Raw genomic sequence first — 71,796 nt, 5'->3', positions numbered from 1 at the left:
CTGCAGAGGTATACACCGTAGTTGTTAAATTAAGATGACTTAATGGATATTACATAATTATTCTGCAGACGTCAGAAAATCACAAACAAATTACTGAGGGCCATTTGTACAACATTATGTAGCTTTATAGGGAACGAGATGGAGGCCTGTTGGTTCTAATGAGATGCCTTTGGATCCCTGTGTAAATGTAGCCCTAGGGGTAACACAGTCCACATCTCCAGTCAGCTGAAACTAACGTCTCTTTGGTTGCAGTTGCATGTTGTGCGATGGCATATCCTTGAAAATCACTCGGCAGAGAAGTGGGGTTGTGTCCATCTGGTTTACTGGTTTTTATATCTTAACTGGGTGAGCAGTATTGCGAACAAGTAAAATTTTCCTTCTTCACTGGCTACTGTTGACATGCCTTGACATGCCTGTTAGAGAGGAACTCTACTGCTCTGCTAGGGCTGGCCAGCAGAAAACAGTCAGAGGCCATGGCTGTTGGACAGTCTGACTATGTGTGTGTTGATGGATATGGAGCAAGTGTGCAGAGCAAACTTGTCCTAAAATTAACACGTGCAACATAAATATATAAAATCCGTCAAGCACTCATCTAGTCCAAAGTAGTAGAGGGGGACGAAAGTTAGCTGGCTTTGTGGGACAGACATAATTTATAATATGTCAGCTGGCACATAGATTCCTATTCATGCTGACATCATTTTGGTTTTGAAATGGCTTCTGAGGTCTACACTGCTGAAACTAACCTCAGTTATATCTTCAGGTCACAGTTTGTCCTTACTGAGTGGCCACATGCAACATTCACATAGCCAAAGGAAATGGAACAGCAACACTAAAGACTATTAATGAGAGTGGAAAAAGTCTAAATGAGCTAAAATGTTCTAATGCAAACACTGTGCAGAAAGAATAACTTTTGAGAGAGCCTCTGATTTGTGATTTTTCTTAAAGTGTAATGTTAAAGATGAAAGTCTAAGGAAAACCACAAGCATTAAAGGGCTGGTTCAACCAAAGTACAAAAAAGCATACTTTCTCTGTAGCCATACAGATCATTTTGGATCGATCTACCCAGATTCTGAGATATCTGCTGCCACACCAATATAGTCCTGATATGATTACTCTGGATAATCCAAAGAACACACTGTGAACAGTTTTCAATTAACTACTTAGGGAAAAAAAAGTCCATCTGAAAACACTTTAAAAACAGCCTGCTCTGTGGAGTATACGGAGTAAAGGCCCTTTTACATGTAGCACCTCACAAACAACCAACAACATGTACAAAAATTCACTGTTGGAAATCATCATAGGTATTTACATCTACCACGACATAAATGTACGACAGTTCCTGCAGGATACCTTGTCCTTTCCTGGTGCACACCTTTATTCTAAAAAGATTTAAGAGTATGTATGTCTTGATGCTAGCCCTGGATTTGAGCCACTGTAATATCAACCATGCCTATAATGGCAAGTAAATTAAAGGTTGAATTTTTCTTGCACATTGTGTGTATCCTTGAGGCTTGACAAACATGTTGAATGCATTTACAAAGCAGATTTTTTGAATATTTAAATTGTGCATTTCTTGTTCGCTAGCTTGCAGTCATCTTCTTTCTTGCCTTTGTTTGCACATTACTATACTTCTTTGGGCATTACCACGAGCAATTCAACAGCGTGAAACCAGCAACAGAAATGAGTATCACATCACCCATGTGCTCACACGCATGCGTATGCTTCCTCATACGTGGGCACAACATAAACAAAATGGGGATCCATTTGCAAAAACATTACCCCTTAGCACTACTAGTGGCCAGAAACTCCACGGGGGTTCTTTAACTTGTGCCAGTGCTCAATGGAGAGACCAGGCCAGACCCACTGGCAGAAGGCTATTTAGCCTTGGCCTGCTTGGATGAAACTAGTCTACAGTCATAAAATCCACAGAGACTGAGGCTGTGGCAAACCAATACATGTTAGCGTTTTTAATCAAGCCAATAGTATAATCACCTCCTTGTGCACCTTTGTGGATTTTTTATTAGAGCATGTGTTCTTGTTTGACTGTTAAGTGGGTCCAAAGGGCCAATTGGTTAAGAGTATCGGCTGCTTCCAACGTAAACAAGGCGGTGATCCACCATTGTTGTTACAGTACATTGACATGTAGCCGCTGCCATATTTTACGTCGCTTGATGTATTGGCTTTCATAGCGATGTGTTTTTAAATAACGTGCAAATTAAGGGCTCTAACAAAATCGTACTCTGTGCAGAAAGGGCCACCGATTCTGGAATGAGGATTCATTTTTTTCAGTGCTGTCAACCACTCAAGCAAAATTCTATTTGTTTCCATTGTAGTAGTGTGGAAGCAGATATCTCAGTGACTGATATTTGAAAACCTGAGAACATAAAACCAAAACTATCTGCATGGCTTGATACCAATTGAGGTAGGTAAGAAAATAGTTGAACCATCCCTTTAATATATAAACATAAAATCTCATATGTAGCTGTTGAGGGATTAGTAAAAAAGTACCAGCTGGCTTAGTCATTTAAAGATTTCTTGAAACGAGACCTGACTTAACTGAAGCTGACACAATCATGAATGAGTAAATGCTGAGGCTTTGCATCTGACCTTCTTTCATCCACCCATTCAATGCTGAGTGGGAAATATTTAGCCCCTGTCAGCAGGCTGTAAAGGCCTACAGTTCATCACTCCTACAGCTACGGGACCAATGAGAGGCATCTTGCGTCCAAACAGTGGAGAAAAATAAGACCGTGCCTTTGTCGGGCAGAGCTTTCAAAAAGTCATCGTGTTCAGGCCACAAGTATTATGAACATTTCTGCAACAAGCTATACGAATCCACACGGCTGGACAGTAGAAGGTCAGGACAACAGCCAGTACGTGGAGTCGCTCTGGTTGGCACACCGAATATCCAGGGTCTTTAGGTGCATAAAAAGGTTTTCAGCCATGTGACAGAAGAAGAGATGAATGCCATTCTGATGTTCTTCTGTTTCTACACAAGTGGTGTTGGCGGGGTGTTGTTCTTTTTACCATAAGTGACTAATTATGGTCGTCCAAGAGAATTCCTGTTTCCCTCCATCTCCTCACTGCATTTTTAGGAGCTAGTTAAATGCAGCTGAACCCTCTGAACCCTATGTTTTATATTTATTTAATTATGGGGAAATTATTGTTTTTGTTTGTTTGTACGTGTTTTGTTTTTTTCTTTACTTTAATTACGCTGTTCCCATTCCCGATTTCTATCCACTGGTAGTGTAAGTTAATATGAAACACTGTTGTAGGCATCTGCCTTCACTTAATGAACCAAAGATTCAGTCTAATTATTTCCAAGAGGGCTGTCACTCTCAAACAGTGTATTGAGTAATATTCAAAACAGCGGGATATGAAGTACTTTACAGCTTAGAGATATATGATCGGCTGAAGTTTTTTCAATGTGCAGAAGAACCAACAAGCATAGTAGAGAAATTACTTCATATATTGAACAAAAACAGAAGAAACTCGAGACTGTAATTGTGCATCTCTAAAAACACAGCTTTTACCCATATATGGTCAGATTAAATGAAACAGCCCTTGATAATATAACAATGGTAACATTTTGTACTATATTTGCAGCTTTTTAAGTAAAAAAGGAAATTTCATGTGGGCTGTTCGGTGTCATTGGCTGGATATGTGGTGGGCAGAGGACTAAGTTGTGACTCAGCTCTATGAATTTGAACTGTGGTGTCCCACCTCACTATGTTACTCAGTTGCAAAAGCGACTTCGAGGGTCTGGCTGTAAGCCCTGGGCCTCTACCTCCAGTACATAAAATATGCCGTCCATTCATTGCTGTGATTTAGGTTACAGCTAGGGTGATGACCTTTAAAAAAATATAACCCCCATAAATGCCAGCAGGAAAAGATCAACAAATAAATATAATTTATATGATGTCAACTACCCCATATCTATTTCACAGTTGTAAAAACAATATTCCTAAAGCTAGAAATGCCCTTTAGTTCAAATAAACTATGTTGAAGAGATATAATAAGTTTAGTATATGCTTATTTGGAATTTATTTGACCTCTATGGTTGCATAAGCCCCTGCTTAAGCTTTCACTGCCTCCTATGGTTTTACTATGTGCTGTTTTTTTTCTTTTTAACTCTCAGTCCGTCACAAGGTTAAAATAAAGTAAAAGTAAATGGAGAAAGATGATCAGTCTCTAACATGTCAGGACACCATATGCACATTTTATGATGGAATCTATAGCTTTTGTCAATGCTGCCTGTCTCCTGGTTATGCTCTCAGGTTACCAGTGATCCACTGGAACACTAACGGTAAGTGAAACCGTTGACAGCTTGTAATACTGAGTGACAGCTCCGGAAAGATGGTGCACCAAAGGTTGGGTGGATTTGCACAAGCACTAATTTTATCCATGGACGCACGAGTGTGCCTGTGTAGCATCTTTGTAAAAAAAAAGAAAAAAAAAAACAGAGCGTGAAAGCAGGTCAGCTCTTCATCCTTTCACGTCGCGCACAAACAGCCCTGCTGACTGCAGCTGGGGAGAGGTGAGCATGTAATGTTTTTTATTGATGTAACAGATCACAAGCTGCCCTCCATGGGACTGAGCCAAGCCCTGGGGTGCTCAGTGGAGAGTGGCAGCCTCAGCTGCTCTCCATTATAAAGACTGTCCTCCCGGTATCTTGCTGTCCTGAGGGACGCCTCCTTTGGGTATGAGAAAGTGTAGCTGTGATGGAAGCTAGAGTGTTTTTCCTCATGCACCATGGACTCCCATGTGCATTACAAATACACTAACAAATGCATGTGATGTAGAGGGTTGGATGCATTTACGGAGACACTGTTAACTCCCCATCTGAAGAACTCTGCAATTATAGCTCAAGTTGTTTTAATTTCTGCTTTTTGTTTTGCTAGAGGTAAAGGAAGTAGGTGAATAAGGCTGATACATAAACCAGTTACCACAGAGGGGGACAAAGCCTCTTTTAATCCGACCACTTTTATCTGTGTTTAAATGAGATCGTCTGAAACAGTTTTTGATGTGCTGCCAAAAATCGTATCTCAGCACAGCGAGTAAAGAAATTTAATGTGTCAGCAGCTGGAAGTGCTGAATCACACCACAACATCGGCTTTATAGTACCTCTGTGGCTAAATGTTCTCAGACTTGCCAACGTGTTGCTATAGTCGCTTACTACACCTAGAGAATAATAAGCCCCTCGATCCCAGAGAGCCAGGCTCACAGCAAGAGGCTGACAGAATATCAAACTTGAGAAGCTGTAAAGCAACAGAGGGCAATCAACAAACAGGATCCAGTTCCTTAGTCCGCAAAGTACTTGGGGGGATGCCACAAGAGGTGTCGTGTGGCCTTAGACCCCTACTTAGTTAACTTTCTGGTCATTTATTAGCCATCATTGGCTGATTGTACAGCCTTACCACCTGCTGTCCCCTCCTGCTGAGCTGAGTTAGAAGCGAACCAATCACAAATCTAATCACATTAGAGAGAAAAACCGCGCCACTACTCAGCCCACTTGCTGTAAAACCGCACGGCAGTTCATATCAGTCACATATTTGATTTATGCTTCAAGCACAACATTTTCCAAGTCCCCCAGGTACTGCTCCATCAAACCCTCATACACGGAAGCCTTGGAGCCCCCCCCACCAACAATCCCCCATTTGACGCAGACTGCTCCGACTGCTGTAACTCCAACTGACCCAGCTGCTGCGCTGCATGTACACAGAGAGAGCTCCTCTTTTATGAGACTGCTGTGCTGCATCATATGGGTAGTCTATTTAGGTCTGGGCTGCTGGCACGGACTCTAAAGTAGGGGCTTAAGAACCAAACTTAGTTGAAAGAAGAAACCCCGTTGGAGAAAGTGACCACTGGAGAAAGGAGTGTGAGCAATCTGCTCGCCTTTTGGTGTTTTTTTTATTCTGTACTGAAAAGGTGGTAATCCGGGGAGGATGCGGTGGAAACACTAGAGGATGTTCTGGCGGGATCTGATCCAAAGCCAGAAGGGGTTGGTTCCAGAAATCAAAGTAACTATCTCTTAAAACAAAGAGACAAAAAGTGACTGAGCTACATCCCGTACAGAAACTGAAATTTGTACGTGCACTACATATTCAGATGTGGTCTTAAAATGTGGTTTGCAATATTCTGTGATGGGTAACTGGAGAAAAAAACATATGAGTCACACACAGGAAAGTTGAACAAATCCCAATGTTTTTCAGCTCATCTGTGGTGGATATGGCAATTGCATACGTCTAATAAATCATAATGATGCCAGTCATGATGTTTAAGTCACATTCAGTATGTACTTTAGTCTGGAGAGAGAAAAATGTGAACAACAAATCCCTGTGAGAGCAGCTAGAGCTTTATAAAAAAATGATGTTTTCCATTGGATTCTGTGCCTGATATGTACTTTCAATGCCAAAGTATCTTTGAAACACACTGGCCTCTTTGTTCCAAAACATATTTTTTCATGTTCTGGTGTTTTTTTGAGATCTAGCACCCTGATCATGATTTCATGAAATAAAGCAGAAGCCTAATTGCTAACTTGTACTTCAGAAGTATCAAAGACCACACAAAGTTTTATTCTCCCTCCGTATTTCAAATTGTACAGTATAAGAATCATTTTCATTTTTATGAGTGCCATCTAGTGACATCATTTCACACCGGGGTGAATCAGACTGTTAATGAGTGATGATATGGTGTGGGTAAGACCTAAATTTCACTATTTTTACAAACTGATGAGACACGATAAACAGCACAGTTTTATCAATCCAATGCAACAGCCTTGAAGCGAATAGTGCCTTTATGAAGGTCATTATGTTTTATTTTTGTGACCCAGAAAGGTGCTAATTTGACTTTAATTGATTATATTCAATTGTAATGTATTCCTAATATTTCCCCCTCAACTACAGGGGAATAAAATTTATTTATTTATTTATTTTCAAACAGTTGTTAAGGTTAATAGTTTCACCGAATCAGTCTTACTCTTGGTAGCGACAAAAGGCATGGTGACTTTCATGTGAATCTGACCATTTTTTTCTAAGATATGTTCGTCACAGACAATTACGTCTCTTCTCTGTGGAGGATGAAGGTGTTATCTCGGACATGCTAGGGCCACGTTAGAGACATGCCGGGGACATGCTATTTGGGTTCAAACAACTGCACACCTGAAAAGCCGTACAACAGTTTTATTATTATTAACTTTTTGGCCGTCTTTATTTGTCACACCAGGCTCCTGCTTATAATCAAAGCTCCGTTTAAATCCCCTGAGCACTAATTTCCATCTTGGGTTCCCACTTTTCTCGGCCTGACACAGCATCTGATGGGTAAGGGTGCGATTCAAGCCCTGTGGAAACATCTAGAAGGTGATAATAGACTCTGGACAGGGGTCATGGAACCCTCTGGAGGCATGGGCAGCTGTCTTGCTTACGTGTTCATCCTCTCAGACCCAGCTGAGTTGGCTGTGTTGTCAACAAAGAGGACATGAGAGAGGTCCATCTTGTGTTGGAGAGGTGTCAGATGACTTGACGTTTGTGCTGACGGTAAAGGACAGCGCAGATGGTGGTGGCAGAGCGAGTGCATTTTCAATTTCTGGCCAAATATGATCATTTATAGGGTGGGAAAGCTTGATCTGAATGGATGTACCAAAAAGAACTGCACATTAAGCCCCAAAATATGATGATCATAAACACTAGCTGGATTTGACAGCGATATGAGTGTTGAAGGATTTACAACTGCTGTGTTGGAAAATAACCTTATATTCCTTGAACTGATTTTCCTGTGAATCACACTGTAACATCGTAGAAGATCTACTTTGTCTAACAACAGTGGTGGAATTGAAGTTGTTGTATGAGTGCATTTACTCAAATACTGTACATAAGTACAGTTTTGAGATACTTAAGTATTTCCATCTCATGCTACTTTGTAATTCTACTCCACTACATTTCATAGGTCAACAGTTTGAACTTTAAGTCCACTACTTTGATGTGACCGCTTTATTCATTCATTTCAGATTAAGACTTTCCAGTTATCATTAGCTACACCTTGACCAGCTACAACCTAAAAATGGGACTTATGCATCAAATCCTCAATAGTAACAATCTAATCATGTAATATATAACAACAAATCAGAGGCCATTTTCTGAAGAACAAGTACTTTTGTGTTTGTTATATTAAGTAGATTTTACTGATAATAATTCTTTACTTTTAAGTAGGATTTTGAATGCAGGATTTTGAATATCAACTTTGTTCACATTATTAAATTCGTACTTTTACTTCAGCCAAGGATCTGAATACTTCCATCCACCACTGTCTAAAAACTGCACAAAAATCCCTCTAAAGCAAAAAAACAAAAAAAAAAAAAGACAAGTAATTAAACATCAGTGTTTTGTCTCAGGCGGAAGGAAGAATATGTGCCAGGGTTGTAGATTGTAAAAAGTGAGTTGATGCCGCACTTGGAACTAATGTTGGATTTCACACAGACTCATTTTGAGTCATACTGAATCTGGCCATGTGCTTTCATGAAAAGTGTAATTTTGATCAGCATGGACTGGAAAGGATTTGGTTATTTGAATATGGCTATTGAGTAAGAAAAAAAAAAGGGTTTTCGTCTTTAGAACAATGAAAGTTTTATTTTGGAACAACTAATGCCTAAAATTGCTACTCCAGTGCCCTAAAGATGAATAACACAATGATTCAGCCATGCAACATCATTATTAAGTAGAGTTTGGCTCCTTATGTGAAGTAACTGCAACCAGATGGGCTATATCAAACTAATGTTATGCAAAAGGACTGGCAAGGAATAGTCTAACAACCAGCTGTTTGCTTCTGGCAATATGTTATTGTTCACCTAAAACTACCACTGAGATTCAAAAAACAGTTTTATATACAATAGGATATGAATATTTGAAGAGTAACTTTTTTTTACTTTTAAAAAAAGCTCCTATAGCTACACAACCCGTGAGATAAATAACAAAATATTTCGCGTCCCTGATAATTCAGTGGGATACTGATATCAGGGAGAGTACTCCTATTAATATTTTTTTTTTAAATCTCAATTTCAGTTAAACATCCTGTGAAATCAACTGATTTCTTAATGTGCAATCTCGATAAAGGCTCAGGACCCACCACAGTCCATCACCCCTGGGGGATTATAAGTGGAGTTATTACAAGTAAAGTTGAAGCTCTGAGTGTCCAGGCATGTCAGCAAGGAGATCGACAGCTCCAACAGGTGGGAAGGATATAAAGTAGGGGGAGTATGAACTCTTTTATCCCGGCACAGAGGGAGAAAGCGGTGTCAGAGGGATTGCCCAAAATAACCTGCCCGGTGTCTGGGCAGTGGTGATATGATGCAGAGCTAGAGAGCTGGCGAGAGAGATGGATGGGAAGGGGCCACAGGGCAAGCTATAGGTGCTAAAGCAAGGCCATCCTCAGACGGGATTTTCGGCATAGACAGCATCATAGTTATAAACGGTCGGTGAATACTCTTTGAAATTGCTATATTGTAGCTTCTCATGTGTGAACCGGGGAACTGCAGTGACTTTATATAACAGTGGAAATACCCAACATCCAATTGGGAAATGGCTGAAATTATGATCACTAAAACTGGGCAACTGTAGCACACAGTATGTTGTCAGAGGGATTTTAAGAGGCAAATGTCAACTCACGCAACCTTGACTCCTTGAAATTACATTTGTATAGTAGAGTGAAGTGCTACATTTACTGACGGGGAGACGCCGAGAGGTGCTTGGGGATTAGACCAGACCATGATCGCTACCTAACCTTAGCCAAGTGCGATGAGCGATGAGCCTAAACATAACCATGAAAGAGTTTGGTTGTGGATATTGTATCGCAAGATCCGCTATTTTGTGGGAAAACATGTTGTTTGTGAACATTTTACTGATACATTCAGTATCAACATATTTGAGACTTGCCAAATATAATGATTAACAGCATTTCCTCATTATGTTGTGAACATTATACTTAATCTGGTCACAATCATGTTTCCTTCAAAACATATTTGCTGTTGCAGTTTAGTTGTATATAAACATAATTTCTAGGAGAAAGGGTCGACTCATAACAAAGAAAAGACAAATGGTCATAAATCTGACTGCCTGACAAAGAAGCTGCCAAGAAATAAAGAATCTTTGAATGTATTGCATTATTAGAAGGAAACAGAGAAAAGCTCGAATCAAAAACAGTCTGGTAGAGTTATTGTATGTGAAAACAAAAAATTTACAATAAAATACAAATAATATACAGCTGGCTCTTTGAAGCTGTACTCAGACACCGAGGGGGGTTGAGCTTAACCACAAATGTAAACCTCATGATGACTCTAGAGCAAAAGTGAGGGGATCACCAGAGTCACAAGGACTGATCTTCTGGTGACTGTGAATCGTGTACAAAATTTCATGGCCATCTATCTAATAGTTGTTAAAATATTTCCGTTTGGACCAAAGTAGTGGGAGCGATCGTCAGACTGACGGACGATGCCGCTCCCAGAGCCATGCCTGGCTACAAAGCCACAAACATTTTGAGATTCCCTGGTTCCTACTTTTACTTGCATTTTCTTGGGCTATTGGGTTTCCAGCAGTATTGCCTGATAATGAAACATAAATGCGTGTACATTATTTTGTACATGCTGTGGAATACATGCAGTACCACACAATACTGCACAATGCATGGAATTATGAAAAACATGATATGACAAAAGCTAACCAATTACAGAGCAGCTTTACTTAACTTTTAAGAAAATGTTATCTGATGCATTCATGTTCATCTTTTTGTTCTAACAATATGAAAATAGTGTTTTTTACCTACAGATTGAAACAAAAACAAAAAGAGACGCTTAAGAAAGCTGACATTTACGGTGCCAGGTTGGGTCTAAGTGAGGTGACATTTAACAAGTGAGGTCAATCTATGTTATTGGTACAATTCCAAGGTGTTCAACAGATCAATATGCACATTTATATTGTATTATACTGCAAAAGAAAGAACTCAAGACGTGTGAGCTCACTGCTTTGTCTCATTTGCTGCAGTGTCTTGCTTAGTTACTGGCTTCTGGCCTCGTGGCCTTTTCAAACTGAGCTCAGTTAATCTTTTGCTGGCACTTGTTTTCTGCAGGGTAAACTTTTGAATTCTCTCTCTCTCTTTATTCTAACATTATGAACTTAAAAAAAAACAATCATCATATAAAACAAACACACCACTTCCTGTCTAATCACCCTTTCATCTTCCAGCCGTACTTGCGCTTCTGAATCCCCAGTTTGAATACATCAACAGTCCTGTGTATTCTGCTGTGTTAATTTCCTGGTAGACATACTTTGAATTATTCAAATATGACTACTTTGGAGGCACCTCAGGAAGTATCAGTGGTATCAGCACACAGGGCCATGGGTAAACTCATTTCCAATGCAAATATGAAGTGCTGTAGTGTCCCGTGGCACAATAAGCCTGGACAGACAGAGAGATGTATGATCAAGAAATTCTTCGACATCTACACGTAGCTACACACTAAAAGTGCCATTATTAAAATATACATTTTTTAAGCAACCGGCTTGGTTAGACCAATTTACAGTAACGTTATATACAGTATATATGTATATAACTGTATATTTTCATCAAAAATCGTAAGCACCAAAAATCTAAATCTATCTATATAAAAAGGTAAAAGGATAGAAAAACATTATACCGTTGTACAAAAAAAGAGGAGCACTCTGAAGAACCTCTGACCACAAAATCTATGTGAAAGCAGTAGTTGAAAGGACAAAACTGCATAGCACTCAAAAAACATAAATAGTGTATATCATACACTGTACATGTTGTTTTCCCTCTCTAACCCTAAAACAGAGGCAGTGTGAGGAAAACATGGCCGCACTTCCTATTTGAAAAGGGAGAGGCGCAATGACCCCCATGCAGATCGGCAACTGTACAGTTGTTATGACAACACATACAAATTAAGCTTCTCTAAATCCGGCGCAGTAGTCTTTCTTCAGGTAGCTTTTAAGAATCTTATCACCACGTGAATGCCGTCTGATCTACGTTAAGATTTGTGGCAATTATTAAGTGATCAAAGGCTCAAATCCAAGAGAATGTATTTAAATCCAGAAATCCAAAAGTATGCTGTTTTTGTAGACAGGGAGTAGGGTATGTCTGGGTAGAAATGGTTAGCTGACAGCAATATTTCTTAAATTATTATCATCCATGTCAGGATTATTCATGTATATAAACGTGTCATGATTTTTTATTTCTGTTATTAGGATGATAAAATATAATTTTGTTCCCATTAGGAATATGAGAGACAAGTGTCCCTGCGGTAGACAGTTTTGCTGGCTACTGTGAACTGCAGACGTAATAGGATAATAGCTCTTTTTAGCACATTCCAGGGGAAGGAATCTAAAGTAGTAGCCACATGAACTTTATCCCCTGGACCTTTATGCATGTAGAGCATATTGATTTTGGAAACAAGCCAAGAAAACCTGGAGATAAGAGATCCGAGAATTGTTCCTTGTATGACTCCCAACTGACACAGACTCTTCCCGACCTCTACAATAACAGACATACTAAGCTTCTCCTTAAAAACTCTGCTCTCATGTAAGAACAAACTGTGGAAAATTAATAAATCTAATATTCCTTGCTCTATAAAGAAAGCTTCACTGAAAAGATGAAAGTAGCAATGCCTCAGTAACCTTGTCTTCAATTCAGCCAGTATTTACCAATGATTAGTGTCTGTAAACGTGAACACTTTCATGTCAAAATGTTTAAAATGTTTTGCATTTTCCCAAAAAAATGTATTTCTTGGTAGGATGGAAAAAAAATTTGATACAAATCATAAGCCACAAAACCCTCAACTGAAACCCATAAGCAGTGAAAGTATGTTACTGGGAGAGCAGCTTTAAAGAATTAAAGATTACTTTTACACAAATGAGGTCAACCAACAAGCATCATATTAACACTAGATGACAGTTGATGCTGTATCTGAGATTCATAATATCAGTGACATATTTGTCAACTGACCAAATACTTTACCAGAATTAACCAGCACTTTTTGTGGACTGGAATCATGAGGATTTGGGAACTCATGCCAAATAATCTAGCAAAGGCAGTATGTTAGAAATGAACTGAAGGCTGGAATAATGTAGTTTACAACGCAGTTCACAGGGATTAGACTGACCCCTTAAAGTTGAGAGCTAGTAAGATACCATAACATATTATGTAACATGTCTCATATCAGTAGAAGAATGTGTGTATCGGAAAAAAAAGAAAAAATTAAGAGTGTAGATTGTGCAACATTTATCTTTAAGATAATGAGATAAAAATAGTGGAAAGTACACACATTTGTTAGGTGTGCTGCTAAGAGATGCATCTGTTTTACTGAGTCACATAAACCTCAGTGGCCAACAAAATTAACCCTACCCCAGGCAATTTATCCAGCAGCTCCAATGGAATGATATACAGCTAGATACATATGTATTTGGTAGTTTGGATATTTTGCCTCCCTACACCTCCAAAATGGGTTTGAAACGAAGCCATCAAGATGTGGTTAAAGTGTAGACTTTCAGCATTAATTCAAGCATCTTAACAATAATTTCATGACAAATTAAGCAAATAAAAGGTATGGAGTTGATTACAAGTGTTGAATTTGCATTTGGTAACTGATTATGGTAACTCTCAATATGTAGTCCAAGGACGTGTCAGTGCAATTGAAGGAGGCCCTTTTTACTGGCGAGCTAAACAACACCAAAAGGCCCAGAAGAAGAGTGCACAAAATGGATGATCGCAGACTTCGTTCCTTGGTGAAGGAAAACCCCTTCACAACATCAAGCCAGGTCAAGAAAACTCTCACGGAGGCGGGCGTATTATTGTCAAAGTCTACAATCAAGAGACGCCTTCATGAATGTAAATACAGATGGTTTACCACAAGGTGCAAACCACTGGTAACAGTCAGGAAGAGAGAGGCCAGATTAGCCTTTGCCATAAAACATCAAAAAAAAAAATCCTTTCCAGTTCTGGGACAAGATTCTTTGGACAGATGAAACAAGATTAAACCCTACCACAATGATGGGAAGACAAGGGTATGGAGAAGGAAAGGAACGGCTCATAATCTGAAGCACCACATCATCTGTCAAACATGCTGGAGGCAGTGTTATGGCATGGGCATGTACGGCTGCCAATGGAACTGGCTCACGGGTGTTTATTGGTGATGAGACTGCTGATAGAAGTAGCAAGATGAATTCTGAAGTGTATAGGGCCGTACTATCTGCTGAGGTTCAGCCAAATGCTGCAAAACTGATTCACACTGATTCATACTGCAAAAGCAACCCAAGAGCTTCTCAAGGCAAAGAAATGGAATATTCTTCAATGGCCAAGTCAGTCACTTGTCCTCAAACCAATTGAGCATGTTTTTCACTTACTGAAGACAAAAATGAAGGCAGAAAGGCCCGAAGACGAGCAGCAACTGAAGACATTAATGGCCTGGCAAAGCATCTCAAGCGATGAAACTCAGCATTTGGTGATGTCCATGGGTTCCAGACTTCTGGCAGTCATTGACTGCAAAGGATTTTCACCCAAGTATTAAAAATAAACCTGATATTTGTAATTTTGTTGTTTTGTCCAATTACTTTTGATCCTCTGAAAATGAGGGACTATGTATAAAAATGGCTGTAATTCCTAAATGGTTAATGTGATATTCTTGTAAAACCCCCTTGAATTAAAGCTGGACGTCTACACTTCAATCACATCTTGATGGCTTTGTATAAAATCCATTGTGGTAGTGCAGAGAGGCAAAAGTACATAAATTGTGTCATTGTCCAAATACTTATGTACCTAACTGTAGAAAAAGATTTAACAAAGAATTGTAGATACAGCCTATTGTATTATATTTAAACCACTCATGCTATTTATGTGCAGGCACAGGAATAAAATAAAGTCAATGATTATAAACACGCCTACTATTAAATACGGCACAGATGACTTGTAAGTCATAATTAGACTTACTTAGAGAGCTGAATGGATCTAGTGTTTTCCGTGGTTTACTCCTGAATACAACTGCAATCTATTAGTAGTTTTGTTTTCACTGCCAGTCAGCCATACTTTCAGTCTGTTCTGATGAAACTAGTTACAGTTGGCACACCCAAAATAGGATTACTTAACAGCTCAGCTGATTTCAGGGCAAACAATCACACGCCAATTTATTCGGCAACACTGTACTTGCTAAGGCCACCGCAAGCAATGGTCCCCATTTCAGATTGCAGTCATGCCTCTGTCCTCAAAACAGGTGAAATAGCACTGGGTTGAACTGATTAGGATTTCTAGCCTCCGTGGCTCCTGTAGGATAACTAAAGAAGGTATCTGCAGGAGGGACCACTCTCATGTATTGCACAAGTACAACAAGTATGGAGGGAAGTGGACCTCATCTGTGTTTTGCACTCAAAATCCTTATCTGCAAAGTTGAAGCCCCTGCAGTTGAGAGCTCGGGAAAAGGCCCAGTGGATGGACCTTGAATGATTATTTTCTGTCTAATTTAACTGCAAGTAACTGTGACTACACAAACAATGCATGCAGTGGAGTGAAAAGTTCACGCTGAACTATATACTGGCCACTTTTACTAGGTTCACCTATACAATCTGTTGCGATTCATCCAACAGCTCTGCGGCAAATTCCACCTATGCGACGTTTATGAGGTTCAGTTTTTGTTCACATGACCGGAGCTGTATACCTTCAATCATGTGTTTGACGACGAATGCAATGATTGATCCCGGACCGCTATAGTAAGCGGGACTAAGCGCCGTCGTGTACCACGGACACAGCAGCTGCAACCCCGCAGCTGCCCGCTGTGGGAACACGGTTGGTACGGTGAGTTTTGGTCCGGGATTATTAGGCTTCCATGACCCCCGCCCCCCCCTCCGTTCACTGCGTTCATTCATGTAAACAAGGTGTTTTGACAGACGGCAGTAAAGGCGGAAGGGAATACGAATCTCCGAGCCGCACGGAGCAGTCACACCCCCTTTCTCTGAGCACCAGAAGACTCAGAGCCGACGCACACACACACACACACACACACACACACAGACACACACACACACACACAGGCACAGGCACAAACACTTGACACACGTCGGGCACAAGGGCACAGACACACAACTGACCGGGGAGAAATTGTCTTGAAATCACTTCTGCAGCAGCCTATTACGCCTCGGTGCCTGAATGTAACGCGACAATATACCGAACGACAACGCCGACCGGTAAGTGGTTTCATTTTGTTTCTTCTTCTTCCGTTTTTCTTTTTCCATTTATTCTCTCGGCGTTTTGTGAGACAATGTGTTTTCAGCGGCAGCAGCATGGAAATGGGGCTTACAGTCGGTTCAAGGGGAAGTTACGCAGCGCGGGGCTGATCCGCGGCAAGAAGTCGCTGTGAAATATCATTTGCGGCGACGAAATCACACTTCTGGGTCCAAATGCCGACTGGGAAAAAGTTTCAACGCTTGGTCCGTAAATTGTTAGCCCATGTAGGGGTATTAGATCCTCTGAAGGAGCCATTGTTTGTGACGGCTTTTCTGGTGTGACGTTAAGTCCTGATAGATTTGGTCATTTTGCTCGACTTGACTGATGCATCATTATGCGTGGGAGGCACATGGAGACACCGGGGGGACTGTCCACCCCATCCGGGACATGACCCACTGGCTCTGATATGCTCGCATTCTCAGTTCCCCGATGTCATCTGAACGGCTGCTGTGAAAATATCTGCGAAGGAAGGGTTAAACAACGGGCTGGGGGCTGAGCAGTCAGAGCTCTGATGAAAAATACAATTAGTCAATATTTATACCTTGGGCGTTATTTATATGGATCCTTGGACCACCAGCGGATTCAAGGGGGACCTCTGTAAAATGAGTCATTTGATTTTTTTACCAGCGGTAGGACCGGTATTTTTCAGCAGTTAGCCCAATGACAGAATGACTGGTGTGATTGCAGGTTTCACTAAATTGTCCCTCCACCTACAGTAAAGAGCTACAATCCTGAATTAAGCCTAACAAGTCCTATGTCTCAGAGACAAGAATCGTCTCTGAGACATGTGTTTCCTGTACGCTGTAGCCCTGTAAACGCTTATCTAACTGGCTTTTGTGGCCCAGTGTGAATCTATTTCTGGTTTCCAGGTTAGGAAAGGTTCTGTGGTTCAGTTTTCCGAAAACTGAATCACAGAAAAAAGAAAAAAAAGAAAAAGTCTGAAAACATTCTCATGCAGTTTACTGCTGGGCTACAGGATCCTGGTTGAGGTCGATCCTCTTTAACAAACACCAGCAGTGCAGAAAGTGAACAAACACAGTGAAAAGGTGTGCCCACTTTTAAATATGCTGGCACACACTGAAGTAGGAGTCCACCACGTTTACTTCTGTTGAGACTTGCGTCTTTGCCACTTTGTTTGGATATATTGATCACTTGATCAACATTCCATGTGTGTGTGTGTGTGTGTGTGTGTGTTTCATACTTTAGGTGGCGGACAAAGTGTATGAACATGCCAAAGTCTGGATGCAACTTTGTTGGTACCATGTGGGCATGGAACTCCTCACCCGTTGAAATTAACTGGTGCCTCAGCAGCAGAAATGAGAGTATTCTGGTTGTACAACATGCCACTGATGATTAACAACGTGCACACCAAATGTGTCTCCACCTTAATATTTATGAGACCGTAGGGGCACAGGAAGACACAAACATCAACTGCACACATTTTGGAAATATAGAACTGTAAATCATCATTTGCGAGGGTGTCCCTAACCGACAAAAGATCGAGAGGACTTTTGACTGTTTAGTTCCCTCTTGTATGCCGCAGAGTTCCTCAAACGTGATGACAGACAGCTGAGAAGCATGTCAGTGTGAGGATGCCTCAGTGACACTCTGCTGTAGGCCAAAGTAGGCAAAAGTAGCCTCGTGCGCATTGTAGGAACCATGCGGCGGCAGTTGTTGGCTGCTAATTGTTGCTGCAGTAGATTTTCAAATGAGGTTAAATGATTGAAAGCAGCTCAGATCCTTGAAATAGATTACCGTGGTGAGAGTATAGTGATATTGAACTGCCTTTCTGAGGAGAAAGATAGATGCTCCCGGGGTCATGTTGTTGTTAAACTTGTGGCCCAGTTCAGTGCCAAGATGAATGGTGTTCTCATCTGTCATTGTAGGTGATTAGGAAAGAATAATGTTCAACGAAATCTCTGCATGAGGTCATCTGTTTGTCTAACAGCTACTCTGCTCTAGACAAACCATTTAAGTAATACTCATTCAGACATGACTGAATAACTTTTTTTTTTTTTTTAATTTTTTTCAGTCATTTCATTAAATACCCAAAGGAGAAAGCTGGAGGGGCTTATCTTATCTTTATCGCTGCCAGTGGTTTTGCTATCTATTAACTGCCTCAGTATGTGAAGCGTCTCGCTACATTTCAATAACCAAGGACTGTGCCAATGACAGTTGCTGTGGCTTGTCCGAAATAGCGAGCAGGGGGGTCTCAAGGGGTACATATAGATAGCAAATGTGATTCCAGCTGCCACTGTGGCATCGCAGTCTTAATGATAGGGCAGTTGATTGAGTGGAGTGTTTCTTCTCGTGCGCCCTGAGCCATGTATCGAGTTGCTTGACCATCGTTGATCAGAGCTACTTCTGCTGTTACATGAAATAAACAGCTGATGGGGATTATACAGCTGTCGCTCCCTGCTCTTAGGGGACTCTTAATCATGTGTGTATCCGTGGTATTGAACTTCTATCCATGTGAGAATCATTATCAGTATAATTCTGTTTTACTATTTAAAACCTCCCTATTTAACATACCCTGTTCATTCCACCGTATTTCTATCCTGCTGTGTTAAAGACCTGCTTTTTCTAGCTTTGCATGTTGTCTCTGATTTACTTTTTTTTTTAATTTTTTTCAGTCATTTCATTAAATACCCAAAGGAGAAAGCTGGAGGGGCTTATCTTATCTTTATCGCTGCCAGTGGTTTTGCTATCTATTAACTGCCTCAGTATGTGAAGCGTCTCGCTACATTTCAATAACCAAGGACTGTGCCAATGACAGTTGCTGTGGCTTGTCCGAAATAGCGAGCAGGGGGGTCTCAAGGGGTACATATAGATAGCAAATGTGATTCCAGCTGCCACTGTGGCATCGCAGTCTTAATGATAGGGCAGTTGATTGAGTGGAGTGTTTCTTCTCGTGCGCCCTGAGCCATGTATCGAGTTGCTTGACCATCGTTGATCAGAGCTACTTCTGCTGTTACATGAAATAAACAGCTGATGGGGATTATACAGCTGTCGCTCCCTGCTCTTAGGGGACTCTTAATCATGTGTGTATCCGTGGTATTGAACTTCTATCCATGTGAGAATCATTATCAGTATAATTCTGTTTTACTATTTAAAACCTCCCTATTTAACATACCCTGTTCATTCCACCGTATTTCTATCCTGCTGTGTTAAAGACCTGCTTTTTCTAGCTTTGCATGTTGTCTCTGATTTATTTTTTTTTCCCCAATGAGGTCACCGACGTTGCCCTGTCAGATACCAGTCAGTAAATTATTTTGTGATGATTCTGTTTATCCCAAAATCTTACACCTGATAATCCGAGCATGAGACAATCAATAAAAAGGTCACCAAGTGATGAAGCGCAGAGTGAAACCCGGAAGGCTGAAGTTAGACTTTAAAGCAGGAAAGATGTTGCTTTTCTTGGTACTGTGCAGCTGTTTGTGACTGCATTATCAAAGTGTAGGGCTTGGTAACGGCACTAATAGTCAAATAATTTCAGTGGTTCACACATACATAGATGACAAAAGCAGTTGGTGAAGGGTTTTTTTTTCTTCTAGGTTTAGGATGTGGTAAAGGTGAGAAATGAACTAAACGTCCTCACAAGTACCGTATTATAAGACGCGTGTTTGCATTTTATGTGCATGTATGTCGGTAACTACATTGGTGTGCTCCAATCTAGTAGCAAGTGATTAAAGACCAAGCTTGCCACAGCCTTCTGGAGAGTCGGAACTCTCAGTGATTAGCCTGCCGACCACACAGTGTGGAGGAGAAACAGCTGCACATGGTTATCGATTGAGCTTTGAGAGTGAGTCTATCGAAACTGAGCCCACTGTTCAATACTGCTTTTTTAGTTCAGTATCTTTAGTTTTGATACGTAGCCCAAGAGGCCGGGGCAATGCCTTGGCTCCACCTTCTTATACACATATATTATACATACATATAAATGTATAAAAAAAATAAGGTTGTGCGTGTTAACAAAGTAGTCATAATGCAATGGTTTCATTAGCTGGGGAAACTGAGCCCTGCAGAGCTGTTTTGTATACAGTTTCTCATGACACCCATTCACAAGTTTCAAGGGAAGTTGAAACTTAAGAAGTTTCAAGGAAACTTTTCAGTCATATGAAACACAGTTGTGTTGGTTTTAAACATTTTAATACAGTTATTGCAACAAATTCAGAGTAATCCACTAAAGTTAATTTTTGCCTCAAGAATTCCCTTCAAGGCCAATGTCTTGTTGTATTTCAAGCAGAATTAAGATGGTTTTCACAACGTATTTTTTTTACACATGCTGGAAAAGGGGCACATCTGAATGCCATATTTCAAATTTGCACGGTAAGCTAAATTGACGGTCTGTTGAGGCTAGACCTTCAGGAAATTATTCTCTGAAAGCCAGAAACAACAAGCTGCCAGGCAGGAGGAGAGTGGGAAGTTCATAAAGCACGAGGAGGAGGCAAGGGAGGATGGATCCATTTCAATACTCTCCAAAATAGTAGCAAGGATACACACTGGGATCACCATGCGATAGCGTGCACTGGTTTTGAAATCCCTGTCAAGTGTAGTCAGCAATTTCCTCCTTCCAAAGTCCCTGAAGATGACTCTCATAATGAAAGATCAATTATTTGATCCCTGGCATTTACTGCACACTGGGGATCATATGTCACAGATAAGGCCGTTTGGACCTTGGAAAGAATTAGATGCTCCTACTATAGAATTGTTTTAATAATTTTGGGAGCATACAAAGTGAAGCCCGGGACGAGACCAGAAGAAACGTCCTATTAAGTGAAAAGTGTACTTCGGCCTGTGTGCACTGAGCATGCAGTTAAAAATCAACCCCCCTTTGGTATCAGATTTGCAGCAGATCCTTAAACCACAAGGAAATGTGATATGGCGAGGTAGCTACAGAGGAAATTGACTATTTTCCCACGTCAGACTTGCCCATCGCAAATGATAAGGCATATAGAAACAACCAAGCAAAGAATAGATTTGACCAGTCTTGGATTTTCTGTAAAGACACACACACTCACACTACATTTGTTTATGTGGTGTAAAACTACACTTAGCAGTATTAAATCAATCCATTTGGTGAACATAGCGTGAAATGGCCTTTCATTAATTCCTCAGAGTGATCAGCTCAGCCATGTGTGCTAAATAATATCAGCTATATCTGTTCATATCTTTAACTTTCTCTTATCGTCACCTTCTCGGTGGTCCTGGGTGGGGTACACAAGTCTTAACAAAACGGAAACTATACAGCGTGATATACAATATAACATATGTGGGTAAGTGGTGAGGTTTGAGGAAGGCGGGAGAGACTTGCAGCGATAGTCTGAGTTGACATATAAGAAAAACAGTACTAAAGGCTACAGCCGTGTTATCTTTTCGTGTGAAGACCGTGACTGGACAACAAACATTTCTGTCACCATTACATAATTTATGTTGATTTACTGCATAGCTTCTGCTGTGGAGGAAAAAAACAGGTTTGCTTATCTTACTGGTTACCGGTAACTGTATTTTTGTGTTTTATATGATTAGTTTTCTTTAAAGTTGGCTCAACATTTAAGTAGTCAGATGACTGACGTACGACTGCCCTCTATGCAAATGATCAGGGACTAAATAAAACTGGTTCTGTTTGGATGCCCTACACTGCCACAGATTGCCTTCCTTCTTTTTCACAGCTGCTCTGTTTCTTCACTCAGCTTTTGCACTGCCTGCTTTTGAAGCACATCTCGGATGGCTAATCTGTGTTTGATATTTTGTTTCATGGATTTTTGTCTCTTGGCCTTCTATGAATTCATTTTTCTTCTGTGCTAATTGCTCATTCGGCTGTTCTCTCATATGAATAATATCCATTCTGTCCAGCCAGTGTCTTGAAAAGGTGACTGAATGGCCTTTATTCCTTTTACAGTGTGCACCGTTTCTTACATTTTGCAAATCCTAATTTCGGATGTACAACTCTTTTGTGTGGCAGTTTTGAGGTGGGCTGGCTGCAGTGATGTCCAGATCCACAAAATCAGGCTCAAGGTCTCGGAGCCGTTCAAGGTCCCGGTCAAGATCCCGGTCCACCTCATACTCCAGAAGTGGCTCCCGGTCCCGATCCAGGAAGCATCGTTACAGGTAGAGTCCATTTTATGAACCATCCTCCTGTCTGAAAAATCTGCTGGCTGTATTGGGTCTTTGGGGTCAGGAGCAACTTTGTTTTCCTCGACTGACCCTTATTAGGGCTTTTTTTTATTTCAGTCCTGAGCTTTTTGTCTGCAGCAAACTGTGTTATCAGATTTAACTTATTAAAACAAGGTTCCAAACTGATACTTGAGAGGTAATGCACAATATGTATTAATGAGGAACCGAACCTAATTCTTAATGACTCTGAATGACTAGTATGAATGACTCTGACCATCAAAGTTGGTTTTCATGAACAAAAGACAAACTAGCAGCAGGTGCAGCAGAGAAAGTATTGCCAGGTTACTCAAGGACATCAACACTGATCATGCCATGTTTCCTGCTATGCATCTTTCCTACTCAAATTCCATCTAGTAAATTTTAACCCGATGGACTGTGCAATGTGCTGTTAAGATGTGACATGTAAAAACTATATATATATGCAGGCAGCTTATTTTTGACAGACAGAATATGTTGGCTGGCGATTCTGTGTTCACTTCTAAACAACCTTTCTTGTTAGCTACATATCTGTTGATTTCCGTCTGCAAGACCTTGTCTCGCCCTGGACTTCAAGAGTTTGATTCTCATATGAACAGACAGAGCTGGTGTATCGTATTAATGGATTTGAGACTGACCCAGAGTCTGGAGTCAGCTTCTGTATCTAGAGGAAATTGTTGTTTGAGAAAGAGTTCAGCTGCCGGTTAGTGAATTAACTTAAATTTGAGTGAATATTATTGAATAATATTGTGTGAAAAACATTTGCTTTAACCTCAGTGGCATATGGAAATATTTTACCACGCCCATTAGGGCAGCATTTGGCTTTTGTTGCTTTGCTTAAACAAAAATGCCCTGGCTGTAGGGTGATCTGCTGGCTATGATCTGAATGTGGAAGAAAAGGCCAGGCTTCACTCTGTTGCCTCTGCTGTTTCTGGCAAGAATGACTGTGGCATGGCAGTGAAATGGCAGGGCAGCCCATTTCCTGGCAGCGTAGCCGCTCACATTAAAATAAAGAAGCATAAAGAAGAGACATGGACCGAACCCACCTTTGCACATGGGCAAATGGGTTTGTGGAACTTTAAAACCATGAATGCACACATCTGCATACATTTTATATAAATACTCATTGACATATAAACACCCAAGAAAAGAAGCACACACATGGAAATTATTTCCATACACCTCCTAGGCAAAACATCCCCAATGTGTTAACAGGTCCCGTAACTAAAAACAGAGAAACCTTAACCACCTCTTACTGACTAGTGTATTGCATCTAATTCATCTTTTCAAAAAGCCTCGCTAAACTGGTCGAACAGCCCTTGTAACTGGCACGCACAGAGTAAAAGGATTCGAGTGGATTTTTTTTTCCCCCCGCATATGGTCCATGTGACTCCCGTCTTCACCAGGGCTGGCCAGAAGAGATGCAGTATCTGTAGCTCGCACTGTGAGTGTGCAGTGCTGCTTAGCGTGCTGCCTTCTTTAATCACTCTGTATTCCAATGAAAAAACACACTTGGTGAGTTATGTGCTTTTTCAGCCTTTTTATATGGCTTTATAATGCGTATGCATGTATTGTGGCACTGCTTTGCTCTGTCAATTTAGAATGTAGTTCTGGAATATATTCTAAGATTTGTATGTAAATTTGATTGTACATTTCTCAACATACTTTTAAACTTCAGTGTTTATATCATATGAAGATTTTACTTTAGCTATTACTTTTACCTTTTTGACAGTTGTAGAAAAGTTGCTGAAGATGTTGTTGTAGGAAAAAAAATGTTAGAACAAATATAGGCTGATGTCAATACCAGATTTTGGTACGTTCATACTCTCGCGGAACACAGCTGGAAGTTGTGAATGTGTTGAAATCTGCTTAGGCTTAAAAATAAAAGCTGGGCCGATAAAATCATTTGATCTGAGAGTAGAGAAAATACTGTATCGTGGTTATACTCCGAGGACCACGTTAAAAGGTTCAGGGTTGACTATGACACAAGGCATTTTTATCAGAAGCACAACAGAGCCGCCGTGTGGACTAGTCTGAACCTGCAGCCTGGCTCAGCACCACGCAGTGAAATCTCTGCTTTTCCCCATGCGCTGCTCCTTTGTGGGCTTCTTTCACCATGTAAGCACACATGGTATTTATCAACATGTTATGCCAATGCCATGCTACTGCAATTCTGCACATCATTGTGTTTTATGGTTTTTTTGATACCCTTCCATATGTTAAGCCACAACGCCCTGGTTGTTACATGTTTAGTGTCGTTCTGAGAAAATCGAACAGACTGGTTTAAAAGTCGTAGAATAGTATTTATCGTTGTTTGTTTGTCATCAAACGGTATTTTTTTGGGAGTAGTCATCATTGTTGTTTTTCTACACCAGAGATTTATCTGTAATAAAGTCTGAGTTCCTGAGGTTCTTTGCCTGTTCAGCCATAGTGTCATTCAACGCACTGCACAGTTCTTTTTTATGTTTATTTTAAGAATAGCTGAAGCCAAAGCTTTAACACACCGACCAGGTTCGTCTACTATTGCATATGTCAGTGAGCCAAATGATCGGATGACACATACAGCAATTTCCTATAAAAACGTGTTCACCTGCATTGAAAGTTTTTCTTTTATTGTCTTACAACACTGAATTAAAGTAGATTAAAAAACAAACAAACACTGAGTTTGTGGTAGTGTCGTGTTGTATTACATAACATCGCTGAGGAGTTTTCTGTTTTTGTGGTCAGAAGCCAGAAAAAACTATGCATTTGTTATATCTGTCTCTTCCCAGAAAGGAGTTATGTGCTTTCTCTCTCTCCTTAATTTCTTCATAGCTCTAGGTCTCGGTCACGGTCAAGGTCAAGATCTCATTCTCCATCTTATAACCGGGAGAAGAAGTATCCGAGAGGATACCAGAACAACCGGGAGTTCCGGGGCTACCACCGCGGCTTCCGGAGGCCGTACAACTTCAGGGGCCGAGGGCGGGGCTACTTCCCACGTGGACGGTACCAGCGTGGCGGTGGGGGGGGTGGTGGCAACTACAACAACAACAACTTCCGGCCCAACTGGAAGAATTACAAGCAGCACCCTCAAAAGCAGCAACAACAGCAGCAGCATCATCATCAGCAAAACCACTCGCGAGGGCGATTGCACAGCCTCCAGGAACGCTCAGGAAGCCCCCCCCACGGTCACTCTCACCACAACGACCGATCCTCCTCACCCCTATCCAGAAACTCTCAGCATTCTTCCTCCTCCTCGCACTCGTCCTCCCCCAAATGCAGGCCAGCCTTGTCGCTGGCTAATCAGAACTCCAAAGATGCGAAAGAGGACCAGTCAGCCTCAGAGGAGGTCCAAAAGGCAGGAGGGGGAGATGGGGAGCCAGGGGACCTCGTCAGGGTGTCGGCCGGAGATGCCAAGGAAGGCACGGGCAGTGGGAAAACTGAGGGGAACTGGCAGGGCCTGACAGACTGCAGCAGCAGTCCAAAGAGAACCAGTACTCTGGCAAATCCTGCTGTTACTGTTGGTCAGAGCAGCCAGACTTCTAACCAGTCCGCTCCCTCCCCTAAAAACACAAATGAAACCAGCAATGGCGCCCCCTCCTGGCAGACGGTGCGTAGTTCATCCCCCACAAAAAGACCCTCACAAGGTCTAAATCCAATGCTCTCCAGCTTTGACTTCTTCTCCAATGAGGAATACCTGGATGGAGATAGGAAAGCAATCTCCTTTGCCTTCAGAAAGTAAGTCCGATTTTACTTTTCTGTCAAATCAATATTGACATTGTTTTGGCTTTATAGACATACAAATACCGTGTTTCTGATTACTGTTTGGTTCTTAAATGTCTTCGCATGCCTTTTTAGATCACACAATACGTTTATCTTTGCATGTCCTTGGCTTTGCAAGCTTTGGGTAATCAAGTGTTGTTGTCATAACAGACTAAATTAAATTGGGATTCGAAATATTAGTCTTGTCAAACAACATTGTTTTCAATTGATATTCATTTTGCCTGTGTATCTTTATTTTCATAGATAAAAGACTTACTGTATTGCTTATGACTTTCTGACTTACTGTGTACTGTATATTTCACTGTTGTTTTAAAAAATCTTATTTGGAGAGGCCTGAATGTGACATACTGTCGGATAATCCTTTGGTTTTCTGTAAATATAATTTATGAAGTTGTCTCTCAAGTAGCATGTCCACTTAGATGCAGCTCTTCATCTCTGTCACTCTTTAGGTTCCTGGAGGAGCAAAATAAAAAAGCTACATCTGCTTGGGAAAATGGCAAGAACACAGAGGCAAATGATGAGGATATGGAGCAGGGAAAAGTGAATGGCAAAGCGTCGGCAGTTAACACTGATTCAGTGTCAAGGAAGTACAAAGAGGACATTGATGGTGAAGTGTCTCTGAACAGCTTTTTGAAAACCTCTCCTTTTCTGTCTGCTGATGGGGAGGAAGAGGAGGAGCTGATCATCAAGCCTCAGTCAAAGTCACTTCACAAAGACTGGCACAATGGGGACGAGTCCGCTAAGCCAAAGAGCAAGGTCACTCACTCGGCACGGGAACTGTTTGAAGAGTGCTTTGGCAAATGGCAGAATGCGGCCTGTTCACAGGTAGCTGACAGTGACCTCGACGCCATGGCAGAGGAGATATATCTCAGTCGAAAGCAGGATAAAGCGGCAGCCATCGCCGCTGCCCTCGCCAAAAGGGAGTTAGCAGGAAAACTTAAGGAACTCTCCCCAGACACAAGTTGTAAAGCCAGGAAGATGGCAAAATCTCCCTCTATCCCATCATCTACACCACCACCAAGGAGGAACTCTGACAGAGAGATGTTTATGGTCAGGGGAGAGGACTCGCCTTACATGTCCTCAAGGAAACAGGAAGCCAAATTTAATATCAGAATGGATTTCCTTGGAGATAGTCTGATAGGGTGAGCATCACACTATAGTTTTCTTTTCCCATCGGGGGATCTTTCCTCAGTGTGTAAGAAGTCGTACCTGTACATCCAGCTGTAGACTTTGCACTTCATCAAAATGATGATGTACTGATTTCTGTAGAAAATGATCAAAAAAAGAACGCATTTACTGCAATGTTTTCCCTGTTCGAATGTTGATTATCTGATTGAAGAACATGTTTTCTGTTTTCTATCCTAGTTTTTTTTTTTTTAATGAAGAAGAACCACAGACAAAAAAAAAAACGAAAATATGTTTTTTTTTGTCATTTTCAGCTCTTCTGACATTTTAGCTGAGGAGCGCCAGTTGTCTCAGGATCTTGTGCAATCCTCAAAAAAGGATCAGGAGTTTCGCTCCATCTTTCAACATGTTCAGAATGCTCAGATACACAGGAGTCCCTCTGAGCTGTTTGCTCAACACATTGTCACCATCGTTCACCACATTAAAGGTGAGTGTCTTGACGGTTTATTCACGGCACACATTAATCTAACCTGACACAAGTTTCTCAGTAATGAAGGAAAGCATCTATTTTTCAGAACCACACGCCATATTGCATTTGCTTTGGCCACAGAAGTTACTCAAAAATAGGCTCATATGAACTTTCAGATCAGTGACAAACTACATTGCAGTTGCATTGTTTTCTGAAAAAGCAGCATTGTGTTTTGAGAGAAACCTAAAACAAAACAGTAGGGATGGGCAATATGGAGTAAATTTTCTGGAAAATCAATTAGGAAAATGTTTATGGACACAATGATCATACAGGTATGTCTGCTTTTGGTTAATCCAGTGAATTGAATACTTGACAAATCGGGGTACTTCATCACATCGATGCAAAAACCATATATAAATCCAATACTGCCATAAAGAAGTCTTGCTCAATGATTTGCAACATTATCCATAATGGTCTTATAAATAAATCCAGATACAGCCATGGCCTTTATTTCTTACTGTTTACTCTTCCAGCTCAGCACTTTCCGTCCTCTGGCATGACTCTAAACGAGCGATTCACCATGTACCATAGACGAGCTGCAGAGAAGGAAATGATGAAGCCAAGAAAAAGCCCAGAGATACACAGGTAGAGTCGCCTTGTGAGTGACCCTCTCACCTTCAGTGTGCTGTGGCTTCACCTCTTCTTTTAACAGCTTTCAGGTATTTCTCTCACCATTCCTACCTGAAAATCATCAGACTATCTTGGCTTATTTGTTCTCATGCTCGGTGGAGGTCAGTTTTATTTTCCCACCAGTTTTTCTTTTCTTTTTTCTGTTTTGTGTCGTCTTCGCGGTTCAATGTAGCTCACAGTTTGCTGTTTTGGTGCCTGTACTCTGGTTTCCGTACTATGTGCATTTAATTGTCTTGTTTTAACTGTGTTTCTTTCTCACAGAAGAATTGATGTTTCGACAAGTGCTTTTAAGAAACACTCTCAACTTTTTGAGGCGATGAAAAGCTCAGAGGATGGCACTTACAAGGTGACTGAACATTTTGCAGTATGAAGTATGTTGGAAAAACAAACAACGGCAAACAAGTGAGCAAGCCAGATGCCTTTAGACTGCACTCTCTTAAAGTCTGTGGCTTTCCTTGAAGGGAGACGCTCAAAGTCTAAGAAATGCAAACGCAATATAAGGCACTTTGACTGTGTTGTTTGTTGTATCGCCTTCACACTTGGTGAATTGGTTGTACTGTGGGCACAAGCCTGACCAAGGCTAATGAATCAAATAAGGTCAGAAATGGAAGCCATTGTGCCAAAGCTGTTCAAAGGATCTAAATTGTCTTCGTAAGTATTCTTTAAAAAAAATAAGCAACGGAAATAACCAACAGCAAGCACTATATGCACCTGTGCTTATATTTACATGCTTAATTTTGAGTAGACCCTCACAGTGTTTCTTTATTGATGCGCATGGACACATAAGTTCAACCATTTGTAAATATGAAGCGCAAACACTACTAAAAAAAACCTGTTAAGTTATTTCAAACTAGCATGAACAATCGTATCTTCTTGTTCTTCACCGTTGTTAAAGAACAACACTGGTAGTTTTGCATGTACAGCCAAATACCTATAAAGTGCATATACACCATCTATTTCCCACAGCTTATCTCAAAGTTTTTCGATTGGTTTCCCACCATCCCGGCAGCTATCGGTGTCAGTAAATGGTATCAGTGTGGTATGATGATCAACTTACAATGACTCGAAACTTGTGTAAAGTAGGAAATAGATCGCAGTGAACATTCAGAGACTGTTCTGAAATCACAAACACTCGAACACACCTTGTTGCTGAAGCTCAGGCGCGTAAAATGTGGGAATCGGCGTCTGGAAGTCGCCGTTGGGTAGTCGATTGCCTTAAGTCTCAGATGCTGGCATGTCCCACAGGCCCCGGATTGCACCAGTGAGGAGGTCAAAACACACCCTTCTGATGGCTGACCATGCAGTAACATAATTATGACAAAAAAATAGAGCTGACTGTGATAGATTGCCTATTTCAGGAAAATCTGAAGTATTTGCAAGTTGATTTTCATACCATCTTTAAATAGCCACGTTGAAGGAAGAGAATACATTTAAAAACTTGTCTTGGAGAATGTTTCAGATTTTTAGGTACTACTGAAAACATGCAAAACTACTGGTTTGGCCCTTTTAAGTGCACTGGAAAATTCACTCCAGAATGGCTTGGTTTTATTCATGCCAGCTGGCTGTTACCCGGGTTTGTAACCCTTTTTCCACGGACATCGCTATTTAGTTTACAAACCAGCTTGGCTGAAAGCAGATTGATAGGAACTTCATGCTAATCCAAAGTCTGTCCACTACGTTGTGTTCTGTTTTGATCTGCTCAGGACGGTGGGGAAAAAATAAAGGGTGACCCAATGGACCTTCGTTTGGATATTGAGCGCCGTAAAAAGTATTCCACCCATGAAAAAGATTATAATCAGATTCGAGGAAGAGACATGGGAGTGTCCCCGGATTCTAGTAGAGAGAGATCTGTGGAAAAATTCTCCAAATGCCACAAGAGATCAAAGTATGTGCAACTGCCCTACACTGTGTTTTTTTTATATCTACAAATATGTTGAAAACTGTATTTTCATTTATCCTGGGCTATAAACAGCTGGGCATGAAGGATTTTGGATGTACCATTTCTGCTCTTAGGAAAAGTAAGAACAAGCGCTCTCGCTCAAGTTCGTCCTCATCTTCCTCATCCTTTAAGTCCGAACAAGAAGGAGATTTGCCCCAGGACAAGTCTGATCCCAAAGATGAAGGCTTTAATAGGGCCCGACTGGGTCAAAAGGAGTCTCCAGGGCCCGAAAGAGGAAGGCTGCGTGGAGGATTTGTAAGTTTAACAAACATTGTTGGTTACGTAGTGTTTCAAAGAGATTTCATCCTCTTGGAGGAGCATAGTTTGGAGGAATGGCCGTGTCAAGTCACACTGTACATTTGACTTTCACAGTTTGTCCTGTGTCAATGATTTTGCTCCTGTTCCTGTAATTACAGCAAGTACGAATTCGTGGAAGGGGCTGGAACAGAGGCATTTGTCAAGGGAACAGTTCACATAGTAACCCCATAAACATGGCAGGACAACAAAAAAGTGAAGACTGGGACCCAGAGTACACTCCCAAGAGCAGACAATACTACTTGGTAGGGTCAATCCCTTGCCCATTCATGCCTCTTATTTGTTTAAATTAACCACGTGGTGTAATTTAGTCTGATCTAGCTCAGGTTTGTACATTTACAGTTGTTGCCTTGACACCCCTCCATTCTTTTTCCTTGCTCCTCCCAGCACGACGACAGAAACGGGGAGGCAGAGTGTAACTGGTCGGACAGTCGAGGGCGAGGGCGTGGAAGCTTCTCGCGTGGAAGGGCGCGATTCATCATCCGGAAAGCCACTGGGGGCTCCAACCCCGATAGCCCCAGATGGGCCCCTGAAAACTTCCAGGTCAACGGGGAGCAAGGTGGTGCACAGGAAGAGGAGACAGAACAGGACCATAAAGAGGGAAAAACAGATGGAGAGAATACTTGAGCGGTGAACCAGTCTGCTGAAAATCTTAATTGTCTTCTTCGTTGTTATAGGAACTGACTAAGTGATTTTATCCACCACAATGCATCGATAAATACAGATCAAAATGTTTTAGGACTCAGCTATCACTAGGAAAAGTTTTAAGCTTTAATTTCACTGTAGGATACTCACTTGGACTGGACACAACCGTTTCCTACATCAGGATACAGCTTGTTACTAGTACAACCACTGTTTAGGGGTGAAATGCTGTTTGTCATGAAAACTCACAAGTTTGTGTCACATGTTTCTTTGCTTTTTATAATAAACCAAATTCTTCTGTGCACCATTTTGGTGATATTTACACTTTTCTCACTTGGGTAATTAGAAAATAACTCCTTAATTGCTCTTGTATTTTGAAGTAACAAGAAAAAAATAAATTATAAATCAAATCAGCTTGTGCCTTATACTTGTGAAAATTGAGATATGTTTTCTGCATTAGGGCACGAGATAAATTATGGTACTGGTAAATGCAATGAAATCTAATTCAATTACCTAAACATGAGGTGGGGGGAGTAGTTGGGTTGTTTTGAACTTTGTCTTGTCTGGATAAAAATGACGGCAATAAATACACGTTGGTTCATGTTGACATTAAAAAAAAAAAAAGACAAAAAAAGAAAAGAGAAAAAAAAAACTGTTTTGCTAATTCTACAAATTATCCTGATCTGACAATGGGACCAAACTGTACGGGGTCAAAGGTTAAGCTCTGCAGTCTTTCATTGTACAACATCCAACAGATCTACAATACAAGCTGGCAGCACAGGAGACTGTTATTATTAGGATAATGTACATGAAATATTTTGCTATCAGAGATTTCTACTCTTTACAGTGGCTGTTTGCTTGACCTCTGATACCACTAATCAATGTGTAATATTGATAGTGATTATATTTTTTCCTCCAGAGACATTCATTGTAGTTTTTGTACCTATCTAGGTGGGATTATGAATGTAATGTAAAGGAGAATGTGTTCCTATTGCAGTAGATTTTTATGTGATTTATATTTGCTGATTTCAAACTTTTCTCCAGACAATGATCAGTTACGCAAATTGTGTGCAACTGTGTCGACATTGTGATAAAACAGGTTCAAAATTAGCAGCTTTGGTGTATACTTTGTCACAGAAATACAGTGCAGTTTATATGACAAGGATTATGTCTAATCCTAGAACAAGAATCTCTTCTCATTGCCTATTTTTTTCCCTTAAATCTAGGATTAAGCCCATTTCCGTTTGGCTAACTGCCCATACAATTGAATTACACAATTTGTGCTTTGCTGTGGGTGCACTGGTCCTCTTTGCACAACACAGGCCTACAGATTGAGATTCGTGTTTAATTGTTTAAAGGTTACCTGCTTAGGAAATAAGGGTTTTTTTAATAGGTATTGTTACAGGGTTTTTTATTAGAGACTGTAAATTAAAGAGACACTGATTTCTTTCATGCTCGCCTTGATGTGTCTTTTATTTGCAATTTCTCTTATGTATAAGGACAATTATTTGAATAGCCACTTCACAGCAATTGTAGTTTTCTCCACTTAACCCGTTTCATGGGAAGCGAAGCAGCAGCCTGATGTATGGCCACAGCTAGACCTGCATCAGTTTGCACAGTGATCTACAGCGTTGTGCACCTACTGAGTAAACATCTTGAGAACTGTATGACCAGTGTTCAACTGCTAGTTTTGAATATCAGTTAACAGCCTCAATTCCTGCCCAAAATACTACAGAAAATGAACGTAAACCTATTTATCAATGAGGTTTAAGGGTTCAATTTCTGTCGTGCTGTCCAACTCACCACGTCAGAGCTGAAAAGACCCTGTATGACTACATGAACTTAAACACAGACCCCCACCCACCCAGGGGCAACTCACTGATTCCTTCACCATGTACATAAAGAAGGGCAGCAGCTGCACAGCCAACAACTGCATATTTAGATTTTTAGCTGACGCTGCCATCGTGAGTTTAAGCACAAATGATTCCGTCATTAGAATATGCAACTAGGATGCCCTGAAAAACATTGATGGGCCTGATGAGCATTTCCCGTCCCCTGCAGGAGCACTCACTGTGGCTTTGTTGAACATATTACAGCTTAGGTTACCTCATGTACATACTTAGAGACTTAGCACATGATAAAATTTGTTCTCCTTCCTATCAAGACCTCAAGTAGCCATTGTCCAATTCTGTAATGGCATTTTTATTTCCATAATATACCATGAGGTGGCATTCTTCTTCTGTACTTATTTATTGTATGTAATGAGTACATTTTAGTGCAGTAGACTTATTCTAAATTCTTTGAATTAATAGATAATAGCTTGTACCATGTACCTTTTTCTAAAACCTCACACACATTTGTTCTTTTTAAAAACAGACACTTGACACAGTCCAGGACAAAACTTTTAAAGGACAAAAAAAGCTCAATATCCTTTTCTTCACTACTCAAGACTTGACTGCCATGACTTATTTGTTTTATTTCAACAGAGAATATGAGGAAGTACTTGAGATTGAGCCGGTCTCTATATCTGAGGATCAAAACATAGTAGTGTAACTTGAGCAAAGGAAATGAAGCCTTTGCTACTACAAGCACAGCTATTATGTAACAATTAAGTAGATTTTATTTGAAAGTTAAAAAAAATAAATAAATAAAACAGATGGTAAGAAAAGGAACCAAGTAAATTTTATTGCAAAAGAAGTTTATTTTTTCCGCTTGTGAAATTCAGTCTTCAATACCTCGGTCCTGCTTTCTAGAAGTGGCCAGCCACTTTGTCTAAAGTGGGACAGAAAAAACATTACAGACTCCTCCCAACAAACACAAATGAGGTACGGAAATTGAATTTACATGAAATCTGTAGCTATTTGATGCTGTAGTGAGAAGATATAAACGAAAGAGTGCAAAAGACCTGGATTCAAGTGGAATTGTTCAGCTTGTGAATGCTGATTTATGTGTTCTATTTTTTTTTTCTTGCGGCATATGAATTATATTGTTATGCTCCATTCTAAGTCCCACTTATTAGGAACTTTGTTCTTTTACTACAAACCTGTCTTACCTGTTCTTCCCTCTCTCTTTTGCTATCTCTCTCTCTCTCTCTCTCTCGCTTTCTCTCTCTTGCGCTCTCTCTCTCTCTTTCTCTCTCTCTCTGTACTATATGACCCATCTTAGTCCTTGCCGCCGACTTGCCATGACTAGCCTCAGGAAAAGTTGCTCAATGTTAATGTTTGACAAGTAGGAAGAAGGGCCTTGGCTGCCATATCTCTCCGTCTCAGACAACTCAACCACACTCTTTCAGTTCTCCTTCGACTCAAGAGTCTGTTTTCTGCTTTGTAAAGGGATCACATATTCAAATCTGAGGGCGAACTAAAGAAAGGTCCCATGGGTGAGTCAGCTTTATCACTTTTTCTTAAAAACAAATAGTTTCATTTCTCTATGTTTTCGTCTCCCAGCTTTATTGTTTACTGGAATCAGAGGATTTGATTGTAAAACACAAAGAAAACAGTTAAACGATGACCAACTTGAGTTTATCTGTTTGTGCTTAAAATGCTTTTGATTTAATAAAGCATTCTAATTTGACATTTAAATAACACTAAAGCAGTGGTGTATAGATACTATTGAAAGAGCTTTGCATAGACTGAATGTATGTATTTGTGTTTGCTGAAAAATTAGGGTAAGCTTATATTTTCTTTGTATCCAAAGATCTTTTTATGTCAGTGATGTGCTGGAAAACTGGCTGATTTTCTGCAGTTTGTTGATGTTTCAGTTCTGTAAAGTTCTCTTAATGCTGCAGGAAAATACTGACACAGAAAACATCTTTTTCAACATGTGAGGAATGATTACTGACAAAGAGAAAAACCGTACAGTTTATCTGTAATAATCCCCATTCACTCAAAGCCTGTATCCTTGACTAGCTTCCAATGCTTTTTAATCAACTTGCGAGGCAAGTACACCAGCCTCTGCGCAGCGAATCTAATTTTCTGCCCCATTTACGGTTCCACTGTAGAGGTGCTGGTGCTGATCGACTTCGAGGGCACCATGAGAGACGAGATCACAATGAGGACAGGGGATGTGGTCAAGGATGTGACCAAGGCCAGCGAGGAGGGATGGCTGGAGGGGGAGCTGAGGGGAAAGAGAGGCATCTTCCCTACCAACTTTGTCAAGGTATGTCAACAGGGCATTTTACTGTAACCGTATTGTGTGTTAATGTGTTATCATGATTAGCCTCATTTTGGTTTGTCATTACAGGAGGTGCCAGTCTATTTGATGGGTGACAGCATGAGGGAACCAAGAAGCCTTAGAAAAAGTACAATGCTACGTCTAAATTCTCAGCACTCTTTATTTTCTTCACTAGTTTCAGCTTAAAAAAGCAGAAAGTTGCTATACATACTTTGACCAAAAAGCAGTGGGGGGTTTTGATTTTAAAGACTATGATGGAATTATTTGGTTTGCTAAATTTCATAAGTCAATACGTCATGTGATCATGACTCCCACACACGTCTATGATTTCAAAATGCAACACCAAGACCTTTATCAATACCTTTTTCCCAAACCAATACGAGCCCATATGTCAAGATAAAACAATTTTTTCTTAAAAAAAAAAAAAAAAAAAAAATGTATATATATATATATAATTTTGTTTGATAACTCCATTGGGAATGAAACTAAACATTAATAAATAAGTTAAAAAACAAATGTTTAAACTTCATCGATCTTGTCCAAGATCCAGAGTTAACTGCCTTCAGGCACTGCAGTGTCAGGCACATTGATCAGTGCCAGTCAATTACATTTTTATTAAATTTAATGTGCCCAAGTCTGCACATATTGCAGTATAAACTCCTTATCTCCTTATTTATTTTGAGAGTTGACTCAGGATAAACCATGAAAATATTTGACAATGCTATTCAAACCAGGTTGATTTTTCTGTTGTAACGTTTATGGTCTAAAATCACAGGTGTTAAAAATTGTGGTCAGTGTGGTGCATGCACTCAGCAAGGCACTATGGTAAGCAAGACGACTGTAAATATATGTTTACCACATCCTAACCACACAAAGCCTAATTATAATGTATGAAAATGGAGCACATAAAAACAAACACAGTGCCTTTGAGGGATCAGACATGTTAGAAACCTGTATGAGCACCAAGTGCTCTGCAGTCTCAGCACTATCCTGTAGATGTGACTACTCTGCCTTTTAAACACACGATGACTGAGCTCTAGTTTCTCCGTCTGCGTTACCAGCAGAGTATAAACTTAACATCTGTCTGTTGATGTGGCTGGCGATTCTTTGTATTTTCAGCAAAGAGGATGAGGCAGACGAAGAAATGTGAGGCAGTGTTTGCCTACAGCCCAATGAATGAAGATGAGCTGGAGCTGGTTGTTGGCGAGACTATTGAGATCATCAAAGAGGTAGAGTCCCCTTCTTACCGCTGCTCAGACATTCACATTGGGAATCAAATAACCAAGCAGTGACTCAGCATGCTCTGCGAACGAATCGTAGCAGCCTACAGTTGAGTTGCCCGATGTAAGGCATTTTCCTGGTGGTTCCCGATGCTGCTCAGTAGCCAAAACCTGAGCATTACATGCAAATGCATGGCGTTGGTGAAATGTTTACGCAGCCGATCTTCCCGCTGGTAAAAAAAAGAGTGTTTCACAAATGATTCTCATTAATTGATTGGGTATGAGATTCCCTTTGTATTTGGCCACCAAGCTGAAAGAGTTTCTCGGACAAACTATAGCTTTACGGAAATGCATGTGACTTAACAGTTCATATCTTTTCTCTAACCTAGTTTCTTGCTATTTTCTGTCTCTTCCTTATACAATCTACATGACAGATTGAAGATGGGTGGTGGATGGGGCTAAAAAATGGCAAAGTGGGAGCATTTCCTTCAAATTTTGTCAAAGAAATCTTTGTTCCTCCTAAAGGTTGGTAAAGCCAAAACCGAATGTTTTTTTTTTTTTTTTAACATAATCTAAACTAACTATTAAAATACTGCTCAACTCAGTATTGTTCGTATTCTTTTTATAGACGGCAAGCACATTGAGGGCAAGTCAAGACCCAAACTCACAGATGCAGTGTTCAGTAAGGAGGTATGTAATGCAGAAATAGCTTTCCAATAAAAAAAAAAAAGTATGAACCATTTTCCTACTTAATTTTGTTTTTGTCCCCATGTATATATCTCAGACAGCAAGTGTGAGGAACAAAGGAAAACACGGTAAATTCACATTTTTTCTAAATGCCAAAATTACTCGTAAATACTGTTAAAGTATCGTCAAAATCATGAACTAAACACTGAGGGGATACCCTCATGTCCGACAGTTTCTAATTTTGAACAGCATTTCAAAAGCAACCAAACAGGTTTATTTATACCCTGACACACTGTCACCATGTTACAAGTGGTAGTTCCTGTGCTCTTACCTGAATGGTTTATGGGTGGGGTCAAATATATTTACTTACAGTAATTTGGCTTGATTAATCACTGTGTTGCAGCAGAGTGGAATATCATTCCGGGATCAGGGGTTAACAGCTTTTATCTCCAGTTAGTCACAACCTCTTTCTGGTTCTTCTTTGAGTTAGTAATGTGAAGGCTGCGTGCGAGGCTGATAAGATTAGTCACCATTGTTGAAATCTTCTATTCCAATCACAAATGTACCACAATGCTCCGGTTTCTTTAAGGTTAGTAAACACGTTATCTCTTATACTTTGTCTCCCCAGTGGCGGAGTGCTGTCAAGCCATGTTTGACTACAAGTCCAGAGCAGAGGATGAGTTGGATCTGAAAAAAGGAGATGTTGTTGTGGTACTGAGCAAGGTCTGAGCACATTTTTTTAATTATTTTCCGGCATTGTTCCTGACATGACATATTCTTCTAATGATGTCATGCTTTTGTCAGACTAATAAATTCCTGTGGGTGCAAATTATTTTCTTGCAAAGTAGTCGTAGGTGAGTCATATTGTTTATCCTGCCAAACCAGTTGTGTCGTTTTCAAGGAAATCATGCACAAGAGTACACACATGTTTAAAGGACACAAATCTGATAGTTGCGCAAATCATATGGTATTATGAAAAAGAGACATTTCTGAGATGTTGTCTGTGATAAACTGATTACAACGCTTGACCGTTCGGTAACCTCTTGTGCAACCATTTCATGTCCCAGAGAACAGTGTCACGTTTGAGCTTTCTGATGTGACTCTTTAATCTCTATCGAAGGAAACAGAAGATGAAGGCTGGTGGGAGGGAGAGCTGAATGGACGCTGTGGCTTCTTTCCTGATAATTTTGTCATGGTGATACCGCCGATGGACAGTCTGAAAGTGAGTGGACCTGACACAGTATCTCAAATATATCCTCGCTGGACAGGACACACCATATATTCAAGAGGCGTTTGACGGTTACAGAGCACTGCCATGAATCCATGCTTTATAATAAATGATATTGGCTCTACATTTTTATTATTTTGAAATGTCTTTAAACTGCAAAGCACCGAATGTGTGTTTATCTTCAGCTGACTGGTGTGCTACTTTAGCAGGTCTGCAGCCAGTACACAGTGACTCAGGGTTGTCTTTAACATCCTCCGTTTTGGAATTACTCACAGAAAATTCCCTCAGTGGAAAGAGTGTGTAGAATAGAGGCGTCTTTAATGCACACGGGGGACATACGAGCCAGCCTGTTGAGTTTTCCGTTTCTCTTCCTGTAGTCTGGAGCAACAAGCAAACCGCCTGCGCGCAGCGTCAACAAGAAACTCTCAGGTAAGAGAACAGCATGTATTGATCAAACACAGCCGCACAGGAACAGATGCTAGGCTACGCTCGACTTTTTTAGAGGCTCTTTTCTGTCTCGTGATTTCCGGCTTCAGCGGTCCTTTGCCTGGCAGTGTGCTGACAGTCTGGACAGTGACGGCCTGTTGTTTTAGCAGATGGAGAAATTGGCAACATTGCTGGTTGGGCACTTTTTGGCATGTGGTATAAAAGCCGCCGGACTGGTCCATTGCTCAATGCCATTTTGTCAGAAGCAAATTCAAGCCCTCACAATATGCTCTTAAGTATTAATTCATCACATTAGTTAATTATACTTTCATTTGTTTTCAATTTTCTTCTGTGCTTATCGAATCGACACACAGTTTGAAAACGTTTTACAGTAACTACTGCAGGATCCACAGTACTCATCAGAGGATTCTACCAGTACTGATTTTGGCCTAAATAATTGAATTTTTACACGCTGTTTATTAATCATTACATGTAGGAAAAATCCATTTTCGGCCAATGTGCAGATGATCTGGAGTCACAAGAGTTGAACATATGAACATGTTCCTAACACTGTAATCTTGTTCTTTTAGATCTAGCTAAATATAGCTTACATAATGGTGCACCACAAACTATCTGTGACGTAGTGCGTTCAGATATCTTGACTAAAAGAACTCGTATAGTTGCCCGGCAAAGGAGGTTAGACAGGTGTTGTCTGACCTGTAGCGAATATTAAATAAACTTACTGTACCTCAGGTGCTGCCTCTCAAAGATTTCTCCTCACTGAGAAATTCAACATTTAAAAAGATTGTTGTTTTAATTCAAACAGAAATTTGAATGTTATTGCCACTGTTCATGTTTTAAGATTTGGTACACTTATTCATATTAACGGTGGTTAAAACAATAGTATTTAAAATTAATTTGAGAAATAATATTTAAAAATTTAAACAAAATTAAAAATCCTTACTATTGTGCATTAATTGGGAAATGAACGACAAAAACAAATGCACACATCTTGTACAGGGCAAACATAAACAATTTGAACTTTTACCTTAATTCTGATTGCTGCTTTTGTGCTGGTGTACATTTCTTTTAGATTTTTGTTACCAACTTTGAAAAAAAAAATGATATTTTTGGGTAGTGGATTTCCTTCGTAAAAGTTTGGATTGTCGTTTTTAATGTATTTACACATTTTATCTTTTATTTTTTGGTGACTTGAAAAAGACTGAATGCACATTAACAGCCTTTGAAACAAGAAGATATAGAAATCAAGTCTGCAAGCTGCAGAGAGCAGGATGTGGCTTAAAGTCAAGCGTCAGATGAGGAGTGCTGTCAGTGGTGCGAGAAGTTGCAAATTTTGCAAATTTTTGTACCAACTACACAACAAAAATCTCTCTTTATACTTGCAACTCTTGGTTGGAAATTCAAAATGCATACGCATCAAAACCTTGAAAACACTGCCATACAAAGTGCTTGGCTGCCCAAAGATGTCACCTGAACAACTGACTGAGTATCCGCACTGTCTCACATGCAGTATTGCCACCTCACTACACTCATTACAGCATATTTTGCACACGCTGTCACTCACAAGAATTCTCACAGGAAGTCTCAGACTATAGTGAAATGGGGGATGGTTGGACTGGTCATGTGACACAGTTCAAGAGTCTTGGAGGAAATGGAGAGGAGAGGAGAGTAGAGGAGAGGAGGGGAGGGGGGGGGGGACTCTGTCACAGAGATTTTCACAACCAGCACAAGAAGCAGCACTTGGGCTGCTGTGTGGATGGTTTGCTTGAGAGGGAATGTTACACAATGCTTTGAACATTCAAGGTAGGCTTCTTGTGTTCACCTTTGGTCCGTTATTCATCTCTGAGTCTGCGTCCTAACTTTTAAGCAAAGCGTTGTGCTCTTTTTCTTGAGGGTGATGCATTAGATTTTGTGCTTGTATTAAATCAGCAGGGCTGTAGCCAGGTTCATCAAACTTATCCCTTATCGAGAAAATTGACTTGCATGGCAAACAGGGCTCTCTCACATTACCTTCAGTTCACCGAGGCTTCATAATTTAAGCATCTGTTCTCTCATCCTCCCAAGGCAAACTCTCTCATGGGCTGTTTAATTGTGAGTGTCTGTCCCCGATGAACTTGTTCAGACCCTCAGGAGCTGTTACTACAGTACTATTGGATACAGCTGACCCGGTCTGCTGCCGTGACGTGCGCATCTTTGATTTCCCATGCAACTGCTCTTAAACTAGATTGCAATTTAATTAAAAGACCATAGCCTTTTAGTGGCAGTGTTATAGTTCTTCTAAGTCATGTCAATGAAAACAATGATGCATTAATACGAGGGGTGATGTTAGCGTGAGCAGAACGGATAGAGTGTGTCACTACTTTCACTTATCACAGGAGAGGTCACACCTGCATGAAGGGCCAGATTTTATTTATCGAAAGCAGATTTGGTGAACATGCATGTTCTTTTATTAGCAACAACCTGCTCTGAATTCATATTGTTACGCACAGTAGCGGCTGGAAAATGCCCTGCAGATTAAGGGAGCCTCAAAAGCCGTTGCTTAAGGAAACATTTTCCTGATGGCCGATGGACTCAAAGTGACGATATTTGTCCGATGAAATCCCAGCGTAGGATGCCACCTCATTGGGTGTGCAGCACATACCAAATGCTACTCTTTGTGCTTTGAGGTAGTTTTTCATTCACCACTGTTGTTTTTCAGTAAAGACAGCGGCTTCAGCAATGGAGAAAGGTGGTCCAGCAAAGACAAAAGGTATAAATGCCTTCGGCTTCCATTATAAATATAATATTATGTGGACACATTCCATCTACAATAATTGTGTTGTGAAGTAATGCGGCGCCTATGATTTACAGATGATAAACCAGAGGCTAAGGACCTGAAAACCAATCCTCCAACCAAAGTCAAGCTGCCATCCGTCAACAAGCCCAGTCCGCCTCCAGTCAAAGACAAACCTAACAAGATTTTACCCAAGTGAGTGCTGCCAAGCAGGTCTGATGTTCTCTCGCACTACTAATCTCCATGCATAACCACTTAAGACTTACTGGGGAATATGTCCCTGGACTCAGAGACATGAATAGTGATTCATTTGCAACCGTTCTAAAGCAAAAAGCTTTTGGGAAATGTCAGGAACACTTTCTCCTCTTTGGTCTGGCACCAGTAGTGGAGCCTTTAGATGTTAAAGGTTTTGGTTGCCGCCACCAGTTACCATGGTGTCCTTAAAGAAGAATGCCAGGATGCCTGACCTTTAGTGGTTCAGTGGAAACTCTGGGATGAGTCAGATAGGGTCTAAACAGATGAGAGCAGCCCATTTCCTGTTTCCTGAGCAAAACACCCACGAACATGCACATACAAAACTAAGAAAACAAAAACGGCCCTGTCTTGAGGGAGCTGCTAATGGAGAACAACCTTTTCTGAAAATTGTTTCCAAGCAAATATGTTTGGAAGGGATAATTTTCTACCTTCTTTAATTATCCTTCTTATTGTTTTATAAACTCATTCTTTCAGGCCTTAACATTCAGGCATCAGATAAAACCCGTATGTAAAGGTTACTGAAATTGAGTCGTGACTCTGGAGACCTGCCATCGTTCCAGATATGTACTGTGGAAGTGAAACATATGCCAGGACAAAATAAAACTTACAGAGAGACCTCAAGACTTCAGGTGCCGTGTTCTGCAGCTGCACCCATCAGAGTTTAGGAAACAAGAAACCTCATATCCAACCAAGGTTTTCTTTTTTTTTTTCCCTTGAGAATGTGAACTACAGTCTGTGCACCACAATTTAATTTCACAAAAAAGCTGTCAGAAGAAAAATATTTTGAGAAATTTTCGATTTTTTTCCCCCAGCCCTTTATGTGCCCCACTTTTCATTTAATTCAGTCAAGGCTGACATGAATCTAAATCTCATAAAATCTTACTCATATTTTCAGTAGAACCAATGGTGATCTAGCTCCTCTTTCATCAAAACAACCGGAGGAGAAAGAGACTGACAAGTTCGATGGAGTGGACGTGCAGACTGAAAAGCTGAGCCATCCTACGGCAAACAGAGCCAAACCCCCACAGAGGAGACCACCATCAGGCCTGGTCACAACAGCGCAAGTATGTCCAGTTTAGTGACAGACTAATATTGATGTATCACGTCTTTATGACAACGTTTGACTGAAGTGTGAACAACATGGAAGTGAAGAGTTACATTATAAATGCTTAACAGTGGCAGCAAACACTTACAACCTGCTAAACCACCTGGACAGTGCTAAACATTCTTTCTGTAGATGACCTTTGCAGTTTGAGATTTTCATTGCAACAATCTAGGCTTCTCTCTACTTTATCTTCTGCCTACTTGTCAGGTCAAAGCACTTACATTTTTGTCATACAATGGGGCTTCTCTGAAATTGTCCTATGTACATTTTAGACCCATTTTAGTTGTATGGGGGTATACTTTTATTTATTCCCATCTTTGTATTACAGTCCAAATGTAGTAACATTTTTCCACGTCGGGTCATTTGCAGCGCGACTTGCAATTCAACAACAGAAAATGTTTTCCAAACTATGCCATGGGTGGTAAATGTTTTTCTAGGCTCTACTCATTTCTTAGACTCACCCATGTTGTACTAAGGTTCGGTAGCCATACAAGAGAAGTTATCATAAAAGAGGAAGAGATAAGAATTTCTGCACTTGCACTCTCAGTAGATCAGAATGCAATGCAGCCACGGGATGCGTTTGAGCAGGATGAAAGGCCCCAGTGTTAGACAAACCCCAAGCTTTCATGAGCTGCCTGCATTCCCACTTCACACTGATGGCAACAAGTTGGGGCCTGATCTGCGGGTCATCAAAAGTCAACCTTGGAAATAAAGGAATTTATTCCCCAAAGTATCCTTTTATGGTTTGTACTTGACTTCCAAAGAGACAATTGATAAACTGACATAGCTGGGAATGAGGAGTTCTTACGGCAGGATGTGAGGAATGATTTTTAGCAATGATTGTCATTAAAGTTGTGGCTGATTCTCTTCCACAGACTCAGAGTGCCACTGACCACACAGAACCAGAATTATTGCCAAAAAAGTTCCAACCAGAGAAATTACCTGGCTTGCAAAAGGATTGTGACTTTGACTGGTTTCTGGATGCAATAAAGCCCACTTTTAAAAATTTTTTATTTAGAATTTCACACTGGTTAAAGTTTAACACTGGTTCAGAAATGATGATCTGTCCGCGGTGTAGTTTCCCTTTACTTGGATGAGTAAATATTTTAGCGTGAAGTTCATTGGTCTGTACAATGTATTGAAAAGCCACCTTATTGATTGCAGGGTACAGAAAACCTCCTGCCATTGCCATCAAAGCCCGAGCCTCGACCCAAGACGCCACCTCCTACTCGACCAGCACTGCCCAAAGTAGTTGTGGATGGCAGAACTGTGAGCCATAAAGAGGAGCCAGCCGTGGAAAACCTACATAGTGAGATCAAAGAGCTGAGGATGGCTCTGGAGCTGCTACAGGCACAACATGAGTAAGTAATCCTCACCTGTAAAGTGGGTATGTTTAAAACCTGAGCAACTGGCGAGGTTTTTACAAGAGAAGTAAACTACTGTATTTTTCAATGTACAAATCAAAACTGTCTTGTCATCTTGAATCACACAGAGGGACTTAAAAAACTTAAAAAGTGCTTCTCATCTTCTCTAACTATTCAAAAATGACGTGTACAACATGTGGCGTTGGCCACTGTATTCTGCCGAATACAGTTCATGTATTCTGATCGGTTGGTTTGTAGACGTGGGGTCGTAGCAGCAGTCCTACTGTGAGAGCTTGGTCCTGAATTTCTGATGAGGTCTGAATTTAGCCCCAGGCTGCCTTTGGTCACCAAAGCTGGCGGTGGACCCGTCTCGCTCCTCGATCTAGGACCAACGTTTTGGCTTACCCATCCCAGATTTTACCTCATTTCTCTCACAACTGTCAACTTACACCTCAGACAGCCAAAAATCACACGGTATAAATGGGCTCTTAGATATGTGATTATGTGTTAATTAAATTCATTATATCTCCTAACCCTCCTTTGATGCCTTAATAAAGGCTTGCAAGCAGTTACATGACTCATGGCGTAGTGTTCAGATGCCTTTTTTGTAGCGTCAGCCACAGTGCTCGAAGGTACTTTAAATGTTTTGGCAAGTTATTTGTCAGATAATATTTCATTCTTCAGAGTAATAGCAGTTTGCATTTTATTTGTTGTAAGCCGACAATAGACCTTTTTCACAGAAAACATTTTGACATAAATACATGTTAATTAGTAAATTCTCCAATCCTAATGGGACTCTTAATTAGTGCTTTATTAAGGGGGGAGTTAGAAGTTAACCTGTCATATATTAGAAATGACACGGTGCATTAATTATAAGACAACTACACAATGTGTTGTTCACAACAGGTGCTTGATTAGAGTGTTTGAGATCAACGCCTTTTCTGTTTCGATCTCATTGTCAGTACAAAGCTGATTAAATGACTTCTAAATTCGCTTGTATCTTCATTTATTCATTTGACTAGACTGGCAGTGTACAGTGTAGCTGACCTATTTAGACACGATCATGTCTATAGCCTTCTATTTTTGTCTCTGTCTCTGTCTCTTATGATCAGTCAAGACATACAGGAAGTGAAAGAAGAACTGAGGAAGGAGAGAAATAGACGACTGGCACTGCAGGTAAGTAAAGCGTGTCGTGAGCTTTGCATGCATTCATACTTACTGCCTGCTGTATATTGCCTAATACAAAATACAGAAGCTGTGGTTCCCAAGATCAAGATTGTGGTATAATTGATTAAAAATGTCTTTTTCATACAGGAGGAAGTAAACAGTTTGAGGACGAAGCTGTAATCCCAATGTCTGACACTGTGCCACGCAGGCCCTGAAACTGCAAATTTAAACAATTTAAAAAATGTTTCTGACGTGGAGCGAAGAGGGAGAAAGACGAGCGAGTTCTCCCGCTGCAGACACACAAATGAGGGCTACATTAGAAAGTACAGTTTGACATAAAATCAAGCTACTCCTGCACTGGACTAGACAAACTTGATCCTTCAAAAGACTTTTAAATGATATACCGTTAAACTTTTTCCATATTTGAATGCTGGAAATGACAATTATTGGTCCTAAGTGGCTCAGCTTGGTAGCAAATAATGTTTTACATTGCTCTATATCCACTGTCACCTTTATCACTTATCATAGGCATTACTGTACTTTTAACTGTAATGCCTCAGTAGAATGTGTAATATATTCAGCTGTAAATATGAGGAAATAATGTGATGTCTTTTGCAACTAAACTAAAAGATCATTTTAAATCATCCGAAGGAGCTCTGTAATCTGAATGTTAATACCTGAAATACTACTGTCAAAAACATGGACTGACATGCAGGTGAATTTCTACATCAGAATGTAATGCTGCATTAACCCACTGGGGGGCGCTGTAGGTCCGTTCTTCTACATAAAGGGGAGCGCTAAACCCAGTCAGTGAATGCTGGATTAATGGAGGCAAACCGGTGCTACTAACCTCACTTTAGAAAAACAAAAAACAAATCTCAGTTTCATTTACGCTCTGAACAAATGACAAATGTTAATGGACGATGCCTTTATAAGACAAACTCTTTAAAAATGTTGTTGAAACGCTGCAGGATTTAGACAAAGTCGAACTGCATTTCTGCAGCCAGTGGAAAAGGCATCCAGTGTCACTCAGAAAAAATGACTCACTCTGAAAACTCTAAAAAATAGTGACTCATCACACTGAATGTGAAAGTGGGAAGATTTAGTAAGAACCTAACATTGAGAAAAGCTATTTAACATGGCCATATTTGGACCAATCCATCCTCAGAATAAAGGATAGGTGACAAATTAAAGGAAAAAAAACAACATAAAGTGTTTTAGTGAAGTGTTGGGCCACCATGAGCTGCCAGAACAGCCTCAGTGCATTGGCATTGGCATTGATTCCTCAAGTAATTGGAACTCTGCTGGAGGGATGGACACCGTTCTTCCAAAAGATATTCTCACATTTAGTGTTTTGATGATGGTGGTGGAGAGCGCTGTCTAACACATCGGTCCTAAAACTCCCAAAGGTGTTCAACTGGGTTGAGATCTGGTGACTACGAAGGCCATAGCGTATGATTCACATCATTTTCATATTCCTCAAACCATTCAGTGACCCCTCATGTCCCATGGATGGGGGCATTGTTATTGTTTTGTTTCTCCACTAAATTTTCAGGTTTTTCCTTTAATTTGTCATCCGTCTGTGGATTTGGTTTGGCTCCAAATAGTGGTGGTAGTAGTGGTGGTGTGTTCTTTTCTAAGCCTACTTGTGTTGTCCAATGTAGCGCACATCTGGACAACATGTGGAGCTCATCAGGGACCGGGTGCTTCTAAAAACTGCCATGGCAACATACTATTTTTAAAAACTGCGTTGAATAATGGTGATCAAGGGCAGATTCCCTCTGGGACAAGGGGTGAAATAAATGAGGGTAAACAAGCAAAGGGCCAGATGATATTGCAGAAATTTCAGAATTTGTGAAAGATATGAACAATGAATGACCTTTTCTTCAGGCCCTGCAAACACAAGTGAAGTTTTTACTTCTTTCACCAAGGGACCTCTATAAAACACAATAATCTCAGTGATGATGTGTGCTGCTTACACTACAGGCACTCTTATAAATTACAATACACCACTTGTGTGAATATTTGACTCACTTGGAAGAAGCATAGTGCTGCGTTGGTCTCAGAGTATAACAACGTAGCACAGTGCGCTGTAACTTTAGAGAAATTTAAGACGAGTAAGATTGAGAGAACTGATGGGAATACTGAAAACTGAGTGTTGAAAACTGTAGCATTTTGGAGCTCAGAGGTCAGATACAAAGAAAACCCTTGGAGTTAAAATTAGAAACAGTGAAAGACGAGCTGAACTGAGAAAGAACAGTTCGCCTCTGTCAAAGAAAAGGGCTGGAGCAGTTCAGAAACAAATCATATGCATGACCTCGTGGGAAATGATAATAAATCTGCCACATATTAAAAAGATCATTTTAATGTGGGGACATTTACAGAGGGGAATCATAAGGCAGTCACCCAAAGGACTGCTTTTAAAATTATTTTAAGAATAATATTGTTTGCTGCATTTTACACTCCGAAAAACATTTAAATTTCACCATTGTAACAAAATGAAAATAATTTTCACTATTTAAGGGAGTGGTTAAATAGCATGGATGTAGCTATTGATGTTATTATCTATAAAGGAGTGTTTTCTGGAATCAGCCAAAGAATCACAAATGACAGCCTTACACTGTGCATTACGTTTGTCTTTGTGGAGATCTCTCCCAGGCTTTCCCTAACTGGATTTCCTTAATGTTGATATTCACTTAATTTTATTGATGTACTGTTTCATAACTGCATAATTACCATAAGGCTAAAATATGTTGCATGTAATTACATGTGCGCCTTGATTACATCCTGCAAAATGAAAAGGACACTATTCAAAATATTCAATCATGGGACCAGTAAAACATATTTTAGGGCCTATTATTTTGAGGTAGAGGCCTTTCACAAGAGGTCTATACAAATATAATTACACAGCAACTTCAAAGAGTCCACACCATCAACGCCACTGATTTCTGAAAGCCTGTGACCACATGAGAGGCTTTTCTAAGACGTCGACAGAGAAGACTTCAGTGTGGGCTCCATGTGAAAACAGAGTGGGCCACAAGGCAAACCTTAGCCCTGTCTACTCCTCCAGCACAGTTTGTACTCAAAGGAAGACTCTAGAGATAGTTCTTGGCCTGCTTTCCTCTCCATCCAAGACGTTCCTCCATGCAACGCTACACCAGCTTCAAAGCACAAGGATGTAACACTAAAGCCTCTGTCTCCAGGTTGGCCAACAGAAAGAATGTCGACATATGCTATACCCTGACGAGTATTCAGTAAATTTTTTCCTTTTGTACAGCTTTACTGACACGCCAAGAATTCATATTTTCGTAACTTGTAAATCACCAAACCACTGTAGATCGACTCGCGATAATGTCCAGTACAAACATTCGTCCAGTGCGGGCAATTCATCAATGTTCTGTAAGTCCTTATTGGCAGCCAAGCAATATTTAAGTCAGCCAACTCATGTGGAACAGATTTATTATGTGAATACAGACTTGATGTTAGCCATCTAAGATCTGACCTTGTCATTCCGCGTGAGCATGCATCCAAAGTCAGAACAGCAGCATTTTGGGAGTGACATAAATACACTCCTCTTCCCCCAAAACCACATACGACACAATAGCTGACACCAGTTATTATGTGGAATCTACTACGTGTGGGCAATTCCTCTGCAAGGCACCACAGACAACGAAGAGAATATACTAATTAGCGATTATTTTATTTCTGTGGGGCAGGCCCCAGTATGGCCAAAGCATCTCCAATCAAGAAATATATAGCAAACTGAGGCAGATGTTAATAATGTTATGTATCGGTGACCAGCATACCATCAGCACATGGATAGAGAGAGGCAAAGCAACCATAGAAGCAGCAGTAGTACAGATGCAAAAGAAAAACGGTAAAGCGAGCAGTCATTGCATTGAACTCTCTCTCTAACTGAGATGAACATAAAGTGTCTGAAAAAATGGGAAAATGGCTACCTATCTTGTGGGTGACAAAAGCCATGCTGAGTTTCCCATGAAGCCAATACTACAGGGAAGTAATTACATTAATGAGCTTTGGTCCTAGTCACATTTACATCCCTGAAGCCAGTGTACAATATTACCCTACTAGAGACACAAGTCAGTACAGTGAGCCATCGGAAAATTTCTAAAACCCATTCAGCCCACGGTCCAAACATGAGTATCAAAGGCACTTGTACTGTATAAGTCAAAAGCATGAAAGCATCATATTGCACATGCTGAACAACCAAAAGAAAAATGAGCTCGACCATTGCAGGAAAGGCATTCACAATTATTCACAATTAATACCAATCCAAACCCTGCACATATTGTAAATGAGCAGAATAAGAGCAGAAATTAGAAGCCAGCATTATATCAACAGCAAAGGGACAGATATTAGCAGCATACACATACAGCATTAACAGCATAAGAAAAAATTCAGCCAGCAAACAAATATCAACAGCTAAAGCACAAATAAGAGCAGGAATTGGCAGCCAGCATCATATTAACAGTGTAGGATCAGAAAAGCAGTCAGCATATACAGTATTAACAGCATTAGAGCAAATTCAGCCAGCAGACAAATGTCAGCAGCACAAGAGCAAGAATTAGCAACTCAAAGATATGCAAAAAAGACAGTGGGGTCAGCAGAAAGGCAATTTTACAATAGTTTAGCAACTCTATACTTTGTGCTTTGAGCTAAATGCTATTGTCAGTAAGTTAACATCCTCACAATGCCAATGTTTTTCCAGTTTTTCAGGTATTTGGTCGTAAACCAAAGTATTGGAAAAATCAAAACTTTGACTGGATGGTGGCCTTAGATGAAAAGTCTGGGGATTCCTGAAGTTACTGCAAATCATCCTGTGGAATACATGAATGTCTTAGAATGACTAGGGCCAAAAATTTCAACCTACTTCTGGTGCTAAAACAAAGAATCAGGGGATCACCAAAATTTTTAGGATACGTCATCTGGGAACCATGAATGTCGGTACCAAATTTTAGTTGTTGAGATATATCACTCTAACCTAAAAATATCACTAGAGGAAAGAGGCTCACTTAAGTTTGTAGTCTGTCTTTGCGGGGAACATAAACATCTACGATATTTTTTTATCAATCTATCCAATAGTTGTGAAGACATATCAGTCTGGACCAAACTGGTGGACCAACCAACTTATCAACCCACAGCACCTCACTGCTCGCGTGGCTAAAATCACTGCCAAGCACAGGAAAGCAGCTCAGCACAGCCAAGGCATCTTTCACAATACACGGTAGAATAAACAGCTATTACTTAGCTCTGTGATGTGGTCTCACGTTTTGAGGTGCGGGAATGAAAACTCTGACTTCCGGCTTGGAGTGGCATTTGAGGACAACTAATATGACCAACAGACCAACGGAGCAGCGACACCGGCATGGGAAGTGATGCAACTACGATTTTTTAAACCATAAAATCGACTTCAAGTAAAATGGACGGACTTTTAGCCGGACTTTTAGCTTTCCAACTTACCTCAAGTTTTTTTTCTTTAAGAGGAAGAGAAATGATTCAATTCAAAGTTATCCTGCACACTTTGCTATCAGAACATCCCTTTACAACGCTGGCTTCATCAGGGCCTTGCAGAAATGTTTACTGTCACAAGAGGACTGCTTTGGAGTTCCCAGAAATTTTATTATAAAACTGTATTTCTTTAACCTTTTAAGACAAGAGACACTGAGCAGAAATAATAAATGAAGAAAAAAATTACCTTTTGATTAATCATACAGATAAAAAAAACTTTGCGATTTAAAAAAAAAACTTGATTATAAATCCATGGCCTAAAGGTACGGAGAGGAAGAGCTCTGTTGTTGGCTAGATTTGTCTGACATTTGAGCATTACGAAGAGAAACACCAGTAAATTATTTCAGCTTAATACTTTAATTCTCTCATTTCCTCTGCTGGAATTATCCCTGAAAACACAAACATGGAGTTAATGTTAATTAAAGACTCCAATCTTTATTGGATTATACATTATAATCCCCCCCCCCCAACCTCCCCACGCCAATTGACTGATATGTGCTTGTTCAAACAATGTAATTTCCTTTTCTTTTTCACTGCAAACAAATAATCTTCATTGCAACATACAGTACATACATTGTCCTTATTTATGCTTTAATTTTTCACTTTTCACATAACCTACATAAACCTAGTTGTGTGCATTTCTGTCCTTAAGCGCCATCCATTTTAATAGACTGTATACTTTAACTGTCCATTAGCTCCCACATTCGTACAATTCACATTCATTCTCTTTTCCATGCGGATTAATCAGTCATTAAGACATCTCTTGGTTTAAGTCCATGTAGTCAGTTGAAAATAACATTGCTTCATAAGAAGTGCAATAACTCAAAGTTCCCAAAGTGTGGGACATCACTGCTTGTTCTGTTTCCACTTGTTTTTGGTTTTTTTTGTTTCTAACAAAGGTTCTCAAGTCTTGCAAGCTTCAGGGACACCGGGACCACTCAAAGGTCTTTGTCACTCGTTCACAGAGTTTACAGTGTTTCCCTTTTAGCCTCTTAGTAGTAATGCACTCTTCCAATGGTCCCTGTTCCCGTCCCCAGGATATCAGGTTGGCCATTCCTCCAGATCTCACGTATGATACGTTCCCTCTCCTCCAGTCGCTGTGCCCTTTCCAGCTCTTCAGCTGAGGTAAATACGTTCACACTCAGCGTCCCATCCGATTGGCTGCTATGATTACCAACAGGGATTTCTGTGCTGGGCAAAGGGACTGGTGCCTCTACATCGTCCCCTTCTTCATCCTCATCATCCTCGCTCTCTTCCTCCTCCTCGCTGATGTCCTTTAACTGTTTTTTCTCAGGCGTGGAGGGGGCGACGTTGGTCCGTGGCTTGCAGGAGATGCGGATGACCAGGAGACAGAGCGTCAGCACCAGGCCGAAACACACTCCGAGCACGAAGTAAAGGCCAAAGGTCTCTGGGTTTGCTAAGGAAAGGACACAAATGAACAACATCAGACAGAGTTAAATGTTCATAAAAGACTTTTTTTCACATCATGAACACAGGTCAGTGTAGGCATTGTGCTGGGCTGCACAGTGTGATTTACCTTTAATGTGTGCATAAGCAGCTATGCTGTTGCTCAGCAGGTCCATTTCTTTTTTCTTCACATCCATGGTTATCTTGACTTTGTTTCCTTCACAGCTGAAAACAACAAACATTCAACACCATATTAAATCTGACTTTGGTGTATAATGCAACTACACACCCTATTAACGATCTTCCATGTGCTTACAGTCAACCACACTTCCACCAGTGTTACATTCTGTGCAGCGCTTGGATGTCAAACCCACTGACCACAGCACTTCCACATATGCCTCAGGGTGGGTGGGATGAGGCCTCCAAGTGCCAAACAAAAGCTCCTCTGTGTCCTCTTTAAGTACTGGCTTCATCAGGGGATCATCATAATGCATTTGGCACATGGCACTCTGCCTCCGCCATTCTCTCTGAATTATGGCAGCCCTCTATAAATGAGGTCAAGAGTCAATTTTCCAAGTAGCCACAAAGGACTCTTTCCTGCATGATAGGACTCCCAGATCAACTTGTGAAACTCAGGGGAAAAGGTAAGTGTGTTGTTGACTTATTTGTAGTGTTTGGACATGGTGTCCCTGACATTTAAGCTGTCTGTCCTCCTGGCATCCTGTTAGTCTGAGGAGCTCTATTGTGTTTTTAACCATTCCAGCATCGGTGAGTCCTAACACTCCCAAGGAGGTCTCTCTGAAAGTAAAACCGGTGGAGCCATGCACCCGATGAGATTCAAGAGCAGTTCATGTTCATTGTCCTGTGCAGTCTGTTTTTCATTTTTAGCAATTACTCCATATGTATGCAGTCCTCTATGTTACCTTCATGTTACCTCCTCACTAAGTAGCTTTTGTCTTCAGGAGAAACAAGCCCGTTTCACATCTGAAACAAACACATTTATTGGATTTGCCTGCATGGAATACTATACCAGGGTCGTGTTGCGCTGTTGGGTCTTTCTGTATTTCCTCCGTTAACCTTCCCCAGCTCCCCTCCTTCTCCGCCCTGCTGCCCTTTCCTGCTGACTCTGGCTTTTCTCCTCCACTTTTTACCATTTTGTTAACAATTTCCACCTCCCTGGCCTGATGACATCACGGTGTTGCGCCATGAGACACATAAGAATGTTGGTGGCAACAGCGAAGAAACCACTTCAAAATAAAAGGGGGGTCTTTAATCCTTCCAGTTAATATTAGCACCATCCCACTTTAACATGTGCTTTGTGTTGTGGCTGGCTGTGGTAAAAAAAAAAAATCTCTCTGTTATTGTGAAATGATGACGAACTCTGAAGCCCTCCGAGTCTAACCTGTGTGCATTGCTCTCTAAGTCAAACCACATGTCACCATGCTTACATACAAATTGTATGGATGTCTTCACAATGCACCAACCATATGTTTGTGTTTACATTTATCTCCAAATTACACCCACTGACAACCTCAGTGCCTGATCTCTATCATGATATGAATACCTCTGAATGATTTGTGTAGCTTTTGAGCTTATTTGTTGATGCAGCTTTCAGTATGATTCAAGTATAAAACCACACGTGTAGCTAAACCTTATCTAATGTGGTGCGCTAATGAACTTTAAAACACAGAAAACATTCTCCTGTAAAAGCAGAAGTTAACACAAAGTGGGGTACGGATAAAAAATAAAACTTACCAAAAAAATGAAACTCTGGAGCACGACCTCAGTCCCAGCTCATAGCGTAATGAGAAGTTGGAGAATGGATGCAAAATGATCACGCTCCTCTCGCTTTCGCTCCCTTGCTGTTGGATCAAGGCCTGTGATCTTTGGTCCTCAGGCTAAACAGTTCATTTGGCAACCCTGAGACGAGAGCAAACACACACACAGACACACACACACACACACACACACGCGCGCGCACACACACACACACACACACACACACACACAGACACCCACACGCATACAGACGTCAAGCTACATTAGAGCCAAACTCACTGAGGTGTCTGCAATGCAAACAGCGACAGGCCTATTGCAGGACACAAGGTCCAGCAAGAGACTAGGGGCAGGCTTTTCAGTTGCCAGCTCTCTTGAGCCTACACAGGGTAAAATGCACAGAGACTGCAAAAGCACAGGAATGTCTAGGCTTTCATAAAAAGCAAAGAAAGTACTATCTTTATAGTCAACCTTATATTAAAATGATTTTTTAAAACAAAGAAACCAGAATCTTTGTTACTCACTAGGTCAAAATTATTGTCGATTTTTTTTTTTTCAACTGACAACATCTTTAATTCAATTCGATTGGATCTGTGTAGGTAGGAACTAAAAACAGTTTATAATATCACTTCAGTTCTAAAGGCCTCACATGCAGTTAGCCAGCTGTAGGAGTGATGTTGTTAACCGATGCTTAGTCCCATCTCAAAGTAATGTACGGAGTTCTAAGGTTACAGTACTATTCATTGTACAGGACAAATATCATTATAGTTGTTTTACGGTTCACTTTTAAAATCTGAAATTTCCCTGCCACACCAAATTCCCTTCATATTTCCAGCAAATCAAACCACAACAATCTACAAGATATACTGTAAAAAGAGCCCCAGAATCACTTTCCTTTACTCAATAAAAGTCCTGCAACTTGCTGGGGGTTGGTACTTTACATGCCAGGTGGGTAGATGGAGGGCTGTAAAAAATGCTATGCTGTGGAGTTTTCTAACTCATAGATATGTTTAGGAAAAAGCTCCTCTGCCAGCTGCAGTTGGTTTAGCAGAGCCTCTGTGCTTTCCAGGGCAGATTTTGATCTTGCTGACTCTTGGCAGATCCTATGTACACTGCGCAGTGCCTGACTGAGACAGCACCCGGGGGCTAAGTGACAGAGCGGTCACCATGGCAACATGCTTTCCAGGCCACCCCCTTAGTGCCCGCGGGAGCGAGACGATGGGCCTTTTGTTTCTGCTCCACACCATAGGGATGGACCTATGCACTATCTTCCTGTCGAGATTCCTTCCTTTCTTTTCAATTATGAACACGTTCATCTCCTCCCTCCCACCGAGTCTAATCCCCCCGCCCCCACTGATGGCCTCTATTCATCATTATCGAAGCAGAGGTGAGAGAACACGGGCTTTCAATGAGATATTTCGTTTTTGTCTCAAGGGTAATAATGTGAACGGCTCAGGTGACTACAGTTGTTCTTCAAGCCAAGGTCAAAGCTAATGAATGCACACCTACAGTACAGTGACTGGCCTCCTCTCACACTGGAATGCAGCAAACCTGAGCTTCATCAGGACTCAGGCATCTGTTACTGGTTGTTAATGACAACTGGAGACCTGCATAAAGCCCATCTAAACACTAATCATCCTGCCGTGTTGTTTTGTTGTGTTTTTGTGTTACCCCAAGAAGGAAATTATTAACAGACCCTCTCCTCCCCAGTAATATCCATGACTCAACTCTCAGTCATTCTCTCCACCAAGTGACCCAATTTGCTTTTCTATTGCAGATGTTGCCCTTCCCTTCAGCCTTGAAAATGAGACCTTCGTCTTAACAAAAGAGTCGTGCAATAGTGATTTGGTGTATCATTTTTTTCTCATCATGTTTTACTCAAACATAAGTTGCATTATAGACTGTGCGGTAAATATTATGAATGAAAACAACAGCAGTCCTCATACAATGGCTCCTGAGGTAATCAAATATTGACCCATGACTGTTTCAATTTAAAAAAAATTGACAGCAAACCAAACTCCAAACAATACTTTGCCTAGGACCAGGGTATGCACTTTGGCAAAAATCTAATAAATAAACAAACTAAGTTTTGGACTTCTAAATTTCTAAATCACAATTTTTGGGGAGTGCTGGTTGGTGAGAGCTTTCACACCAGCTGCTCTGCAATAAAAGTGACAATATCTCAAGAGTCAGGACCCGCATAAAATTTCAGTTAAATGGCTTTTAATAAAGGCTTTCCTCTGCCTTTCATTATTTAATTACAAATAAAAACCATATATTTAGAGTCGAATGCATGAAGCAAAAGATAAAAACAGCTGAAATGAAATTTTCCAGTGATCTGGCAAAACCTGCTGTAGCATGTGTCTTTGTGCTACATCTGTGCTTCTGTCACGTTAGTGTTTAGTCTTTTTTTGGTCCCTGCTAGCTTATCATTTGCTCTTTCCCAGCCTCATATCCTGAGGTCAAACACTCAGGCATCCCCTTCCTGTGTCCTTTGCACGCTGCTCACTATTAAGTAATCATGCAACCCATCTTGACATAGCTTAAATTGTGTGGGAAATGTATGTCTAATTCTCTTTATCTTACATTAAATCAAAACAACATATAACCCAGCAAGAAATGACAAAGTTTAAAGCCATCTCAGCTTTTCTTTTTTTTTTCCAAAATCTGTCAGTCAGCGATGAGCTATTTATGTGGTGTGCTGTTGTGGTCTGAGAAAAGGTCAAACACTATTTCTAACTGAGCATTGTTTGCTTTGGTTTGGGTGCATATTTTTGTTGTCATCCATTTGGAGATAACCACAATGGCTCTTCCTTCCCACAGGGTTTGTCCCTTTCCACAGGGACAACATCCAGATAGAAGCCTTCCTTCAGCACCATTACCACTGTCTGAGGTATAAGACAGACTGACTGAGCTGTCTGCTGTACACAGATGTCAACTGGGTGATTTATCAGCCGAACAGGGGCAGACCTCCAAAGCAAAAGTTTGTCACAGAATAGAAGAAATTATTCCCACACACTTCACCAGTAATACTTGTTTCAGAAGCCATCCAACCACAATACTCCTCTTCCACAATGAAGGAATCAATGTCATAACCCTTCAGCGGAATTTATCCAAGGAGTCAAGCCGCATTTGATTTACACACAGAAGTTGAAAAGGTCAGATTACACAAGGGAGCAAGTAGGTGTTATTTCTTCATTGTCATGACACTCAGCAAACTGCAGAGGGAGAGAAATATTTTTAATACCTTAAATTTCTCTGCAGCTGTAACAGTTCCTGGCACCATGGACAATCTTTCTGAGGTTCGCCTGGGACGGAGCTTCACAGAATGAAATTAGCCAGATTTTAATCTAATCACATTTCATCGTTTTTAAACTCAAGTCCACACACAGATTCTTTCTAGTAAAGGATATCACAGAAGCTGCCAAAAGAATTTTTTGCATCTTACATAGTATCTTTACTCTTAATTATGTTCATTAAAAAGTCGCTGCTTTGATTCTGTGGCTGCTACTGAAAAAAAATCAGTTGGGACTAAATGATGCACAACATCAAACAAACCAATCTGGGTAATTTATTCACTATTTTCAGTTTGCGGAGCACATTCTGAAACTCTGCATAGTCCCCTTAAATACATATACAGAATCAGAGCTCAGTCTGGGCTCAGTTATTCTCTTATTCAAGAAGAAATTATCTCAGTCGCTGGTAAAAGGTTAAGAGCTACCTACAAACTGCCAAAGAATCTGAAACTGTATCACAAAAATATCTGCTGGATGTCTCTAAAAGCCATTTATTACACACCTGTAATCAAGCCAGAGAGTGGTCTCCAAGTCTTAAAACATAATGGAACCTCAAGCTCTCCCCACAACAACTGAGCTGCAGGGAATCACTTTCCACTCGGTAAACAGAGACATTGTCCAAACTGAGCTCTCGTTTTTACAGAGTCTGTGAAAGCATTCATGAAGGTCCACAGGATGAAGGTAATATCTTGTGGAAGCCGCAGCGAGATTTTCTTCACATCCAAGAAGGTTGCAAAGGACATTTGTGGAGAAAGTAAGAGTGCGTTTCTTCCCAGTTCCTCTTGTCATGAAGATCTTGGGATTCAAGCTGTGCTAACTGTTAGTATTGCTTCCCTCTCGTCAAGGCCCGCCAGAGTTTCTGACTTAAAGGAAGGTTGTTGTATTTGGAAACGGGACAGGCATGTGGTTGCCATCAGGACAGAGAAATGGAACACCAGGTGAGGTTGACCCCGAACGGACCTGGGTCAGAGTATTTGCAAATACTTTTATAGTTGGTTTTATGCTAATTTTGTGCCAGAGCAATGAGATACAGTATGTCGCTGAGTTATGTGGTGAACTAAAATATTTTGAAACAACCTCATTTGGGTTTTTGAGAGTAAAGGTCAGGCTAAGGTCTGACTGCAAATTGTGCAGCACATCCAAAGAGAAAAATTAGAGTGGCTAAAATCAAGGTGTGCAATGAATACCATATAGCATAGAGTGTTTGGGGCATATTGGTGGCCTGGTGGTTAAGACACATTCTTTAGAATGGTTTGATTCTAGCTGGAGACCTTTGTTGCATGCCATTCCCAAAGTCGAGGTGTAGGTAAAGTCAGTACTAGAAAACTAGTCAGATTGTTCTGATTTCTCTCAGTTCTCTCAAGCTCTTCTTGACTTTGGAAACAGCAGTTATCATGGAACTGAAGATGTTCAAACTGTCCATAAACTCTGAACACCTCTAGGACTTGAAACCAAATCAGCTGATGAAGAATGTGTAAAACTGCTGAATTCTCCGAACAAGCAAATAAGAGATTGTTGAGCGCACATTGTCTTGTCAACTGCTTTCGCCAAAGTGAAGAACAAACTGTAAACCTGAGATGTTAAGCCAACATGAATGAGAAGTCCTCAAGGTACCTAGACTCATCGAAAGTTTAAACTTCTACGGTTAAATGACACCTGAGCAGACTTCATTTGATGGTGAAGACCATGTGATATGGATGAAAGTTCCAGAATAAGCAAGTGACTGGAAATTGAGAAGATTGTTTCATCAGCGCCTTTTTATCACTTTCAGATTGTTCAAAAAGAACTTCAGAGACAGTATACTGTATATTGATTTTTGTATATTCACTGACATCAGTTATCCTGATGTAAAAATCTCACCCATCTAACACCCTCTGCAGATTGAAAAAAAAAAAACATTTTAAATCACATTTGACCCTAGTCTGAACAACAGTGTGCTGCCAGCTGCAGAGACAAACAGCTCCAGTGAATGCAAGTTCCGAACTTGCCCAGCTTTTATTGAGTTTCCTCTTGAGTGGGTCTTAATTGGAAATAAATTAATAATGTAAACCTACATTGTTTGTGCACAATCCAAACTTTGATATTTTTGTTTGTTTAGAAGATTCAATGTAGTCCAAACTTCTTGAATATGTTTTAGTGTTTGATATAGAGCTGAATGAAGGCTTTGTTTTTTTCATGTGTTGATATATTTGGCTTTGGGCATGTATTTGTCATAGACTCAATGAACAACAGCTTTGCTTTCAAGAATGAAAACTTTTACAAGAGTAAACACAATATCAAACCAGTCAGGCATTGTCGGGCAGTTATTATTTGACTTTAGATAGTATACTTTTTTAGCGAGGATAGAGTTAATTAAACATGACTCAGTAAGTCAACATGGAGCCAGCTTGATTCAAAGTAACTGCAACCCTTGCCCGAAAGAATCCATGTGTATCTTTGTATCATAAAAAGTGCACCACAGTGCACTTCTTATCCTGTGAATAATATATTTTGTGGGCTATGGCAGGTAATGGGAGGGTAATGGAGATATGGGAGTGAGCTTGGGGTTAGGGCAAGTGGTTAATGGCGTCCAGATGTGTTCCTGTTGTGAGTCAGAGGCAGAACGCTTTACTATGTAAATGAATAGGAGATATCCCATGTACCATCTTCATACTGACATTATCAGGGTACCAATCAAGCGAACCAAGCAGAGCTCATGGCAGTAGGAATCCACATTGGAACCACAGATGTGTGTGTGTGTGTGTGTGTTTGCTGAAAAGGTTTATTTGTGCATGTGTGTACAATTACGTCTGAATGTTGACAGTAACTGGTTGTCTGTGTATGTTCCTGTATGTTGAAATTGATTCATTTGAACATTCCTCTATGGTTCCCTAAAGCAAAGTGGGTTTTAGATCATCCTAAACTCCAAGCGCCAAAAATAGACCCATGATCTCACCCTTTTCATCGATCTGGGCCACCATCCAGCAGCACGCCAACACCACATACCGTATCAATTACGTGGGCCCTACGGATTACTCTGTGACACAAAACACGTGTTTGCCCTTTCCATGATTGGGTCCGTAGCATTTGCTCATGAGCATGGTGCAGCGCCATGAGATTTAGGGGGTTCAGAAATGGTGCTGTGACAGGGACTGCGTTTTTGTAGTGAAAGTGAAGGTTGGTTGCATGGTTTTAGTTATTTATGGTCCATGGCATTTAATGACCTCTACTAGCAACCAGTAGCAATTAGAGAAACATCAACAGCACTGTAATCTGTCACGGTGCCTGCTGATTCACAGTGGCATCATATTTTTACAATAAAGATCAATGTGTAAACTCCTCAGATCTTAGACCTTACAGAAATATTTTTTAAAAGATTACTTATCACATTGGAAAAAGCTCTAGAGATAATAATAATAATGCTTTTTCACTTGTTTTTGTGACTAAGGAATGAAATGTCTTGTGTTGGAGATTTTGTTCCAAAACATGAGCTCAGCCCAGAAAAAAGAGATCTCAGTGCTGTTTTATCATTGTACTGATATTTCTGAACATTAAATCATTCTATAAAGGTTTTTTGCATAAGACAATACAATTCATTTGTTGTTGATTGTTGTGTCTATTTAATACAGCCTCCAGAATGGACTAACTAATCTTGGGTGAATTATCATTTGCTAATACTGTTTTAAGCAACATGTCGCAAATACATGGGGTTCTAGTATTTGCAATCAGTTTGACCAACTATTCACGTAGATCTTAAGGAAAAATAAAAGGCCACCACTTCTATTTATGTTCAAATGCATTTTTGTGTGTTTCGATGTCTGTGTGTTGCCCTTTGTATGTGTGTGTCTGGTTGCATGTAAAGACGTGTGACGAATTAAAGGAAAAACCAACATAAGCCGCCCGAACAACTTTAATGTGCCTTGGCATTGATTCTACAAGTCTCTGGAACTCTACTGGAGGGATGGTACACCATTCTTCCAAAAGATATTTCCTCATTTGGTGTTTTGATGATGGTGGTTGAGAGCGCTGTTCTAACACATCAGTCCAAAACCTCCCATAGGTGTTTAGTTGGGTTGAAATCTGGTTACTGCGAAGGCCATAGCATACGATTCACATCATTTTCACACTCATCAAACCATTCAGTGACCCCTTGTGCCCTATGGATGGGGGCATTGTCATCCTGTTTCTTCACTCATTTTTCAGGTTTTTTCTTTTATTTATCACCCATCTGTATGTGTCTGTGTGTGTGTATTCAAGATAGGCGTGTAGGCTTATGCAAACCCAGTGGACTTAACATGTCAAACAGCTATTTGAACAGTTATTAAAGAGAAGCGCCATTAAAGGTGCAGAAACTAAACTTTTCACATTCCATATTATAATATGATGACCATAATACTGTTTATTTATGAGGGCTGTAGTCTCCCGTTGAACTGGTTGATTGGTTGGTTGGTATTCTCTCATCGGACCAAATTCTCATTGGTTGGCAATTGCCAGTGTTACTTTCATAAGGACAAAAGCACTACATGCTACAGTCTCCATTAAGTTGGGCGATTTCAAACTTTGAACCTAATGGAGACTGCTAGTTCTCACTTATTTAATGTTTACTGAAAATTTACTCAGAGTTGGCTCCGAACTATTTGACACCATGTCAAAGACGTTGTTGGTGTAGCTGCATTTTGTTAAAACAAATAACCAAAAAGTCGAGTTAAAACTTTGCAAACAGCAGTTTGCAAATCACAGCTCAACATCCAACATGGCATATCATCTAAAATTGGTAGGCTTACATGTCTACGTAAGTCAACTTTCGTGTTTAATGCTTGAGGCTTCGAGTGTGAACATATTACAATTGGGATATTTCAGTATGTTATGCTGCAAATACTAGCTTTTCATGTTTATTTATCATTTATTTAGACTAATAAGGTTACCAGGTAGAGTCCACTCAGTACAGTCACTGTAGAAAATAGTTGTAAGGTTCAACTAATTGTTAATGAATCCCCTTTAATCAAAAAACATAGGATGCATTTTTAGTTTGCAGTAGTTAGCAGTCACTAGGCAAAAATCACAGTTAGCAGGAGTAAAAGCAAATCACCAGCAGCAACAATTAGATTTTTGAATGGACCATTCTGATGATAGGAATGGGTGTATAGCTGGTGTTCAAAGACATCAGCTGATGATCTGCTGACCTGTCTGATACTTATGACTCCATGTCATTGCCTAAATATGCACCATTAAATCCATTATGACAGCATTTCAAGTTTTCATACATTAATTCTTCACTATGTGTTTCTGTTGGATGTTTGTTCTTTCTTGTTAGCTATCTTACTCAAACTCCAGTTTGACCATTGGACGGTCTCCAGTATTGGCCAGTCAAAATCATACTGTCAGTTAAGGTAGGTTACTGTGCCCTAAAGGGTGCATTGGGCGAAATCTGAACTACTGTAACTGAAAGTGTGCAACTACAATTTTGCAGATGGTCAGGTTAAACTAAAAGTAATACCATGTTTAGCTAGCCTTAAAGATTCTGGGAACAGGGAATAAAAAACAATCAGAATTGCATCATGTGATCATAACTCATTTTGATTTATGTATGTTGAAGCTTTTCCATATACTCACTACTGTTTGACATTTCCTGTTGTACTAGCTTTTTGCAAAGTGCTACAACACAGAACCTGACCAACCGACAATGAACCCTTGATGCAGAATTTTCTGCATGTCCAAGTAATACTGGGACATAAGAGACACATTATACTGTATGTATATACATTATGATCTACATTTTTGAACTTACACTGGGATTGCAAATTACGTTAATTTAATTAATGCAATCTGCAATAGTCCAAGATAATTTATTTCTTAGTATAATAATGCTCTCCCCAAGCCAAACACTAAATTAGAAACTGAAAATTAAAGAAGCTGCTCTATAAATGTGATTGCGAGAACATCCATTGGGACTGTTTTGTAATAACAGTGGTTTTTTTTTTTTTGCAAGAAAACGACCACACTGCTATAGGATGAAACTCTTTTGTAAGCTCGTTAAATCAAATAAATGCATTGTCTGTGGAGGGTTTAATCCAAGATGTACTATGAATAAAGTTTTACCCCTTTTTATTGCAAGTGGTTGTGTTTATTTCTTGCCACTGTGTAATGCTGTCTACGTGTGGTTCTTTTCTCTTGACTTATCTTGACTTTGTGTAGGCTGAAACTTTCTGTATCTCCCCTGCAAACAGATTGGTACCCTGGGAGTTTAGACAAGCAGTTCAAATCAAAGTCTGACCTCTGACCACTGGGTAAATAGAATAAGTTAACAACCATCCTCAGGACAGATAAGACAGGCCCAGTTATTAGTGAGTCAGTGGGGTTTTGGATAAATGAAAGTCTCATGGCATGAGGAGCTCAAAGGGGTCATGCAGGGGTCAACTCTTCCCAGCCATTAAGCGTTGAAGGTGTTACTTAATTACAGTAAGCATTCACACTCATCCTATGGAAGGTTATCTGAATGACTGGAGGAGGCACAGCTAAAGTGCTGCCTGCCTAGTCAGATAGTGTAAATTAAATGACACCCCTGAGAGCAACCCAGCCCACTCCAGCCACCACCCATCACCCCCCGCCTCCCTCTCCTCGCTTTCTCCTGATAAGAGTTGCTAACCACAAACGTCCAGAGGAGAGAGAGAGAGAGGGAGAGAGAGCCGTGAGAGCTGAAGCATATGGTTAACTGTTGTTCTGCATGAATGTTTCTACGGATATGTATAAAAAGGAGGAACTGCTGAAAAAGTAGTGGATCCATATGCACCGTGTGTGTACTCTTAAAACCTCCATACGAATGTGATGCCTGTGATGTCTCTCACTTCTCTGATTATCTGACGTCTGGCCTCACAAAAAATACAAAAAGGGACAGGATGTTTGCTTTGATTGTAGCAAAGTGACAACTAATTAATCACCACAAGGTTAGCCAATAATGTGCAGCTGCACAGGAAAGCCATACCCGGGCTCTCCTGTCCTGTCTCAACTATAAGTGCATCATCAGCTCCTCTTTGGCGCCGATCCATCGAATACATGCTGAAAACACACACATTTGACAGGATAACACTATGATGCACTGACACTGTTCAGGACTGATACCAACAAAACCAAAGTGTTATACTGGGAAAACATATGGGGATTACAGTAAAAACAAGAAAAAAACAAAAAACAGCATCATACATAAAAGGGCTTTAACGAGGTTTCTACTCAATACTACTCTGTTGTTGCCAAAACTCACCCACTTCTCTGTCATATTTAACCACAGTTTATTTAAATATAAACAATCACATAAGGAACTCATATTTCATTTGAAATAAAAACTTACTGGAGCTGCTGTGATGAAAACCAGATATCAAACTTTATAGCACGTGGAAGTTTTCCCAAACACATGCACCTCCAAACAAGCCTACCAAAGTTTGAATTCACATGAGCTGCAATGCAGAAAAACTTTAGACTCTCTCTACTACAGAAAAAGTTTGTCATTTTAAAAGTACAGTGACAGAAAAGCTGTGGTTCACGGGGGTTTCTATAACACTGTCAATACTCTGAAATGAACTGTCAAACTCACCGGTCAGTGATAAGAAAAAAAAGTCCTTCTGAGACTGTTCAGTCCACACAGAAAGCCTCAGGCAAACTGCAAATCTTAGTCTTCTTCCCCTCCAAATTAAAAAAAAAAACACAAGCTTACAAGCAGTCCTGACTGTTTCTGTTGATTCCCTGTTGCTGCTGCGGTCAAGTCCTGAAGACTGTGTGTGTCTGCCTGAGCGTGTGTGTGCAGAGTCTGGGGAAGAGGTGGTAACTTCCTCTCAAAGTTGGAGACGGAGTGAGTAACAGAGTTTTCTCCCTCCTGACTCCAATCCACCAGAAGCAGGAAAAGCTGTCATACTATCCCCCCGTTTGGATGAAAAAAAAAAAAAAGAGGAACAGCCTAAAAAGGGCAAGCTCGGGGAATAGAGGAGGGAGGAAAGCAGTGGTTGTGTGTGTATGTATGTGAGTGGTGCGAGTGGTGTGGGTGTGGGGGGACTTTTCCCTCTGTTGTTAAGGAAACAGGCAGAAAGCAACTCCAGTGAAATTAGCTCAAGTTTTTCCATGCATAGTCCGGTGTCACAAGAAACAACAACAAAGAAGCAATATTGTGTATTTATAGTGGATGTAAAGCAGTGTATGATTTCACCAACACACATTGATCTCTTATAGTGGAATTGATTTGCAGGTCTTAAAAGAATAGTTATGGGAAATTAAGATTACTCACTTTCTTGTTAGATGGAAGAGGATACGATGTTCACGTCTGTACACTAAATATGAAGCTTGTGCCAGCAGCCAGTTTGATCAGCTTAGAGAGAGGGCTGGAAACTGGGGGAAACAGCTAGCCTGGCTGGTGCAGACACCGCCATTTTTATGCATGGACTTATCGGGGTTCAATCCCCTGCGCCCGATCACTTAAAGTGCCCAGGACGCTCGGAGGACAAAAAAAAATTCACTGGGAGAAAAAAAAAAAGTTGTAGTTGGGTCCATGGCACTTTAGTGCGGCCTTGAGTTACAAAAAGTTTATGTCATTTGCTATTTGGGCGGTGTGACTTCCTGAAGTCACTCCAACTAGCCAAGAAATCGTCAGAAAAACCACAACTTGGGGTTTTTACACTTTAATCTCCGTATGTATTAAACAAATAGGTTTTGACATGTAATTAGTGAACTCCAAAAGTGCTGGTAGGCACATCTTGTTACCTTTGAACTGAGCCAGACTAGGTTTTACCCCGCCTTTGTGCTATAGCTCAAAGACTAGCCCTGTACTTATGTGAGAGTGGTATCTTATATAACTTTTGGCAGGAAAGCGGATGAGTATTTCCCAAAATGTCGATCAATTCCTCTAAAATTTACATTTTTATCATGGACAGATTTGTTGGGGGGGTCACTTAAGGTAATGAAAAATATTAATCCTCCTGGTAATATTATTCATGATTCAATATAATAAGCATTTGCAACTTATTACTGGAGTCATGTTCCTCCCAGACCTACAGTGTGCAGTTTTAATGAGAAGGCCATATGGTTTTGTTGAAAGCAGCCTCACACAGAACACAGTAAACATGTAATCACACTAATGTCAACTCCCATGCTGAAGGAGTTGACAGCTACAAGCTAGATGCAAAACACTTTCCTGATATCTTCACGTGAAACTGCATCAGTGACTGACCACAACTGAGGCAGCACTGACAATTATACTGTTATTTTAGTGTCTGAATGCTGCAGCGTGTCATATACCTTTCCTGCACATGCTCTGCACTTCTGCTTGTCATATTTTGCAACCAGTTTTGCTAACAACATTTCCTCCACTGTAAGAGCCAGATACCATCTCGGTGGGTTCAACTATAAATCTTTGTGGCCACCAAGCTCTGTCTTGACCAAATTTTATTCAAGCCATACGCTCTAGAGCGCATGGTGACGTTTTTCATTAATGTTGCCACTACTCTTCATGGGAAAATAGGGGAAAAAAGCTGAGAGCAGTGAAATCAAGAGTTCATTTTATTCTTCCAGAGGGTCAATGTTAGAGCAGGGTTGTTATTGTGCTACACCCTGCTGCGGCTTGAAAGAACATCTTGGTCTTAATCCCACATATTTCATACTCATTAACCCACTCACTAACCTGAGCAGCCTCCCCATGAGTGGCTACAAAACCTTGTCATAGACTCACTTGAGCTGAGATTGCATTAAATATTGCACAAACAGGGCTTTCAGGCTCATCACTCCAATCATCCCCCCTCTGACTTTCTCTCAGATTTCTGCTTTACCATATCCTCCGATAAAAATAACAAAATCCTGGATGCAAACAAAACAAAAAGGAAGGTTGAAGGCATCTCTCCAATATCCCTCCATGTCGATTCAATTGATGAAGTGGAGGTGGTGGAGCTGGAGAAGGGGTTTTGGGGAAAGCTTAGTCTTCTTCTTCAGTACCAGGATTTAAACGTTTCTCGGAGCTGCATCAGTGATCACATTCCTGCCTGGATCTCTTCATGGCTGGCAGATGTCCACCTGTCCCTGGGGCTGATTTATACTCCAGCACAGGGTTGGTCTGAGGAGGGTGGATAAGTAAAAAGGAGGGGAATGGAGAGAGACAGAGGAAGAAAAAAAAGAAGAGAGAAAATGCAAGCAAGAGAAGAGGAGCTGAAAATGGGACTTAAAGAGAAATTAAAGCAGTCTAATTACAGGGCACCTATGGTTGTCAAGGAGGCAGACATTTCCTGGATCATGTCAGACAAACCTAAGCATGCCAGTGTGGTGTTCAATGTAAACACACGAATATTATGATAAGCTGTTGAGAGGGCGGAAGCAGGGAGGGCCGATAACCAGGGAGGGTCTGTCTGCAGGTGAGGAAGGATGAAACAAGCAGTGAAGTTGAGTGTGTGAGATGGAGGGTGGGGGTGGGGGGACTTAAACAAGATAGCACTCGTTCACAAAGCTCACTGCCTGGGTGAAGCCAGGCGATATGCTCCCAACAGGTTTCATAGGAACAAAAGCGAACTGTCGCCTTTAACCTAGATTAATATTTACAGTGCGTTTCATGAGAGAGTGACCTCACCCGCTCATTTTCCAAAGGTTGCCATACAGAGCCTTTGTTGGTGATCTGCACTGTAGGGAGGCTGTGTGAATGAATGGTGCATGGAAACCTCTGACGAAAGCCTTGTTTTGGCTGACTAAAACACGCCACAAAGTAAAAAAATAATAAAGTAAAGAAACGCATATGTTGTTTCCACTGTAGACAACCTCAACTGGCTCAAAGGGCAAACACAACACAACACATTTATAGAAAGGCAGTGATTTTTTTTCTCAAGAAAAGTAAGAATCTGATCATTGACATGGAATGATAATAATCAAAGCTTTGCATTCTTTGTTCAACATCAGAGAGAAAAAGAAGACGCCACCCATAGTTGACTCATCTATACTCTGAACAATGAAATAAATATCCTAAGAGAGCGCCCCGAGAGAATTTGCATATTTTTTATTAAATCGAAAACATACAGAGATATCAAAACAACAAACACATGTAGCTAGGAACACATTGCCAAGGCAACAACACTAAGAACTTAGCTAGCTGACCAAAAGAGAAATATGGTGGAATCCAGAGCATCAGCTGCCCGTGGGTAAGTTAGCGTCAATATGGGGAAGCGATTTTTATCTCTATGACAATACAGGTGTCATATGTGTTTTGTAGTGCTGTAGAAGGTGTGACAAAAAGCCTGTCAATATTTAATTAGGTGGCCAAATACCTATCCAAGCCAGGGTCTAAGCTTAGGAGTTGCTTAACCCTATGTATCGGTAACATTATTGCTAGTAACTTCGACAGTAACAGTAACTTTTACTCTACGATCAGTGATACATGGAGCATTGTTGTTTATTGCAAAATCTAGAAGAACAAGGAAGAGAATAACACGGCAGGGTTATATTTCTGACTTTATTAAGATTTTCTTCTTACTATGGTGTAATTCCACAAAAGAGCACACAGGTGGGACGAGTATCACAGGCAAAGATGTGTAATTCCAAGGTAAATAATGTGAGTTCTGTCGTAGCAGGTAAAATATTTTTAAACCAAGTTGGCAAGGTTATATCTCCCATGTTATTTATGTTTCATAACTATCATGGAGTAGCTCTGTTCCCCGTGGGCGAGGATGTGGAAGATGGAGAGCAGCTGGCAGCAGCAGGAGATGCGGAAGATGCAGAGGTCGGAGTGCAACTGGTTCCAGCAGCCTGACCTGTTGACAAGCACGAACTGTTGCTGATTGGCTGGAATAGTTTTTTGTGGCTCAATCCAATCCTCTTTGTTTGTTTGCCATTTACAGAGCCAGGGCTGTGTACAAACACCATCGTTCAGCGCACACACTGAGTCAATCTTGTCAAGGCACAAACACTTTGGCATTCGCAAACTACTCATTAAAATTTCCTTGGCAAATCTGTACTTGGATCTAGTCTGGGTCTGCTCCTTTCAGGTAGTCTCCACATCCTCTTTCCAGTGCATGAAAACACATGTTCCGGTCTTCGGTCCCAGTGCCCCCCCATAAAAAAGTGCAATGGAGGCATTTGGCAGCAGTAGCCTCTTTATTGGACAGAAGGGATCCTAGCACAGGGAGCTCCTATGCACGGGGCTCGTTTTGTGATCATAAGTCTGATCTCCTTCCTGCTGTGATTTTCCGGTCCCTCTGCATGCACACATAATAGATCATAAGCAGTATGTATATACAGTATGTAGGCACATAGAAATACACGAGCACAGTATGTGGAGAGATGTAGAAGCACATACTTTAACGTACGGACTGACTCTGTGTGGTTCTTAGTGTAATGACAGTGTTCGATACACCTACATCCCCCTTAATAATATACTTAGAGAGTTAGTTAACCCAACTTATCAAAATTAGAAATGGTAACTAGCTATGCAGATAGTTTTGGTTTAATTTGCTCAGGTTTGGAGATTTTGGTTCTTCTGCGATCCCTATACTATGGAGGTGACTCAAATTATATGTTGGTGCTGAGGGCATTGAAAATTCACCAGCAACGTCTCTTTCCATCCACAATATCCTCATAAAGATCTGATCACACCAGGAGTAGCGCAGCCAAATGTGGGGGACTACTCATAGGTGTAGTTGATGGGCTACTGTAGCTGGCAAGCTAACTGCTAAAATGCTAATGAGCCAGAACATGCTAGCGCTAGTCAACTACAATATTCCGCAGAGCTTCTTTCTGTGCTATGCGGTTTACTCCCCCTGACATTTTGTTCTAGGGACTGTACATTATTTCATTCAATAAAGACTTTTGTTGAACAGGAGGAGAAAAGCTCTCGTAACTGCTGAACTTGCTTACCTGTTAGCTTGGTCACAAACAGGACAACAGAGAGCCGAATCCGTGGTATCACATCACTGGCCTCTGCTTTACTAGCTGCTGTAACTCAGTGTAATCTCTCATTTAGCATTTTCTTTCATCAGTCTTTGCGAAAAAATGAAGTCTGTCCCTGGGGTTTACTTTCCATATTCTGAGATAAACTTTGTGAGCACAGAAATAACTTCAGCTCCCATGAAATAAAAGGAAAAGTGCAGCAACACGGTTACTTACACCTTTGTATCAGGGTTTTCGTCCATTTCCATAAAACTCACCAATCCTCTTTTCCAAAGTCATTCTTTCAGCTTTGTAGTTGTAATTCCTTAAGTCTAAAAACATCTACACAGTTCAGTCCTCTCTGCCCCACTGTTACCATAGATGTGTGAGTTGACCTTGACCCTCGACTTTGTCATGGACTCACCTCTTCTGTCGAGCTGAGGCGTTTAGTCCTGGAACGTCTAAGGCTTATGGGAATTGGTGTCTGTTAAAGGCCGCTAAAAACATAAGTATTAAATAAACAACAATATTAGATTGTTTTTCAAAAAAAATACTGTACTTATGTAAAAGAGAGTCAAATGTCATACTATTCAGAGTGGCTCCGTTCCAAGCCTGTATTTTTAGTTTAGCATAGTTTTTAGCATAGTTATAAATGTCAGCCGGATTATGACTGAGGTTTTCTTACTTCTGGAAGTTACACTTCGGCTCTCTATAAGTTCACACTGTTTATCCAGAAGACCCATTTGTACCATTGACTCCTATCTCATAACTGTCTGCTAACCATTCCTCTTTTGTGGAGCAGCTTATGCAACCCACAGAGGAGTTTAATGTGGTTGGTGCATTTCAGATAAGCTACAGCAGCTTTCTCTATTTTGGACTCTCTGGCTCTCAGTCGCCCTAAAAGTCAACACTTTCAAAACGGCTTGCTGTTGGTCAAAATTGTGGCACTTTCATTGTAATTAATTGATTTGGCAGCAGAATTTCGCCATTTTAAATGTTGCTGTGACGGACCTTCACTCTGGATTATCCACACTCCGAACAGTTTTCATCGGAGCTACTAAAAAACAGTTGTCCCTGAACTGTTGACACTGTGTTCTGCCGATTGTCCACACTAGTGGGGACATTGTTCCTGACAAGACAC

General features: G+C 40.6%; 3 protein-coding genes across 9 annotated transcripts; 2 read left to right on the top strand and 1 right to left on the bottom strand.

The window, feature by feature from the left end:
• Positions 1-15,767: 15,767 nt before the first annotated feature.
• Positions 15,768-32,480, top strand: thrap3a (thyroid hormone receptor associated protein 3a). 5 transcript variants are annotated; one of them, XM_040117935.1, is made up of 11 exons: positions 15,768-15,846; positions 22,241-22,386; positions 25,243-26,145; positions 26,640-27,332; positions 27,630-27,802; positions 28,318-28,429; positions 28,736-28,820; positions 30,178-30,359; positions 30,488-30,668; positions 30,830-30,973; positions 31,116-32,480. In XM_040117935.1, the coding sequence occupies exons 2-11, from the start codon at positions 22,265-22,267 to the stop codon at positions 31,353-31,355; spliced, it is 2,835 nt and encodes a 944-aa protein (XP_039973869.1). In that variant the 5' UTR covers positions 15,768-15,846; positions 22,241-22,264; the 3' UTR covers positions 31,356-32,480. The 5 variants fall into 5 exon arrangements, with proteins under 5 accessions (XP_039973869.1, XP_039973871.1, XP_039973867.1 ...); XM_040117937.1 differs by lacking the exon at positions 15,768-15,846 and adding an exon at positions 15,876-16,235 and having other exon boundaries at positions 28,739-28,820; XM_040117933.1 differs by lacking the exon at positions 15,768-15,846 and adding an exon at positions 15,878-16,235.
• A 2,084-nt stretch (positions 32,481-34,564) lies between these two features.
• On the top strand, positions 34,565-46,433 carry sh3d21 (SH3 domain containing 21). Of its 2 annotated transcripts, none has more exons than XM_040116814.1 (17): positions 34,565-34,749; positions 35,371-35,528; positions 35,613-35,670; positions 36,663-36,772; positions 37,198-37,288; positions 37,392-37,453; positions 37,548-37,578; positions 38,079-38,173; positions 38,571-38,672; positions 39,056-39,107; positions 41,824-41,874; positions 41,976-42,093; positions 43,052-43,217; positions 44,134-44,214; positions 44,423-44,619; positions 45,735-45,798; positions 45,937-46,433. In XM_040116814.1, exons 1-17 carry the CDS (start codon positions 34,746-34,748, stop codon positions 45,967-45,969), a joined length of 1,473 nt encoding a protein of 490 aa, XP_039972748.1. In that variant the 5' UTR covers positions 34,565-34,745; the 3' UTR covers positions 45,970-46,433. The 2 variants fall into 2 exon arrangements, with proteins under 2 accessions (XP_039972748.1, XP_039972747.1); XM_040116813.1 differs by having other exon boundaries at positions 43,049-43,217.
• A 1,783-nt stretch (positions 46,434-48,216) lies between these two features.
• eva1ba (eva-1 homolog Ba (C. elegans)) lies at positions 48,217-65,631 on the bottom strand. 2 transcript variants are annotated; one of them, XM_040118202.1, is made up of 4 exons: positions 65,365-65,631; positions 54,481-54,645; positions 52,856-52,950; positions 48,217-52,735 (listed from the first exon to the last, which is right to left on the bottom strand). In XM_040118202.1, the coding sequence occupies exons 3-4, from the start codon at positions 52,920-52,922 to the stop codon at positions 52,311-52,313; spliced, it is 492 nt and encodes a 163-aa protein (XP_039974136.1). In that variant the 5' UTR covers positions 52,923-52,950; positions 54,481-54,645; positions 65,365-65,631; the 3' UTR covers positions 48,217-52,310. The 2 variants fall into 2 exon arrangements, with proteins under 2 accessions (XP_039974136.1, XP_039974138.1); XM_040118204.1 differs by having other exon boundaries at positions 65,485-65,631.
• Positions 65,632-71,796: the final 6,165 nt, after the last annotated feature.

The sequence above is a fragment of the Xiphias gladius genome, chromosome 22 (genome assembly GCF_016859285.1).
Source record: "Xiphias gladius isolate SHS-SW01 ecotype Sanya breed wild chromosome 22, ASM1685928v1, whole genome shotgun sequence".
NCBI lineage: Eukaryota > Metazoa > Chordata > Actinopteri > Istiophoriformes > Xiphiidae > Xiphias > Xiphias gladius.
Note: the sequence above shows the minus strand (reverse complement) of the source record. Positions and strands in the feature narration are given on the sequence as shown.

Bases quoted from the DNA above. Each gene is read 5' to 3' on its own strand.
- sh3d21 (XM_040116813.1), top strand. The intron at 38,174-38,570 runs GTCTGAGCACAT...TCTCTATCGAAG, and splicing joins TTGTTGTGGTACTGAGCAAG to GAAACAGAAGATGAAGGCTG. The intron at 44,620-45,734 runs GTAAGTAATCCT...TCTTATGATCAG, and splicing joins CTGCTACAGGCACAACATGA to TCAAGACATACAGGAAGTGA.
- eva1ba (XM_040118202.1), bottom strand. From the start codon at position 52,922: ATGGATGTGAAGAAAAAAGAAATGGACCTGCTGAGCAACAGCATAGCT. The intron at 52,736-52,855 runs GTAAATCACACT...TCCTTTCCTTAG, and splicing joins TGCTTATGCACACATTAAAG to CAAACCCAGAGACCTTTGGC.
- thrap3a (XM_040117935.1), top strand. From the start codon at position 22,265: ATGTCCAGATCCACAAAATCAGGCTCAAGGTCTCGGAGCCGTTCAAGG. The intron at 26,146-26,639 runs GTAAGTCCGATT...GTCACTCTTTAG, and splicing joins ATCTCCTTTGCCTTCAGAAA to GTTCCTGGAGGAGCAAAATA. The intron at 30,360-30,487 runs GTATGTGCAACT...TTCTGCTCTTAG, and splicing joins AAATGCCACAAGAGATCAAA to GAAAAGTAAGAACAAGCGCT.